Source organism: Cupressus sempervirens, chromosome 2, assembly GCF_028749045.1.
Source record: "Cupressus sempervirens isolate cs-2001-9-10 chromosome 2, ASM2874904v1, whole genome shotgun sequence".
Classification (NCBI taxonomy): domain Eukaryota; kingdom Viridiplantae; phylum Streptophyta; class Pinopsida; order Cupressales; family Cupressaceae; genus Cupressus; species Cupressus sempervirens.
In genome coordinates this window covers 742,960,900-743,032,988 of record NC_143119.1, presented here as the reverse complement: position 1 = coordinate 743,032,988, position 72,089 = coordinate 742,960,900, and the positions used below count along the sequence as shown (strand labels likewise).

Genomic DNA, 72,089 nt, shown 5'->3' with positions numbered 1-72,089 from the left:
CCATAGATGCAAGGACTATGACAACACTACCTCTACCTCTTCATTGCTAATAATTAGTGTTGCTAAACAACTCAAAAAATATTACCTTCCATTGATACAAATCTGGAAATACTTTAGAATAACTTGTTGGGCGGGGGGGGTGAATTAGTTATCCAAGGTCCAAATGTACAAATAAGACTTTTCAGTACTACAACTTATTCTTATGCATGCATTGATCATTCAATATCTTAAACATATGCATATTGTTGTCCTATGTCAAAATAACTTTGCAGAAATATAAACATGTAATACCACAAAATCAATCACACATTTTGACACAAGGGAAAAAACCACCAGTAACATGCTACCAATTTTCACTCTTTTGAAGTGAGTTCTATGAGGAGCCAACCCTATTAAAGGTTACAATGCACATTGTTAAATGTGACATAGTTAAAGTATTTCAATCACCCTATTAGGAGTGAGCCTTGTTAAAGGACTTTAGAATATTCCATTAGAATGTCACTATGTTAAAGGATTTACCAATGACTATTAGATCAACCATAATCCAAAGCATTTATCCAAATTGATATAGTTGTTAGAAAGTAACATAGTCTGATAACAATAAAAACTCACTTGCAAATTATAGATCTCACATTTAGTCCTCCATTCTACTTGGCATTCATCCTCTTCATCTCTGATAGCTTGTTCACCCTTCAAGCCTTCAACACCTTAAGCCTTCTTTCTTTGTATGCCAACTACAAACTCTTCTATTTGGCCATCATATGAAGCAACATCCTAGACTTCTTGTCTTCTTTAGGTTCTTGCACATGACAACTTTTGCTTCTGGCCTACTATCTCTATAAATAGATAATTTAGATCTTTTTTCGCTTAACCATAATCATCCATTCTAGGGTTAGGTAAGATTTTATGAATCTACCCATCTTTCCATTTTATTCCTTTCTAGAAACTTTTTCTATAATCCTCTTTGAATTATGTGTCACCAACTCATCATAGTTATCTTCCACATGCTTCACACAATGCAATAATCAACTTTGGTAGCTTAGATTCTCTCAATCTTTGATCTAACACATTTTACTGGCACTCAGCAATAACACTTAGTTTGCTCAACAAACACTATCGTCTGATGCTCAACCAACACTTGGTTGCTCGACACCCACTAAGTCTTTATTGGTGCTCGACACATACTAACTTTCTTCACTTGAAACCAACTATATTTCTCTTTCTCAGCTCATACTAACTTTCTTTTCTCAACACCAACTAGGCTTCAACTAATTTTTTGCTCAGTCTACACTAACTTTGCTTGATTTGCATTGTTTTCTCGGTTAGACTTGGTAGATGCATTTCTTTACTTCGCCTTCTTTTAGTTTTTTCTCAAGAATCCTTTCATTATAGCCTTAAGTAGATAAACAATACAATATAGAACTCAATTTCAAATCCTCTTCATCAATCAATCAATTGATAGCATTCAAATCAAAGTAAGCAATTGTCTTACCAACAAGTAGTATGTTTGACATTAGTGACAAAATAATGATTGTTCCATGACAGGTTTCATCAATCTTCTTAACTTCATCAATCTCCCCCTTTGTCATTGATGGAAAGCCAATACCAAAAAGAAACTTAATACATTTTATTGAAATCTCTCCCTCTGTCAATATGTGTTCCTTTCTTTGTATATTTTGATCTCAAATTTCTCTCTCATCTGATCTTGTCCCTCTTGGACAATATTTCTCCTTCCTTCTCTAATCTAATCTCTCTCTAATATCTCCTTGATTCTCTTATATCTCCCTCAATCTCAATATATTCTCAGTAAAATCTTCCTCTTTATTTGATATCTCCCTTTTTGACAATAATGTCAAAGACTTGTCATCCATACATGCTGACATAATCAATTTAGGTTCTCCCTCTATCACCTTGCATGTGGTTGTAAAGCTTCTATTTTTAGCTTCTTCCTTACTTCAAGTAGATCCTAAAATAATATCTACTCCATTAGTTTGTAAAATATGTCATCCAACTCAATTGATGTAGGGCACTACTCTTTCTTCTTAAGTAGCTTTGGATGGGGGTATCACCCCTAGTTTACCTCTACGATATTCATGTGCATCCTTAGGTAAGGCCTTTTTGAATATATTAGGTATTCATTCTTTTGTATTCACATATTCCTGTATCATCTTAAAATGGAAGAACTTCCATGTTAAGAGCATTTATCCCTCCAAGGAAGTGGTATGGGGTCATGTCAAGTGCCTTGAATGGATCTTTGCATGGATTTCGTTTTTTCCCCCTCTTCTGCTTCTCTCTCCTTATTTCTAGCCTCTTTTTGACAACTTTCTCTATGAAATTGAAGACTTTGACTTTCTGTGTCAAGGTCTACCTTGACACTAACCTTGGTCATGGATGACCTCAAATTTGACCTTGGGCAGGGTCAACCTTGTCCATGACTCTAGGTCCAATTTTCAAGTTTTGGGACTTTTGGGATATCAAGCTTCAGAAAGTTTCATTTTCCCACTTCTAGGTCAATTATTTCAAGTCTCAGAATTGTACACTCTTACATTGCATTTAATCTAGGTCCTTTCTAAGGGTTAAGGTTAATTTTAATTTAATCCTCCAATTTCAGCCTTCTCTAGAAGTTTGTGCCCTAGATCTCTATATAAGGAAGCTCTCTTCCCTCATTTTGACATCCACTGACTATGAAATTTCTAGGTACTATCTATGTTTTTATGAGGAGACAATTCGGAGATAACTTTCTATGATCAAGCATCCTCATTCAAGCATTCAATAATTCAAGTTCTTTATTGAAGATCAAGGACTCAAGCATTCAAGCCTTTGAAGGGATTTGGTTCGAGCATTCAAGATTCATCACTCAAACCCTAGATCTAGCCATCATGGTGGTGTGATCTTCCTTCAAGATCCTTTGTTCATCTTCTAGATCTATTCATTCTTCTTTCAAGGTGGATTCCAAGCATACACTCATGGAGGTTTTGATTTAAATTTGCTAATGTTATGTTCAAGCTTTCATATTAACATCCTTGTTTACATTTCAAATACAATTGCATATCTATTGAATGTCGTAGCTTTGTCAATGGGCCCTTGGTCTACTAGTGAAGTTGAATGGCTCATAAAGAGCCCACTAGGGATCAAGTCTTGCTAAGTGCAAGGCTCTGACATCATAAGGGATGAGGTCAAGATTGTGCCCAAGGTGATTTTGATGGCATGGATGCCCCTTAGTCCTTGGCTCTAAGCCGAAGAGGTTTCAAGCTCGGGTTCCTAAAATTTCTATGTGGTGGCCTTCGCTAGTTAGTAGCTCACAGGATTCATGCCTCATTGGGTTGCCTCGCAAGTCTAAACCCTCCATCAAATATATATATATATATATATATATATATATATATATCATAGCTTCATTTTTATATTTAGCATTCTTTATTTCAATTCTCTTAATAAGGTTGATTCCAAACTAAGGTTTGACCAAGGCAAACCCCTCATCCAAACAACAAAACCAATTTTTTTGCAAGTACAGGTACAAGACAGAGAATTAAAGTGCAGATTTGGATACCCTTTTCACTAAATTTGTGGGATTTATGAACAGAACTTTTGTCAAAGAAATGTAGGTCAAGGTCAACTTCTTGGAGTACAATTGTGCCCCAGGGTAAGATTGTTCCATGTTATCTAGGTCAAGGTTGAACTACCCTTAGAAGGACAAAAAAAATTAGGTTTTTTCCATCATCGACATTTGTAGTCCGAAGAAGGTTACAAATTTTTCCGAAATTATGCATAGACATCAGAAATCAACATTATCTAGATTCATCCTACCTTGAGGTTAGTATTTGTCATTTATTCATTCAAGGTTTCAATTACTTACTTTCTATAGTAGATTATAGAATTTCCTCCTTTTCTTCATATTCTATATAGGATTTCCTAAAGAGGTGTATTTCCATCCAATCTCCTAGGATCCATTAGGCCTTTTATTAGGCTTAATTGTTATTCTTTCCTCCTATTTTTTTATGATTTTGTATTATTCCCTATTCAAGATATCTTTTCTAAGACATTTTTTTTGCAAAGGTATCCCTTGTCTTCTTCCTTGGGGGGCAAGGTTCTTCCTTCTTTTTCTTTGTCCAAGGAACAACTTTCCTTAGCTAAGTCGTACTTATTTATATTGCAATATTATTTCTTCATACTGACAGATGTTTTGACTATGGATAATCTTTTTTGAGAGATTTTTGTCCTAGGTCATCACCTCTTCTTTATATTGAAAATTATGTTCTTTATAAACTCTTACCCTTGCTTTGGTCTTAGAGTTATTTTTCTCATTCCAAAGATTTATTTTCCTCTTCTTTAGAGGAGGCTTGATGATTGAATCTTTGTTCCCTCTTGGTTTATCTTTGAAAGATGATATTTTATCTAAACACACTCCTCTATGGTGGGGGTATTGTTGATAAGATTTCTTTCTTTGAGGATCATTTTTCCATAAGTGGCATATCCTTTTCACGATTATCTATGCTCTTAGATATAGGGTTCAATACCCTTCGCTAAGAACATAATGTACATTGTTGTTAATAGGATATCTCCTTATGTTGTGAAGTAGGTACCCTCTTCCTCTTCCTTATCATGTCTAGTAGACAACCAAGATAAGGAGGGGGGCATATATAGGGTCTCCCTTGTACTATAGTTTCTTTTTTTTAATTTTACATGCTAAATCTTGGAAGGTAACACACATAAGTTGCTAAATCTTGAAGAGGCACACATTTTTAAATTTTTAATATGCTAAATCTTCCAAAGGTAATGCACATAAGTTTCTAAATCCTTAGGAGACACGCATTTCATATTCAAATTGATACAAGAAGGTGGATCTACGAGTATTCCAGAAGTTGTTAGACGATGCATTACAATTGCAAGCATAATTTATGGGTGAACTATCAGATTTGGCCACCTATTGGGATCTCACTCTCTCTAGGTGATTCATGGTAAGGTGGGCATCTTACAAGGCGCGGTAATCACTTTTTCTTTTCTTTCTTTTCACTTTCATGGTAGTAGGACTGGATCATGAAGCTATATTATTTATCATGTTGCTTTTGTCTTTCTTTTTTACTCATTTATGCTTTTATGATAGCTTTCCAAATATGATATTAGTATGAGAAATATTTCTTAGCAAGGTTTCTTGTACTAGTTGATTTGAGTTTGTTTAGTACTAACCCTTCTTTTGTGTTGTTTTGGTTTTATTTTTTATTTTTTGCACCCTTGTGCATGTATGTTGAGTTAAAATCTTTATCTTGGGGGTTTGTTTCCTTAGATAATTGTTATTTTATGTTGTTTTGAATCTACTTGGATCTCTTCTTTCTTTTCCTTTACTAAGAGTTTGCATTGAATCCATACTCTTCCTAAAGTGGGGGCTTAATGTATTGTCTTAAAATGGAAGTACTTCCATGTTAAGAGCATTTATCCCTTCGAGTAAGTGGTCTAGTGTCATGTCAAGTGCCTTGAATGGCTCTTTGCATGGATCTGGTTGTTTCCCCCCTATTCTGCTTCTCTCTCCCTATTTCTAGCCTTTTTTTGACAACTTTCTCTGTGAAACTGAAGACTTTGAATTTTTGGGTCACAAATGACTTAAAGGGTCAAGGTCAACCTCAATCCTAACCTAGATCAAGGATGACCTTGACCCTGACCTAGGGCAAGGTCGACCTTGTCCTTAACCCCAAGTCCAATTTTCAAGTTTTGGGAGTTTTGGGATATCGAGCTTGGGAAAGTTTCATTTTCTCGCTTCTGGGTCGGTTGTTTTGGGTCTCAGAATGGTTCACTCTTAGATTGCATTTAATCTAAGTCCACTTCTAGGGGTTAAGGATAATTGGGATTTAGTTCTCCAATTTCGGCCTTCTCTAAAAGTTTGTGCCCTAGATCTCTATATAAGGAAGCTTTCTTCCCTCATTTTGACATCCACTGACTATGAAGTTTCTAGGTACTATCTACTTTTTTATGAGAAGACAATTTAGAGATAACTTTCTATGATCGAGCACCCACATTCAACCATTCAAGAATTCAAGTTCTTTATTGAAGATCAAGGATTCAAGAATTCAATCCTTTGAAGGGATTTGGTTCAAGCATTCAAGATTTTTCATTCAAACCCTAGGTCTAGCCATCATGGTGGTGTGATCTTCCTTCAAGATCCTTTGTTCATCTTCTAGATCTATTCATTCTTCTTTCAAGGTTGTTTCCAAGTATACAATCATGGAGGTTTTGATTTACATTTGCTAATGTTATGTTCATGATTTCATATTAACATACTTGTTTACATTTCAAATACAATTTCATATCCATTAAATATCATAGCTTGATTGTTAGGTTTACTTTTACTACTTGCTAGCATTCTCTATTATAACTCTATTATTAAGGTTGATTCCAAACTGGGGTTTGACCAAGGCAAACCCTTCATCCAAACAATAAAAACATTTTTCTTGCAGGTACAAGAACAACGCAGTGAATTAAAGTGCATATTTGGATACCCTTTTTGCCAAACTTGCCTAATCCACCAACATAATTTTTGTCAAAGCAGTGCAGGTCAAGGTCAAATTTTTGGTTGTTATCTCAATCTTTGATTATCTTGGCAACCCTTCAAGCAATCACTCTTCACCTCTTCTCAACTCCTCTCAACCTTCTACTTAAGTTCGTTAATAAATAGCATCAAAAAATGCTCCAAATTTTCTTAGATTACGCCTTGTACCTCCTTAAATAGGTAATTCTTGTCTTTAGCCTCTTAAACACCATCGTAGATCTTAGGGTTTGGTCAAATTCGTCAAATCCTTCCAACATTTTATCTTTACTTTTCTCTTCTAGAAACTTCTCCAAACTTCTTCTTGAATCCTTGCATAGAAAAATGCAAACACAATTTCCCTTGATTTAAATGTTCCAAGTCATCCATCCTTATCTTCAACACGCTTTACATATTCCAAGAAATCAACTCTATCAGCTGGAAATCACAGTTTCCTCATAGACTATCAAAATGTTTGCCCCTCAGCAAACATTGTGTTCTAACACTCGGTCGTCATCGGGTTACTTGGTCACTACCAACATTCTGTTTGGCACATATACTGATGCTCAGTTGACACTACTTATTCTTGTCTTATACTAGCAATCAGTCAGTACTAGCATCACTCAGCGTACACTTCAAGTTCCTTAATCTTTTGCTTTATTGTTCGATCAATCCTTTGCATTTGGTCAATCTTATGATCACTTCTTCAAAGCTTTAGTACAAATGTCTTCTTCACTTTTAGTATGATTAAACAATCATTTTATCTTGTCAAGGTCTAACAAATTAAGTGTCCATTGTAGTTTCTTCTCATATCTCAACCTTTCCTCTAGGTGTTATTGTTATGACCAACTTCTCAAATCCTCTTCATCAATCATCTAGATATGGAACTCAAATAAGATAGAAAATTTTCTTACCAATAAGGTTTGACATCAATGACAACAAAACAATTGTTCCAATTGTAGTTTCCAACAGTACGAGTCTGAAGTGCTTGAGATCTAATAGAGGAGGAGAGTTTATCTATAATGAATTCATTATATTTTGTAATGATAGAGGAATCAAAAGGCAGATGTCATCACCTAGGACCCCTCCCCAAAATGGAATACGTGAAAGAAGAAATAGATCAATTATGGGTTGTGCTAGAACGCTGATGATGGAAAATTTGTATCACAAAAATAGTGGAGAGAAGATGCAAGTATGATAGTTTATACTTTGAACTGAGTACAAGTCAAGAAAGGTACAAATGTTACACCCTTTGAATTGTGGTATGGATATGCACCTAATGTGAAGTATTTTAAATTTTTTAGAAGCAAATTTTATATACTAAAGGATAATAGAAATGGAAAACTTGATGCTAAAAGTGATGAAGGCATATTCTAGGATATTCCACTACGAACAAAGCTTATAAGTGTTTGAACTCTAACACTAACAAAGTTGTGGAAAGTGTAAATGCAAAAGTTGATGAAGATGCAGAAAATAATGAAGTTGAATGCAAGACAAAACTTGAAGATTATAGTACATTAATGTATGTAGATGAAGGTGTTCCCTACACCTTACCTGATCAAGAGAATAAACCTACTGAGCAACAATGAATAGCGAATGTTGAGTTGCAATAGTAGGCTATCAAGAAATAGTTTGTGGGTGTTGAGTGTCACTAGAATGATGTCAAGATACATGTAGCAGATGTCAAACATTAGGAAGACAATGTCAAACCTAAACTTGAACCTAAACCTAAACCTGAGCCTGAAGTAGAGATACAAAATAAACTTGAAATCAATTATCAAGATGAACCTGTGCAAGAAGAAAGAAGGAAAGAACCTATACTAGAAAAATATGTGAGAAGACACTGTGTACATGAACAAATCATTAGAGACAAAGACTCTTAGAATTATGAAAATGAAAAGACTTAAAAGTGATACATGTTTACTTTGTGATTTTGAACCTAAATCAATAAAAGTTTCTTTGGAGAATGAAGATTGGATTCAAGAAATGAACCAAGAAATTAAACAAATAGAGAAGAACAAAACCTAGACACTGGTACCTAGACCAAAGGACAAGAATGTTATTGGAAACAAGTAGGTATTTAGAAACAAACTAAATTAAAATAAAGAAGTCACAAGAAATAGGGCTAGACTAATATGCAAAGGATATGCACATGAAGAAGGAATTGATTAAGGGGAAACATTTTTCCCAATTGCAAGATTGGAAGGAGTTAGAACACTACTTGCCTATTCTTCTTACAAAGGACTTTAAGTGTACTAAATGGATATCAAATCTATATTTTTGAATGGAATACTTCAAGAAGAGTTTTACATAGAATAGCCAGAAGGATTTGTAGATCCCAGCGAGAAGAACACGGTATATAAACCGCACAAAGCTCTATATAGATTGAAACAAGCCCTAGAGCATGGTATGAATGGCTGCACAATTATTTGGTAAAGATTGGATTTTCAAGCTAATGGTAAGAGCAATCTATACTTGAAGACTGGAGGTAAAAATGAGATATTTCTATTTGAATTTTTTTGTTTATGCTATCATATTCGGAGGAAAGGATGCATTATGCAAATCATTTGTAGATGAGATGAAGAATGAATTTGAAATGTCTATGTTTGGTGAGATCAAATTCTTTGTTAGTTTTCAAGTATATTAGATGAAACTAGGTATCTACATTACTCAATCAAAATACATCAAGGGAATATCGAAAACCTTTGAAATGGAAGATTCAAAACCACTGAGCACACTTATGGCTATAGGACATAAGCTATCTAAGAATGATGATTCAATTGATGTAAACCAGGCATTATACAAATCAATGATTGGGAAACTACAATATGTTGTTCACAACAAACCTAATATTTTTCCCTAGCAATTGGGATTGTTGCAAATTTTATGCAAACCGTAAGGAGAATCACATGATGGCAATGAAAAGGATACTAAGATATTTGAAAGGAACATAAGATTGTAGCTTATATTACAAGAAGAATGACAAGTTTGAAGTGAAAGTATACATTAATTCTGATTAGGCGGCCAATGTTGATGACAAGAACAATACAAGTGGTCGAGCTTTATTTCTAGGAAAAAGACTAATCTCATTTACAAGAAAGAAAAATAATTGTATTTCACAATCAACAACTGAAGCTAAATATGTGGTAGCAGCAGTAAATTGTTCAAATATTGTATAGATCAAGCAATTGTTGAAAGGTATGAAGAAAGAGATTATTGATCCAATTGTTCTCTATTGTAACAACACAAGTGCTATAAATATATCAAAGAATATTTTAATACACACAAAGACAAGCATATTTCTATCAAGTATCATTACTTGAGAGAGATAGTTCAAGATAAAGAAGTGAGATTGGTGTATGTAACCACTAAGGAGAAAATAGTTGATATTTTCACTAAGGCCCTGTTTGGTAAGATTAATTGAACGAGAATTAGAAAATTTGAATACTTGAATGTACAACTTCAATGTTTGTTTGTAAAATATAAAAATGGAATTAGAATTCCGATATGCTTATTTTAGCCCAAAATGGGCAGACTACTCTTCCTCCTTAATAGGTGGAATAGGAAATGAATTATTATTCTAGTATTTTTATAAACTCAATTGGATCCACTATCAGGTCCACACCTTTTGGTAAACCATAATTTATCTATTGTTGGGTTTGCTCATTATCATTTGGAGGGGAAAAAATTATCGTATTTGCAAGGGACAGGTGCAACTATTTTCATTCACCATCATTTTCGTCTTCCAACGCCATATAAGCTATTTCAAGCATTTTTCCTTAAACAATAATGACCATGAATCTGTTCAACATTAAGCAATAACAACAATGAAATTTTTCTATTGAAAGGAATCCATGACCTTCGGAATCAAAAATAAATCACAAGATTTAAGAGAAATTCACCTGATTTCTTGAAGTAGGGGAACATGTCTTAGATATGTACAAATTCATCGCAAAAAAGTGATGATAAGGAGGGGTGCAAATACAAAGTCTTGGACACCACATTGCATTATATACTGGCCTGATAAAATAGGGTGGGTGGGTTCTATACTTCAAATTGAATTTTGTCTGTCAATTCTATGGGAAAATTACAGTTTTATGTATGAATTTTTTTCATGAAGAACGGCCCAATATTGAATCTATTATTAAGCATGGTACTTGGACTGCGCTTGTATCCAATTCGAATTCCAATTCTCACAACCAAACACAAAAAATGCATCTTCCCACTCCTTATGCAGGTCAACCAAACAAGTATGAGGGATATTCCAAAAAATATTTTGAGAATCCACAAATTCTAGAAGTGGGCTTATTCTAGCATAGTTGATTGTCGCATTCAGCAATTCCTATAACCAAACGAGCCCTAAGGCTTTACCTAAGGATGTTCATGAATATCTAAGAGATAAATTAGGGGTGATTCCCCTAGCTAAGGCTACTTAAGCTTAGACAGAGATCTACATAAAATGAGATGATCATAATATCTTACAAATTGATGTAGAAAGTCATACTTTAGGAGTTTCCTAATGTAGTGAAAGAAGAAGAACAGATGTTGCATCAGTCATTAGACCCGATCAAAGATAGTGAATAAGATTCAAATGTACTGATATGAAGATGTCTACATGATGAAGATGTATGAAAAAGATGAAGCATCTTTGGCATTTTTGTCAAAGAGGTAGATAATATTCAGTTACCATGGAGTAATAAGAAAGAGGGAGAATGTATGTAAGTTGTTGTTAGCAATATAGAAGGATATGATTGATTTCATGATCTGATATGATAGAGGGATTTTATGTGTTGCATATCAAAGATGCATGGATGAGAGTCAGAATGAAATTGAAAGAAAGAAATTTTTGGATATAGAGATGAGAATCAAAATGAAACTAAGGATATTAATGAAGATCTAATACTAAACATAGAGGGAGGTGCTCAAAGTAATACATGTTTTGGATTGCATGGTAACTAGAGGTGTTGTTATCAATGCCAAGGAGGGAGATTGTTGGAAACTACAATTGAGACAATTGTTATGTTGTCATTGATGTCAAACCTTATTGCTAAGACGATGCTATCTAATTTGAGTGTCATATCAAGATGATTGATGAAGAGGATTTAAGAAGATCGACTTAACAAAAGGACCTAGAAGAAAGGTTGAGTTATGAAAGGAACTACAATGGGAACTTGATTAGTTAGACTTTGATAAGATAAAGTGATTGTTTAAATCATAGCACAAGTGAAGAAGATAGGTGTACTAAAGCCTAGAAGAAGTGATCAAAGAATGACCAAATGCATAGGTTTGACCAAGAAAAAGAGAAAAAGATTAAAGAACTTGAAGTTTATGTTGAGTGATGCTAGTGTTGATTGAGCGCGAGTATGAGCCAAGCAAATATAGTGTCGACCGAACATCAAAATTGACCAAGTGATATTATATGTGTCAAACAAAAAACTTAGTAGTGACCGAGTAACCCAGTGATGACCGAGTATCAGAACACAATATTGGTTGAGGGACAACATTTGATAGAAGATGAGGAAATTGTGATTTCCAACCAACACAGTTGATTTCTTAGAATGTGTAAAGCATGTGGAAGAAAAGAATGGATGACTTGGAGCATTTAATTTGAAGGAATCCATGTTTGAGTGCTCCTATGCAAGAACTAAAGGCGAAGTTTGGAGAAGTTTCTAGAAGAGAATAAAGGCAATCAAATGTTGGAAGGATTTGATGAATGACCAAACCCTAAGATCTATGGTGGTGTTTAAACAGAAAAATATCAGAATTACCAATTTAAGGAGGTACAAGGGCTAACCTAAAGAGAGGTTGGAGCAATTATTGATGATATTGATTGGCAAATTTGAGCACAAAGCTGAGAAGATCTGTGAAGAGTTGAAGTGTGATTGCTTGAAGGAGTGCCAAGCATATCAGAGACAGAGATGACAATGGAGGCCAGTCAGTGGATCATCGTGTGAACTGAACTGTGATCTGTATTTGCAAAGCGAGATGTATTTGTAAGATCAAACTTGTTGTTACTTTATAACCATTGTATCAATATTGAAATCCTTTAATCAAGGTTGACCTAACAATCATATAATCATTCACAAATAATGCAAATTTAGTCTCTAAGCATAGTTCTAATCATATCTTTAAAAAAATATGTGACCTCACCCACTACGATTCTTGTTTCTTATTGTGATGTAGAATAATAGTACTGAAGAGTACCTAGAGAATTTCAATTAGAGGGAGTTGACATTGCTCTCAATCAACCCACTTGGATATCAACTTCACACCCTTTGGAAAATGTTAGTAAACAAGAAGCAAGTATATAATGATCTAGATGTGAAATCTAATGTAGGTGTTGATTCTTCTCAATGCTCTAAAACCAATCTTCCTTACACTTGTGTACAATTGTCATATACTCGAAGATAACTCTTGAACTAGCAAATGTGTTCAAATAATACAATGGATGTTTTAAAATACCAAGAAATAACAAATGCTTGCATACACTTATAGTTAGTTGACTCCTTATAGCTAGTTGAAAATGATAGAATGACAATTTGAATTTTGCATCAATTTGTATTATGCATGAGCAAACCCACACAAGAAAAAAAATGGCCTAGGGTAAGGAATGCGGAATATGAAAGTTAAGTGCAGATAGAGTTAGTATACCACACATCACAAAAATGGCCAACGTAAGGAATGCAAAATACAAGGCAAGGATAAGTGCATTGAATGTTGACCATTCACAAGGAAAACATATAAAAGTTCTTTTAAGTGTAGCTAGAGCAAGTATAAGGCAAATTAGTGGACATCAAGCACACATAAATCTAGTATAAATCAAAAAAGTAGACACTGAGTACACTTATAACTAGTATAAAATCTAGCTTGGATGGGTTCATGTACCCACATGCTTGGGATGTGTGTTCAAGTATTGCATACACATACCTCAAGTACTAGGTACTAAGTGGAGAGTATCACAGCTAAGAATCTTGATGAAGATTTCTAATTTTGCTTCAGATTTTTGTTGGCATATCAGCTTGTTATTTATCAAGCTTAATTCAATACAGAATCAATTTGAAACTTTGATACAATATTGAACTTTATTGTTGTTCAAGCTAGAAGTTTATCATTTGCAATATGTCATTGTTATACATTGTATGAACTTGTTCATATGCATCTAAACATTTATCATATATTATTACTACAAACATATTGCTAATCTAAGATTGAAACAATGTATTACGCTTGCAAACTTTATCACTATTCTTGTTTTGAAAAACCATTATCATGACTCATAATTTCATATTTTCTATAAATATTAAATTATATTAGACCAAGTACCTAGTATCATACCCTATGCACCCAATTACCCCCATCCTCGTACAACCTTGTATAAAATCAAACTCATGAAAATGTATTGAGTACATTAAGATAGTAATTAACTAGGATCAATTGAACAAACCCTAATTAACACAAGAGTAGCCCTCATTATGTAATCATATTAAGATATTTAATTAAATTGGTTCCAAAACTAAATGGGAATTAACATTTATACATAAATTTCAACATTACACTTTTGTATTGACCCTTTGTTAACATGTAATTGCAACAATTTTTATATAAAGGTTATATTATTAATGTAGCACTAGTTTAACATTTCATTATTTATTGAAGAATTCACTAGCTTAAGCATAAACAAAGTATCTAGTGATTTGTGTTTCCCGTGACATGCGCATTAGGGTTTTGACATTGGAGACTTTGCAGTAGGTATCCAATGAAGGTGTTGCAGGGTCTTTACTCTAGGTGTCTTTTGGTGCTCTAGCTATGGCCTCAAATCCGTCTAATGGTGCTCTGGTTTCTGCAATGAGAGGCTGTGTCCCCATTTTTTTTAATCATGGTGCTACTTTTACTGGGTCGGGATTTGCTTCTAAGCCTTTTGTTGTGGTTGTGGGGCTTTCTCTGAATCTAGCCAACACAAGAGTTTCTATGCTCAACTCTTCTGTGGCAAAGGGCTCTACGCTCGATGGGACTGCAAAGGTCTTATCTATGGAGCCCCTTGTGGCATCCCTTAGCTACGGGAAGCTTTGGTGCTAATGTTGGAAGGTCGGCTAGTAACAACGAGTCTTATGCCCAAATCACTGGTGAGGGATTGGAGGGAAGGGTTGAATCTAAACCATTTCCTATTAGTCATTCTATTTTACTAACTCTTGATGATGATACAGTATCAAATATTGAGCATCTGTATGAGACTTCTCTATGGATGTTTTTATATGTCAATTTAGGGGCTTGTGGCCCACACTCTCAAGGCTCCATGATTGGATAACTAAGTACCCCTTGGCTAATGGTTTGTTTGTTCCAAGATTTAATAAACTAGTAGACAGAAGGATCATTCTCTATGATCATTTTTATACTTGGGATAACAAATTTCCCTTGATGATAAGCCTTGGCATCATGGTTTCAATCTGTCATCTAAAGCATTTTGTAGAATGTCTTTATGGGTCTGCCTTCCTAACCTTCTTTTACATCTTTGGATGGCTTCGTTTCTAGAGGAAGTGGGTGAAGCATTAGGAGATTTTTTAATGGTAGATTATGTTTATTTTAATATGTTCCATACCACATATCCTTAGATTCTTATTGACATTGATGCCTCAAAAGGTTTATCGTTTGAGATTCAAATTTGTATTCCAAAGGGATCTTGGATTCAAACTCTAGATGAAGGGCTTCCTTTTCAATGTTGAAAATGTTTCAAAACTTGTGACATAGTGGCAAAGAGTGACTTTGTCAGAGTTAACTCTAAATGGCCCTCTTCATGATGGAAGGGAGCCTTATCTGAGCACTATACAATTACTAAACATACCTCGAGAGGAGGTGATTCCTACTGAAAGGATTATGGGATCCTCACGTTATGTTTAGGAGCAGGTTGTTCGGAGTATGGGTGAGACTCCCATTGTTAATGAGGTGTCATATAATTTGACTAGTTCGGTGTAGTTGGTTGGCACGTCTACGAGCTCAACTCTCTTGGCTGCAATGAAGTTCTATTATGTTGTTACTAATCAATGAAGTATTGATGTTATTGGCTTTGTCCAACAAAACGTGGTTGATGTCGCAGTTTTGGGAATTGTTTAGAGAAAAATGAAAAAGGCTAGTGTTGGCCCAATCCAAAATGGTTTATTGGTTGGTGATTTGTGTAATTTTTTTGTCATTGGATCTCAAGTTTGTGTTGGATCTTTGTAGTATTCTGAAAACTATGGTATATTACATTCATGGTAGAATAAAGTTGCAATAGTTGAGGGGGGTTGGATCTCAATTATTGGAAATGTTGAGATAATAAGTGTTGCACACATTGCATAATATTGTTATATTGTATTATTTTATTTTATTATGTAATATTGTACCTAGATGGGCGTGCAACATTGAAAGATTCTTATGGGATATACTTGATGAGTTGTATTGTAACATTGTGATAATATTTTATGAAATTATTTAATATTGGAGAAAAGAATTAAATTTTCAATATTAAATGTGAGGTTAATGGGTTAGGTAGCACAAGGTTTTAGTACATTGTTTATGTAATATCACTTGGTGGTTTTGTGAGACTTCTACTATATAAGCAACAATAAAGGTAGTTGTTGGTGTGAGAAGAAAGAAGGGCAAAAAGCAAGAGTCGAGTAAGACAAAGCTTGACAGGTTCGCCAAGAGAGCATTTGTGAAAGTTGGAAGCATGGCATTAGATGTGTGGATTCATGCTTATTCACATGGATTGTTTGGTTGTGGCTAGAGTTTTGAAGGCTTCCATGGTTGTATTGCAATAGTATTTTTGTTGAATAATCCATGGTGATGGATGCTTTTGGAGGCTAAGTTTTTCTCTCAATAAAGGTTTCCCAAGGTATATCTTGTGTCACATTTTTGTAGGTATATTGTCTATTCTCTTACATGTAGATTTTAATTTTGTATTTATTTTAGATCTATTATGGGTTATGTGAAAATGGTTATATTTTTTGTTACAAATTTTTTAATAAATAGTATTAAAGTTATGGTTTTATTATTGTAACCCTAGATTGAATCCATGAAAATGCATGAGAGGATAAAAGAAAAGGCAAATTATATGAGTTGTTTATTGCAGATCTGAGGATTTTGGGTTTGTTGTTATGATGGGATATTGGTAGATTTTGGGCATGTGAAATTATTGGGCAAAAGGGTTTTCTAGATGTTTTATTTAAATGAGAATTTTAGCAAGAGCTTGTAGAAATGACCTCCTAGGAAAAAACAAACCTTGTCATTGGATCCGGGTCGATGTTTTCATAAATTTTGATATATAATATGCCCTAGTTTAGGCATGTTCAGAGGAAATGAAAGAGTTTTTTAGTTTCAGCTTATAATGGCCATCAAATTTAATCTTGTCAGAATTTTCTTCACAAAAAAAAAATCACAGTGAAAATGGTAAAAAGATTGTTTTAGTAAAACGGATATAACTTTCTCTTAGGATATCAGATTTTAGACTTCTTACAAGTGTTGGAAACCTAATTCATAGCACTACAACTTAGTGTTGGTTTGGTTCTATGATTTTGACATTTTGTTAAGTTTTAAGAGCCCGAAAGGTAGATGTTGTTTATTTTGAGTACAAATTAGCGCATAACTTGGGCATACAAAGTTGGATTTTGGACTTCAAGTAGTCAACGGAAAGCTCTTGGAGAGCTCTACACATTGGTTTAGATTTGGTGCAGGTTTGGCATAATTTATTTAATGATATATTAATCTGAACAGTTTATGATAAATATTGACAAGTAGCATTGTGAGTTTATGATATTGTATATTTTTGAGATTTAAGACTTGATGTCACTATATACTCAATTCATATTTCAGATTGGTCTCATGACAATATAGTTATCAATGTTTGATTTGGATATGTATAATGACTTGTTGGATCTACAAGTTGTGCAGTGTTGTAAGCAGTCTATAATTATATGTTACATTTATAGCTTGGTTATGGGTTGTTTTTACTCATTGATTTTTTATTATTGGTGCATATTCAGATTGGTGACTTAGATTTGGGTTGTCTATACCCTAAGTCATATGATTTGCTATTTTTTTCTTCATGTAAAGGGGATGAGATGTTGTTACCAGGTATAGTTATGGTGGAGGATTGTGGTTGACTATTTTATGCTGACAAGTTAGACATATTAACAGTCAAATGCTTGGTTCATGGATGTAATCATTATGCCATGGCATGACATGATTAGATATATAAGTACATCATTGATATTCATTGACTTGAATTTCTGATTTGATTATAGTGGTATATCTTCTTGGTTGAAGATCATGGTTATTTGGTTTCTTTTGAGGAGCTCATGATGTGCACTTTGAGTTCTTTGATGGTTTGATGTTTTGGTTAATTCTCATGGTTAGAGGATGATTTTTTTATCATGTGTTATGAATAGTTTGGATATACAGTTTAGTGGGAGCTTATGACAGTGATGAGGTGACAGTGCAGAATTAGTTCATGGTTTAGTTTGTATCTTTTTGGGTTTGAAAATTTTGGTTTCACTTGGTATTGACACTTTGGTTGTGTGAATGTAAATCTGGGCGATCTTCATGTAGGAGATGGATTTATATGATGTCATGGATGACTCAATACCATGGTTGAGTGGGAGTTGTTGGCATTGATATAATGATCGAATGTTTGCAGATGTTGGAGATTTGTCTTAGATCATGTTGCTGCAGAAGCGTCTTTGACATTTGCATAGTGCACTTGTTATCTTCATAGTGTGTGAAGATGGTTAGATCTTAAGGACTCATGGGGTTCTTGGTTATTTTCATAGTGTGTGGAGATGGTTCTTCATGGTATGTGAAGATGGTTTTCTTCACGATGTGTGGAGATGTTTTTCTTTACAATATGTGGAGATGGTTGCATCTAAAGGACTCATGGGGTTCTTCATAATGGTGTGGTTTATGTTTTCATTTGACATGTTATCCTTGGTGTGAGGATGGTTTCATTATTATATCATGGTATACTCTTGATACGTGTTTAGAGTTGTGACATGTTATAGTATGTTCACATGGAGCGTGTTATCTCTTTGGTTGAGATGGTTTAAATCATGCTATCATGTTTATGTTCTTGAGGCCATGGTTGGAGCTTTGACATTGATCTTGGTTTAGTTTCTTAGTATTGAGTACATTGATCATAAGTTGGATACTTCATGATATATTGTTATGTTGCGTTTGGAGTTGGCATGGATTGATTAGTTACAGGTGCTCATGGATACTTAGAGACAGTGGTGATGCTAATTTCTCTTATATTAGAGAAGTATTTGTTAAGACAGTTGACAGTTTGAGCAGAAGAGTCTAAGGGGCATACACTTGATATGGACTTGAGAGGAGATTTTTCTTAGAGGAGTCTTGGTTGAAGACTTGGATATCTTGATGAGCATTTTCATTCCCTGCTCTTGTCTACTCGAAGGTGTGATACTTAAGAGGTATAGCCTATTGTTTCTCTCAGGTGCATTATGTTTATGCTTATCTTTCATGGATATGGATCTTGAGCTATAGTACATGAGTTAGTTCTGGAGGGTTCATTTGAGAGATGGTTTAACATTGGTTATCTCCATTTGCATATGTTGTTATGCTGGTTGAGTTTAGGAGATGGTTTTTATATTGGGCATATTTCTTAGATTAGGAATGGTTTATGAGTCTGATCGTATGAGAGGCTTACATCCATGATTAGTTATATGGTATGGTTTGGGTGTTGTTGTGGCTTCTTGGTTGGGGTTTTATAGAGATCATACTTGCACAATTTACATCTAGACGTGTGTGTAGAAGGACATGATACAGGTTATGATTTGCATGATTTGTCTTTAATTTTGGTTATCTTCCTAGATGTTCAGTTTAACTTGCATTGGATTTGGGATTAGTTAGAGATTGTGATCATTGGCTTGTGCTCATGTATGTCATATGAGAGATGACATGGTTATTCATTTATCTCTTCCTCTATTGATTGTGAAGAGTTTGAAAGTGTTAGAGATTTTCTATGTGAGTTGTTCTTGTAGGTTATTGGTTTATGTATTGTGGATGTCCTTAAGACTGCATGGATTCACTTCTTTGAGATGTTGTGAGTGGATTGGTTATAGATTTAACATTATCTTTTGTAGTGGGAGCTTCTTGGTATATATGTGGTAGGTATTGCTCTTGAGGCTTGTAATTGCAAGTTACAAATTGGATATGTTGATAATGTGAGGTTCACTTGGTATACCTTTGAAAGTATGGATAGTTGGATGAATTTGCACTTGTTGTGGGTGTTATTTCAGCTATGGATATTTTAACAACTACAAATACATGTGATTGCCTTTGGATCAGACGTTTGTGCTTGGAATTTTAACTGGTACAAGATTTTATGGTCTTCTGATGTGACAGGTTGAGTGGCTTTCTCTTTGAATGGCTTTTATGTATGTTCGATGGCAGTGGCATAATAGGAGGTGAGATCATTCATGTTTGAAATGTTGGATACTTTGATTTTGTTGCAGATACTAGAATGGAGCACATGGTATTTTTTTTATCCATAATGGTAGATGTGCTAGGAGGGATTGTTCCCTTGTTCATTTATGTGGCTATGGATTGACCTTATGCAATGTATACAAGTAGGAGATTGTTGAGATAATGGGTGTTGCACACATTGCATAATATTGTTATATTGTATTATTTTATTTTATTATGTAATATTGCACCTAGATGGACGTGCAACATGGAAAGATTCTCATGGGATATACTTGATGAGTTGTATCGTAATACTGTGATAATATTTTATGTAATTATTTAATATTGGAAAAAAGAATTAAATTTTCAATATTAAATCTAAAGTGGATTAAGTAACACATGATTTATGTAATACCACTTAGTGATTTTGTAGCATTTGCTACTATATAAGCAACCACAAAAGTAGTTGTTGGTGTGAGAAAATAAAAGGGCAAAAGGCAAGAGTCGAACGAAACAAAGCTTGACAAGTTAGCCAAGGGAGCATTTGTGAAAGTTGAGAGCATGGCATGAGATGTGTGGATTCATGCTTGTTCACATGAATTGTTTAATTGTAACTATGTCTTTGAAGGCTTCCATAGTTGTATTGCAAAGATATTTTTGCTGAATAATACATGATGATGGATGTTTTTGGAAGCTATGTTTTTCCCTCAATAAGGGTTTTTTAGGATATATCTTGTGTCACATTTTTGTGAGTATGTTGTCTATTCTCTTACATATAAATTTTAATTCTATATTTATTTTAGATCTATTATGGATTATGTGAAAACAATTATATTATTTAATACAAGTTTCCTTATAGGAAAGCATTCAAACAAGTCTCCTCACCTTGATTTGACCCTTTGCTCTAAAAAGATGGAAGGTAAAGGAAAAAAATAATTTTCACTTTTGTTCTGTTGGTTGAGGCATTGTTTTACCCTTGGGTCAGCTTGGACTTGGTGCTTATCTTTCTTAACTATCTTTGTATTCTTAGCCTTGAATAGATCTATCCCTAGCATTCTTTGGCTGATCCTTTTTGGGCTGCTAGACTTGTAATGTTTTTCAATGGCACCATTTGTCTTGTGCATTTCAAGATCCCTTCAAAGCCTTTTTTTTTCATTAATCGAAAAGATTTCATTAGTTATTCAAGTTAGAATTTAATAGTTACATAACCTATCATAACATATCCTATCAAGCATGAGAACTAAACATGCAAAACAAAGACTAAACAAATAAATTTGAGCATCTAGACTCGATAATATTTTCTCAAAAAGCTACAAGCATACAAAATGTCCTTAACCTAATTCAGTCAAGCTTGTAATCACAAGTGTCACATCAAATTTCAAAAATCAAGTGATCAAGTGAAAGGCCATTTTACATAGTTTGGCAAGTTGGTAAAGTTGAGTCAATATACTCACTTTTTGATAATGTGACATAACTTGTTTTTTTTTTTTTTTTAATTGAATAAAGCGAAAAGAATAATATACAAAAAAAAGTTAATCAATAGCTCCAAAAGCTCATACAGCGAACAATAACTCCTTGTTGCCAAGGTCATATTTATCTATAACAAAAGAAATTCACCCACCTGTTTGCAGTTCCAATCCCTTGTTGAACGCGCGCTTCTTAAAAAATGTGTGGTTCCTAAGGATATCAGATTTGCTTATTGCCAATGTCATAATTATTTATAACAAGAAAATATGAGCACCTGTTTGCAGTTAAAATCCACTCAAAAAGGAAATCACTAACACTATCACTGAACATGCTCTTCTTTAAAAATGCTTGTTTTCTTAACAAAATAAACTTCGCATGTAAAGCATCTCAAATTTTGCTCAAACAAAATCCATTTTCTAAATAACTTATACCCATACAAACTATGGTGATAAATGCTGTTCCTATTATGGATATCTTCCAGCCGAACATGCTAAAGTATTGTCCATTTGGATCAATTTTGTATATCTCACATATAACACACAAAATATTGATACCAGATACTGCTTGTGTATTCTCAGTTTTATATGCAACATTATCAGTCAATTTAGTTTCCCCAAATATTTACTTCAGTCAAGATTGTAGGCACTTGTAATAAAAAATCTGTATAACTATCAACCTTTTCACCATGTCCTTTAATATGCACTTTTTATAATGCTTGTTTCTAACATAATATCAATCTTTAATTTTGCTCCAGTAAATACCATTCTTCCGTATCATTTCTTGTGCACACAGACTATGTTGACAATTACTGCTCCTGTTATACATGTCTTTCAACGACACATAACTTTCTCCTCCATTTAGGGCATTTTGGTAAGCCTCTTTTTGTCAGTTTATTGCTACTGAACACTGCTCGTGCCAAGGATTTCTTTGAGCTTCATATGCAACATGTTCATTCCATTTAGTTTCCTCAATTATTTCCCTGAGCCAAGATTGTAGGCCCTTGTATCACATATTGTAAAAATAAACTCATTTTCACCATTTCTAAGTTTCTGAAACTCTTGAATACTGGTGAACCATATGCAATATTCAGTTTGTTTTTAGTTTACATTTTGAGTATGAATTGCACTTCTCATGGTAACTTGTCTTTCATTCAAGTATGAATTATACTAAGAATCTGAAGAAGTTTCAATTGCAATTATTAAAAATAAAGCATCTTGGCACTATAATCAGAACTGAATGTTGGCACACTCCTAAAATTAGCCAAACAAGGAATTCTCAGAACGCTTCAAGTGTTCAACTCCCAACTACTTCCTCTGACAAGTACCATGATTTTAACTTTTAGTTATGACACTACTAAGAAAACAAGTAGAAATTCAATATAAAGATTCTGCATATTAAATAGTGTTTCAACTGTGATCATAGTTAGCTGACTATGTTTGCAGATCATAACTTCGCAGATGAGAATTGTTTAGTTTATACTCAAAACTTCAATCTCAAAATCCAAGACAGAATTTGGTTGTATGCCCCAAGTAGTAAAGCCACCTGCCCCGTATGCATAATCCGGTGAACACTGCAATACAGTAAAATACTAATTATCAGAAATCCAAATGAAGTGAAATTAAAATTATAAATTTGTAAATCTAACATTCTTCTTCAACTCCTAGGCAACAATACTGAATAACATCTTTGCAACTAATTAAAAATAGAAAACTAATGGCAAAAGATGCCTTAATGAAAAGTGGAAATCTCAAGTGACAGCAATTTTATGCTTACAAGAACAGCCACCACATTATAAATGAAATTAATACTGATAGTGTTAATTGGTATTCATCCCAAGAAAGACCAACTATTGTGGAAAACAACATTGATATGAAGTTTTCAAATTCCATAAACAACAAACATAACAAGTATAGTGATCAGTCACAATTTCCTTCCTATGATTGTCCCATCTGTCAATAGAGATGAAAATTGAAAATCTTCAAAACCGCAGTATGAAGAAACATCTACATGTGGTGAGACAAAAATACATTATGTACAAATCCCGAAGCATACGTTCACTCGGTATCGAGTTGCAAGATGGCTGCTTAACTACCATTGAACATATTGTCATTCACAGAATGGTAAGGACACAGATAAACTCAGTTTGAAATATCACAAACTATAAGAAGTTGAGAGTTCGTCATTCAAAAAAGGTTTGCTACGATATCATATTAGGCCTCTAGTTAGCATACCATCATTACATTTAATGACTGTAACTTGGATGTAGCCTTGCATGAAATCCAAAGCAATTTAGATAAGGTAAGATAGTTTTTAGACGATCTGGATTGTGAAAAAAAAGTTTGATGTCCTATTGAATGAAACATGAATAACAAATTACATTATATAGCCAAATCATACTTTCGGAAGTACTCTCATGGTTATAATTGAACATAATACGTGTTTGCACATCCAAATTTGGTTGATTTGCAGTGTCTAATGATGTCAGGATCATGATTAAAATCTGGTAATACAAGCTTCATTACAGAAATCCCTTTGGTAGAAAGATTTCATATATTTGGAGTGGTTCTAATGAAGTGTTTAATGAGGCTGATTGCAGACGCACACAAAAGGTCCAACGAAAAGTTTCAGAAATCGTCATTCACATACCCAGTTGTCAAGTTGGCCTCAACAGCTCCCAGTTCTTTTGTGATCATTAAAAAAAATTCTGATACATAGGGTTATAAGGTTTGGCAAAATATCATTGCTATATAGTGGAGACTAAATTATCTAATATCCAGAAAACATAAGGAAAAGGGGAGAAAACCTCAAAACATTATCGGCTGGCTAGATGCAAAAGTTAGTTACATCTCAATGTGCAAGAAAATTGTGTGGGAAATGCTTTTCACTTCCACTTACATAAAAATTGTAGTACAATTCCTACTATACTCTTACAAGTGATGCTTTCTATCGTACAATCAAAAGATCACTGGCGGTAAAGGCACTTTCCCTTTACAGTTATAAGACATAGATGTTCAGAATCAGATTCAACTAAGGACTGCTTTTGATCTGAAAATGATGAAATTGTCTGCACCTGAGAATGAAAATATTAAACCAGATGATTATTGCATTAACAATGAACATTTAAATAGAGCTTACAAACACTAATAATAATGTAGTCTAAATAAAATTTAGAAATAGAGAAGACGATGGCTCTGCACTGCGATCTGATGTTCTACGAGGCTAGGGCCTGCGTGCCCTAAGCCTGCTACTCCCGAGCGTCTGTTGCAGTGGCTGCAGCTGCTTTTTCTGATTTTCGCCTGCATGTTGGAGAAGATCTCTACATTGGAGGTGTGGAGTACTGCGAGGAAAGCTTTGAAGGTTTTTGTGAAGTCAGGGCCGGCCTGAGTTTGGCGCTCAGCGGGTGCCTTCTTTCCTCAGTGGTGTGGGAAGCACTATAGGCTTCTGGTAGATCTGATTTTTGGAGTTTAGCCTGGAGATATTGCATTTAAGTCAGAACATGGGGCAATCGGATGCCCCTGGGGTTCAGATTTCGACTAAGGATCTGGAAATGGCTGATACATCTTTTCAAATGCGAGGAGGAGCTAAAGGCCAGATGGACAATATCCCATTTGGAGAGAACGTGGCTTCATCAAATGGTTCTATCCGAATTAGGAAGACGAATGGGTGTTTGGAGAGATCTGATGATCGACCAGTGTTAGTCATTCAACCGGAGCAAGTTTCAGAAGATGTGGAATATTGGGGCAAGCATGCACTCATATGCAAGTTTTTGGGTCTCCGACTCCCTATAGCTGTGCTGGAATCATGGGCACATCGAACTTGGAATCCAGAAGGGGATATGGAAATTCTACTGGCAGCTAACAATTATTTTATGGTTATTTTCTCATGCATGTCGGACAAGAACAAAGTATTTGAAGGAGGCCCATACTTCTTTAACCAAGTTGGGCTATTTATCAAACCCTGGCACACTGGATTCAATTCCGCTGGGGAGATCCCGTCTTGGGTCCCTGTGTGGATTCGGCTTCCACGTCTGCCACTGGAATTTTGGAGAGAGGATATTCTTCATTCGATATCTCTTTTGCTTGGGAAACCTATTGGGTCAGCCACCCAAACACAAGATCGGAAGGTAATTTCATATGCACGAATATGTGTGGAGGTTGATCTTACTAATCCGCTACCGGATTCTATGGAAATTTGCTTAGGTCATTAATCATGGATTCAGCAGTTGGACTATGAGACTCTACCCTTTAGATGTAGGATTTGCCGTGAGTATGGGCACTTGCAACGCAAATGCCCCCGAAATAAATTTTCTCAATCATCAACAACCACGATGCCGACCCCCAAGGATGACAAGGGTAAAACCCCTATGCCAGCTGGTCCCTCTGGGGATAAGGAGGGTTTTATCCCAGTGAAGCCGCGCAATAAAGGAAAGGAGCAGAAGAGAACTTGGACGAATAGACAAGGTGATAACACCTTCAATAGGTTTAATGTGCTAGAGACCTTGATACAGGAGGAAGGTTTACCTGTTGTGATGGCTCTCTTTTGGATCCCCAGCTAGAGGAAGTTGAGAATCTAGTCCAGATTCTTGAGGAAATACAAGGCCAGCCAGTTAGTGTAGATGAATTGGTTCAAGAGTTAGGTTGTGATATTCCTGGTGGCTCACATCCCCGTGACGGTCCAATTATCATAGCCTCTACCCATCCTGGCAAGAAAGGAGTGACCGACAACACAAAAGGCTCTAAAGCTACAACCATTTTGGGCTTACAGCAAAAGCCCTTTAAAAAAGGGACCTCAGAGAAATCTACTAAGAGTGGAAGGAAAACGGATCAAGAGAAAGTTAAGATGATGGGTGAGACGTTGGTTGAAGCGGGGTTTGTGAAGCCCATTGACTCCCACTTCGCGCAATCTTCTAAATGATTGTTATTTCATGGAACGTTAGGGGGTTGAACAATATCCCTAGACAAAAGGTTGTTCGTAGATTGATTGATTCTCACTCTCCAGATTTTTTTTCATTCAGGAAACTAAACTTTCAATTGACGAATTGAATAGTTGTGGGCCAAAGTTATGGCCCCATGGTAGCTGGCAGGCAATAGGTGCTCAAGGGAGCTCAGGCGGTCTTGCTTGTCTCTAGAATCCTAAGAAGGTGACTCCCCTGTGGTGGATTGTGAGCAGATCCTCCATCTCTTTTATGGCTTCTCACTTTGAGACAGGTGAAAGGTGCTTGTTTTCCAACATTTATGCTCCTATTGACTTAGTTGGCAAATCTCTTATGTGGTCACATATTATATTTGTCCGTTCTTTAGACCCTTTCCTTCCTTGGATTGTTGCTGGAGATTTTAATGCAGTTACTAATCTTGAGGAAAAGAGGGGCGGGATTTCTCGATTGGGTCCTTCTAGTATGCTTAGAGACAATATTAGTTCTTTGAACCTTATTGATGTTAAACCTGCTTCTGGTTTGTTCACCTGGAATAACAGAAGAAGTGGGATGGAGGCTATCTCTGAAGGGCTTGATAGGTTCCTGGTATCTTGTTTTTGAATGAATTTTAGATGGGTCACCAGTTCAGATATTGTTGATTGGAGAGGCTCTGACCACTAGCCTATCAGGCTCTCTGTCTCTCCTTTCAAGACTTCTAAGAATCCCTCTTTCAAGTTTTAACTGATGTGGTTGAGGGATCCTTCTCTTCAGAATCTCATGATAGCCTGGTGGTATGAAGGTAGGCCCCCTCATGGTACTTCCATGTACACCTTTGAGAAGAGACTTCAGCATGTGAAATTCAGGTTGAAACAATGGAATAAACAGTGTTTTGGGAACCTTAAAGAGCATTTAACGGAAGCCCAGGCCAAGTTGGAGAATGTCACTCGCCAGATCAGGGACCATGGAATGACTCCTAATTTAATGTCTGAAGAATCCTCAGCTCTGAGAGAGATTGAAGAATGGGAACTTCGTGAGGAAATTTTCTGGAAACAAAAGTCTCGAGTGGATTGGTTGCAGGAAGGAGATAGAAACGCGGCTTTCTTCCACAACACTGTCAAAGCTCGCAGGTTTGGAAATTCCATTACTTCTCTTGTTTCTTCTTCTGGAAATCATCTCTCTTCCAGGGAGGCAATTTCTTTAGAGGCCACTAATTACTTCTCTAAGCTCTTCTCTAAGGAGGAACCTGTTTCTTTGGTGGAGACAAGGGCTATTTTAGATTGCATTCCTCATCTTGTGTCTAGCAGTATGAATAGAGATCTGTTAAAACCTGTTATGCTTGAAGAACTGGAGAAGGTGGTATTTGGTATGAAGAAAGGTAAAGCCCCAGGCCCAGATGGATTTCCCATTGAATTTTTCCAAGAGTTTTGGGAGATTATTAAATTTGATCTTCTAGAAGTTGTTCGGGAATCATATCAAAATAAACAAATGCTCAAATCCTTGAATGCTACTTTCCTGACTCTCATCCCCAAGATTGATGGAGCTAACAGGTTGGATCAATTCAGACCTATTGCTTTATGTAATGTCACATACAAAATTATCACAAAATTAATTGCTGAAAGGCTTAAGCCTTTTCTTGCCTCTTTGATTTCCGAGGAACAAGGAGGTTATGTTGGTGGTAGATAGATTCTTGATGGAGTGGTTATTGCTTCAGAAGCTATTCATTCTATGGCCGCATCCAAGGAAAGAGCTATGTTCATTAAGCTGGATTTGGCTAAAGCTTACGACCGAGTTAGTTGGGTGTTCCTTGGTCGTGTGCTTCTTGCTTTTGGATTTGATATGGAGCGGGTGGATTGGGTTCTCAGCTGTGTGAATTCCACATCCTTTTCAGTCCTTATTAATGGAGAACCTACTGATCTTTTCTCTGCTTCTCGGGGGCTTCGGCAGGGGGATCCTATCTCTCCATATCTATTTATCATTATGGCAAAGGCTTTGGGCAGATTTATAAAATCTCAAGCAGGAAAGGGACTTGTTCATGGCTGGAAGTGACACAATGATATTCCAGCATACACACACCTCCAGTTTGTGGATGATACTAGATTGATGGGTTTGGCTACCATTAATGGAGCAAGGAACTTCAGAGTGATTTTGGATACTTATTTGAAAGCTTCTGGACAGCAGATTAATGAAGGTAAATCATCTATTTATTTTCAAGTTACTTCCCTTCCTTTGATTTATCTTGGAGTTCCACTAGCTCTGGGGACTCAGCTGAAAGATTATTGGCAAGGTCTGTTGGACAAATTTCGTAGCAAGGTGAGTCACTGGACTAATAGATGGCTCTCCTCGGCTGGAAGAGTCACCCTCCTCAAGACTGTGATTCAGGCTCTTCCCATTTATAGGTGTCTAGTGCAAACTCCTCCCATTGGAGTTATGAAAGATTTTGATACTTTGTCGCGACAATTCCTTTGGTCAGGCAATCTCCTCTCTTCTAGATGGAGCTTGGTCAAGTGGGACATTGTTTGCCTGCCTAAGTTTGCGGGGGGATTAGGCCTTAAATGTATGGCTCTTGCTATCAAGGCTCTGGCAGCTAAGTTATATTGGAGATGGTGCAAGAATCAAGATCGCGGTTGGGCTAAAATTCTAGCCCATAAGTACTTCCCAGGAGAAGATCTCGAGGATATTCCTAGACTGGAGCTGGATGGTAAGGGATCCTTTATTTGGGACACTCTTAAAAAAGGTGCTCCTCTCATCAAGGACGGCCTCTTCTGGATATGTAATGAGGGATCGAGTGTGTTATTCTGGCAAGACTCTTGGGATGGCTATCCTCCAATTCTCTCCAACCATCCACATCTTCAGCCTCTATGTCTGATTTTTTCAGCTGCAGGATGGACCAAAGTTGTTCACTTCAAAACTATGAAGAGATGTGGTTCGATGATTGTAGCTAGTTGGAAGGATCCTCAGGATTGGCCCCCGGGGGGCTCCTCGGAGATTCGGGCTGAGCTGGCCAATCTTCTCTCTCTTAGGCTGTGCAGTTCTTCTAAGGACAAAGATATCCTGGCTTGGGGTCCCAGCCCTAAAGGTATTTACAGTGTGGCCCGAGGGTATGCTCGGCTGGATAGTCAGTATAATGAAATCCAGGAAATTCCCTGGTGGCGGATGGTTTGGAATAGATTCTCATGGCCTACTTGGGTTGGTTGCTCAAAAAAAGCGTCTTACTTGGGATAACCTCCACAGAAGAGGATTTCAGGGTCCTTCGCTTTGTCCCCTCTGTAGGATGCATGGAGAAGATGTTTCTCATTTATTCTTCTTATGCCCTCTCTGTAGAGAAATCTGGCATAAGTGGTGGGAGGCATGGTGTCATGAATGCATTCATGCTGAATCTCTGATTGAGTTTTGGGATAGCCTGGGTAGGCCCCCTGCAAAAACTTCATTCCTCCAGGTGGCCTGGGCTGTTGGACCTTGTTTCATTCTTTGGAATCTTTGGCTGGAGCGTAATCGTCGGATTTTTTGTAACTCCAGCCTGGGAGTCACTAACTTATGGCAAGTGATCTTGAGCAGGCTTCAGGAAACTATCTATGCTAAATGTGATACGACGGAGCCAGTGGATCCTAATGACTTCAAGACAGTTAGGAATTTGGGATTGGTGAACAAAGGGTTGGGTACTAGAAGCAGTAAGAGATCTCAGCCTCTAAAAAGGAGAGTGTGTAGGATAGGGAGATGGAGACCTCCACCAGATGGTGTCCTAAAGATTAACACTGACGGCTCCTCCGGTGGGAATCCTGGACAGGCTGGTGTGGGAGGGATTGGGAGAGATGCAGATGGCAAGGTTTCTTTCATATTCTCTGTTCACAAAGGAGTTCATTCCAATAACGTGATGGAGGCCTTAGCCATTGAAGTAGCTATGGAGTGCGCTTGCTCTCTTGGATGGAGGAGACTAGTGTGTGAATCAGACTCTCAGATTGTTGTGGACATGATAAGGAACCAGAGAATAGAGGACTGTAACTGGCATACTGCCTCTCTTGTTAGAGAGATTCTTCACTTGAGTAGCTTTGTAGATGAGATCTCATTTTGTCATATTCCCAAGGAATGGAATGGGGTGGCTGATGTCTTGGCTAAATAGGCTTCGGAGAAAGGAGCTGGTTGGGATATTTCCAATAGGGATGATCTTCCTGCTGATTATGTGGGGATTTTCGAGCATTTAGTGGAAAAAGATAGAACTTAATGGCTTTTAGGTAGTGGTTTGATGGATTGGGCCTGAGGCCTTTGTAATTTGGCTTTTCCTGAATAAATTTTTACCCCTTTTTTCCAAAATAATGTAGTCTAAAAATAGATTAAACTAAGTAATCTGATAAACAAAAAAAAAAGTATAAATGACCATTAACGAAGGTTCTAGAACTATGTTACCCGGGGACGCGTTTCCGGCAAAAATTGACCCGGTCCCCCCGTCCCGGAAACTCGGAAACTTCCGGAAACCTTTCTCTTTGCTGTCCCATAAAATTAATGTTTCAGTTTTGATAATTTGTTTGATTTCCACTCTCATGTGAACTCTAAAGTTAAATTATTTAACACAAACATTATATGTTAAGGTTCTATAATTTATATAAGCATGGGTTATCCATGTTTTTATATGAATATTTAAAATTTCCTTGTATATTTTAAATTTTGCCTACTTTTTATATAGCTGTTCCCACTGCCGTCCCCTGCTCCGAGAAAAAAAAATTCATCCCGGAAACCCATTTCCCCGTCCCCACATCCCCCCGTCCCAAAAACCTGGGGTAACATAGATCTAGAAGAACAAGCTAAATATAGCAAGACCCTAAGATACTAGAAATAACTCTAATACCCTCCCTTAATGGTCATCCTATCAACTACCCTACACAAGACAATAAATGTCTTGTCGTCACAAAAACATCAGAACATTTTGTTGCTGCTAAGACCCTCCCTGGATCTGCAGAATGTTAATGAGTGAGATTAGCCTAGGAGGAAAAAAAGAAAAGGCAGACCCCTTCTTCAGAATGGTTTGCAACAAGAGAGTAGAGCCTCTACCATTGACTATTCCAAACTCTCCTAGAATCTGTAGAATGAGTGACCAGAAATGATTAGAAAAACATCCAACCTGATGTTAGATAACTGAACTGTCCTTCCCTAGAAACAGAGAAACTGAGAATAGTTATGTAACCCTCGAAACCATAGTTGGTATAATCGCCAATTTTCAACTAATCGCAGAGTTTTTGAGGGTGGCAAGTTTTTGCCAGAAAAAATTGCAACTCGCCTGAAAAAAATAGCCTAGTCTTTAACGTTTACTGGCAGATTGTTTTCCATTAAAACTCAGCACATTTTTAAAGATGGCTCGGCCGCGTGAACAGACCAACAATATAGGCAAAAAAAGTTCATTTTTTCTTCACCAGTTCATGTTTTTCAGAGTTTGAAGGCTTGAGGAGTGGAGAGAAAAAGGGTTCCAAGGCATTCTTAGGTCTGTAGAAAAAGACAAAAGTCACTGCTGCTGACTGAGTTGGCAGAAAAAATGTTCAGGTGGCAATGAAATCAGGTGCAACTTAAGAATCACGATAACTTCAAAAGGGGGCAGGGGTAGTTTGCTTAGTGACGAGGCAGAAAAAGCCAAAACCAAACCACTAAGTCCCTAAAAAATCACAAAAATAGACTGGACGCGTAGGAGGAGCCCACCGGGAGCGGACAAAATAGACAAAACAACAGACATGGCTGATGTGGCTAAAAAAAAATACAACAGATTTGAGAGCGATTTTTTCTTTTAGATGTCACTCACAGGTCACAGAAAATAATGGGGTGCAGATGGCAGCCTTATGGCAGGAAGAAGAAAAAATGCCACCAGAAAACATGTGGCCCAAAATGAAAACTGCCTGAATATCAGAAATCTGCCTTGACCTGGAAGTAATTAGAGAAACACGGGGGTTGCTTTGCCAGTGGGAAAAAAATGAAATCGTGGCACCTAAAAACTCAGCACAGGAATTAGTGAAAAAAACAAATCGCAGGCACAGAAAAAGCCGAAATTGCCTTAACCTAGCCAAAGAAAAAAAAGTGTTGTTTCTTTCCTTGTCTCTATCACCACAGAAATTCGCCTGGATACAAGTTGCTCTGACCCTTTTCGGATGTGCAGTAAAAAACCTTGTCAGGTATTCAATAGACTGAAAAAAACTACCTAGACAAAAAAAAAATCTCACATGTTTTTAACACGAATTATAGGAAAAATAAACTCAGAAAAATTTGCTCTAATACCATGAAATTTTAAAAAAACCGAATGATTATTTAATTAACAATCAACTCTTAAATGGAGTTTACAAACGCTAATAATCATGTAGTCTAAAAATAGACTAAACTAAAAAGGTCTTGAATGACCATTAACTAAGGTTCTAGAAGAAAAAGCTAAATATAGCAAGAACCTAAAATACTAAAAATAATTCTAATAAAGTATACGTTGATAGCTGAACTGAATTGCATTGTCAAAACACATAACAATGTACATGTATGTCCACTAATTGAGCTGTAAACCTTAAAAAGTTACAAAAGACTGATACAAATGCCTGCACAAAATGTAAATGGCGGGAGGAGGTTACCCGAAGTTTAGCAATCTCTCCTAGTTGCATGCCCAAAACACCTTCATCCCAACCTGCAGAGAGAACGCATAAGAAACAAAATCCTCTAAGGGATCGTATCGGAAATATGAGAGCATATTAAAAATACAGAAAGCAAAATAATGACATTATTATGGACATATTATAAGGAGTGTATTCCTAAAGGGGAAAGCATGCCAACCTCAAGTGAGAACTCAACAAACCATGGTCACATGCAATCCACATTTGCTATTCAGACCAGAATAATGCTGAAGAACAGTAGTGCCATTCCATGCATATAACTAGTTAGCATTAAATAGAGCAGGGGTTCATCATTAGGAAACTTGGGTTACAAATTTAGTTCCACCAAAATGTCATTGTAATGCAAGTGCTTGCAACTTATTACACTAAATTCAGTCCCTCAATCACATGGTCAGTCAGAAAAAAAGAGATTTATGGAGTTATAGAACCTCCCCTAGAAATTGGTGGAAATCTTAAAGATGAATTCAGATGGTAACTCCAAAAGAAAAATGTCACGACTCAAAAGATGTGTGCTCTTTCAGTCTTTTGGTATGCAATGAATCTTGGAAATCATACTAAAGTTATTACTGAAAGACATGGGAATTAAGCTCACTCTTCAGCAAGCTAAAAATTAAGATCTGGATAACATTATAAAAAATAGTATCTCAAAAATTGAAGGTCATACCTAGAGAGAGGTAAGTGACTGTCCTAGAAGTGGGCAACTAGCCAATCTGGTTACCCTCTTATAACCATCAAGGCTCAATGGGATCAACCAGGTACATATGTAAAATAAAATAGAAACCTAGAAAGCAAGTTTCTAGTGAAATGCCACATTTTGTTACCCTTTGGAACCCTAAAACATAGTGAAATGGTGGAGAACATTAGTACCACCACTCCGAAGAAAATCCACAATAAATAGGAAAACAAGGATGTGTCACGACTCCAAAGATGTATCCTCTTTTGGTACACTATAAACCTTTGAAATAATACTAAAAGTATTACAGGAAGACACTAGAATCATGCTTACTCTTCTAGAAGCTAAAAATTGAGTTCTGGGTAATGTTATAATGAATACCAACTGAAAAGTTTAAGGTCACTCTTAGAAGGGTAGCTGAAATTAGCAGTTAGAACCCTAAACTTTAAAAGCTAATTAAGTTAAACAAGTGTCTGCATGAAAGAAAATAGAAACTAAGAAGCAATTTTGTGGCAAAATGTCACATTTGGTAAGCTTTGTGACCCTTAAACTAATGAAATGGTAGAAACCATTTGTAACTGAACTCCAAAATTGTTTTAAAATCCTTACTAAAGACAGTTCCATTTCAAAGATAATGAAGGGATCCTACTAGTGAGGCCTTGGAACCTGAATACAAACCTTTATAGTTAGTCTTGAAGAGCACCTTGTTTAGGGTGACTATAGTTAGAACTTAGAAGAGAGTAGTTTATGCATCTAATTACTCTTCAGCTTGATGCAAGATATTTTGCATTACTTCAAGAGGTAGAAATATGGCTTCATGATGCCCTCAAGTAGAGTATTGAAGGCATGGCAATCAAGAAAATAACAATTTGGCATGCTCAGTTCAACTACTAGTATAGATATCTTAAATACATCCATCTAACAAACACCAAGAAGTTTCAGTTGTGAGCTATTTTATTTACTACATACATTGATGGACATATAATTTAAATTTTTAGTAAGATTCAGTTTACTTTACTTTATCTTGTTTAACAAGCAATTTTTCTTTATTTAATTGAAGGGTTATTTTACTTTTGTATGTAACTTTTAATTTTACTTGTGGAAAGGCCACGATTCATTCCAGTAATCGTTTACTTTGTTTTACTATGAAAAAGTATTCATCAGCAGGAATTAATATACATTTTAAGATTTTGATGTCTATATATTCATAAACTAAATAACGACTTTTCTACTATAATAAAAAAAATTTTAAATCAGTTTAATAAAAGACAATTTTTAAGTGTGTTGTCCATGTCTTCTGCAGTGTATGTTTGCAAGTTATTGTACTCAAATCTGCTGTTTCAGTTGAAGTTTCATTTTGCAGTTTGAATTAATTTTCTATGCTCAGAATCAATTTATCATGGTCAGAATTTCAACATGGTATCAAGGCACACTAACTGGAATCTTCCAGGTTTGTAAATAGAATGTGATGCCTGATGAATACGAAAGGTTAGAGGATGAACTAAATAACCTATCAGAATCCTTATAGGTTGTGACTTATATAGACAATAGGCTAATTGCTCCTGTGATCAAACCATTCTAATTAAGATGTGATGCCATAATGCTCCATTGGTCAAAAAGCATAGATTTGCACCTATGATAGGCTATTGATCTGATTATAAACCATAGGTTACAGTATGTGGTACTCTAATTCCTCCAGAGATCAAAGCATTGATCTGTGCCTACAAAAGGCTATTGATCTGTTTATTTTCAAATTTCAACTCATTGGTTTAGTTCATTGGTTTTCAACAACTACAAACATGACTAGCCTAGATCTTGAAGTATATGGCTGCCTATCACCTAGACAACACTTCCAACTTTACTCCTTGGAAGTGCAAATTGCAGATGCTATGAAGAGAAGCTGATCTTTGGGTCTAAACTCTATTTGGAAACCAGAGTTACAACTCCTATGGAATACATACAATTACTTAAACAAAAAGAATGAAAATCATTTTGGAATTAGTGAAGGATCATTTGATCTCATATAACACTGAGAAGAGGATAGCGAAAGAGCTATATAATGCATCGATCACGTCTCAATTTCTCCAGTACGATATTGTAAGGACAATCTTATTGCAAAACATATAAGAAGCGTAGACATGATAGCCACCTACCTAGTGAAGATCAGACAGCTTTGTGATCAGCTCATTATAGTATGGGTAAAGGACGAAGAGTTGGTGCCCATAGCTATAAACAGGTTCTCTCCATCCAGATATTTGTTTTCTCAAATTGTCTAAGCTCATTCCAAAGTTAGGAATAAACCAAATTTTAATCTACTTCAATCAAAATTGAAGATTGTCATAGACAAGCATTCATCAGGAAGGTAAAAAAAAGGTTGCAAGAAAGCACTTGGCAAGTGTGATGACCCCTTGTGAGTAGTCTATTTATATATGAGCAAATTTATTATAATTGTATTCTATTTAACTTAATAACATAATCAAGTCAAGAATAAGCTACATATGACCTAGAAAATTCATGCTATTCTGATTATTACTCTGGCTTAGAAGTAATGCTGAGATACAATAGGTCGCTTTGACATCAAACTCAACGTTCTCCCTCAAGGATTTTGTGGATCCAAGCCCTTAAGCCTTTCTTGTACATGTTCTCAAAGTGCTCAGGGATGCTGATCCTTACCTATCTTGAGATAATCTGCTGGCTGGATTTATACAAGCATTTCCCGTATTGTATCCCTACTCGTTTCTTCCAGTTCAGAATTATAACTGGTCTGAACATGGGTATTATTGGAATAAATTGATAATAGATAATATGGTATGTACTTACCTCAGAGATACATAAGTCTTGTTTTATTACAGAGTATCTTTCCTTCTGTGCTAGTGTTTATATATATATCAGATACAGATGACAGGATTTATTTATTTATACTCTTGTGGCTCTGTATACTGTGTGCCAGTTATCAGCTGTATAAGCCGTTTGTACCACTGTATTATATTTCTCTTTTTTGCTGTAATATTCCTGATAGTCAATACAGTAAATATCATACTGTTCATCACATGTCCAAACTAAAGTGACACGGATATGCTTTTGATTTGTTTATAAACTTATTCATTTATTGTTGTTTGTTTGCTATGGCCAGGTTGTAATTTACATACTCCTTGACTCCCGCTGGCCTCTACAAGGGGGTGATATATACAACTTTTAAATCATCTTTCACTATATTTATTGTGGGTTGAGACGCGTAGGATTCCTTTGGTGGCACATAGGATTTTAATCTCCTCTGTATTATAAGTCAAAAACTGTTTGCATTCCATGTGTAATGGTGTTGCCCGTTTTAATTTGATTCTGGTCTTTTCTTTTTCATATTTTGCCTGTAGCGGGGGGGTACCTTTGTCATTCCGATTGTAATATTTATAATATTACTTTTCATATTCTTGCGCCTTTTCATGGATGGATGTATTTATTAATTTGCTTTTTATTATATATTATAATAAGGTATGGTTAGTGTATGTTTACATATATGAGTTCTATTCGACTATTAGTTTGTACTTATCTATTTATTCAGTATTATTTTATTTTTTTAGCTATCAATTGCTGTCTTAAAAAGATATATAATATATGATTTAGTTATTAATAATCAATATTGATATATGTGTTCACTAAATGCTTCTTACAAATAGGGCTACCATAGTCCAATACTTATTTAACAATAATATTGAATATTTAGAATATATAATTAAAAATTTTGAATCTTGATTATTTTTAATTATTAGCTATTATGACTCAATATTAAAATTCATCAGTAGAGGGGGATATTACAGCAAGGGTCAAAGGAAATGACCAAAATCTTATCAGCAAGCAATGTCAACTGTCTAAAAAGTAAAATAATACAAGAATAGCCAATATGCTTCTCAATGTCTAAGGAAGATAAAGGTGAATAGCAGATGTAGGCAATTTGTGAGGAATGTAGAAGCTTCAGTAATAGATGTTCTACGTTCCAAGCTTGAGACAACCTTCTCATGGTGTCATTCTTTTAATAGTACCATTTCTGGTTTAAGGTGGCATGTGCAGACTAGATAGTCATAAACAAGCATTTATCAGTAAAGTAAGAAAAGGTTGCAAGAAAGCACTTAGCAAGGGTCAAAAGGAAATGACCTATCAGCAGGGGCTGAGAAAATTAAGCACAATCAAGTGTCTCAAATACCACAAGAATGGCCAAAATGCTTTGCAATGTCTAAGGAAGAAAAAGGTGAGTAGCAGATGTAAGTAATTTGTCAGGAATTAAGAAGAGCTTCAGCAATAGATGCACTTCATTCCAAGCTTGAGACGGCCTTCTCATGGTGCCATTCTTTTACTAACACCATTTTTTATTTAGGGTGGCATGTGGAGAATAGAGTGTACTGTCCCTCCTATTGGGACTTTACTTGATTTACTGTAAAATTCCCATCTAGGGTTTGGATTGTGCTCAGAAAGAAAAGTTAGCTTACTTTCTTAATTTAGAACCTGCAATCAGATTAGTTTCATAGTCATATAGTATATGTGGTATTCCTCTGAGGCTTTATCCAATGACTCATCCATGCTATGAAGCCCCCAGGAGACCATTTAAGATGCCTTACACCTATCCATCAAGTTTAGGAGTACAAAGTGCATACGCCATTCAACCTCCTAAGGAGCACAGATATAACTTGATCGTCTTAGCCCCCTATGGGACATGGAAATATCTCTTAGAGAGAGAGAGGATTGACTATGATGAGATATATGTTACAATTGCAAGATAAGCTTCAATCAGAGTAATTAAATCTCTTGTATCTAATTTTGGTTGGTTTTTAGATAAGATGAATGTAAGACAATTTTTTTTAATGGCAATATAGAGAAAGGAGTGCATATAAATCAAGCTAGGTGGTTCGAACTTTGAAGTGCATAATTGAAAGACACATGTAGGCATAACGAAGGAGTCTTTGTATGGCATGAAGCAAGAATCAAATTCTTAATACTCAAAAACTGATTAGTACTTAGTGAAGTTGGGCTTCACCAAAACTGCTGCAGATCTTAATCTAAAATTATCTATTTAATAAATTTTAATTTTCTTGTTTTATTCCTGTACGAGGATGGACTGATATGATGCAATGAGAAGCCCATAGCATGATGCAATGAAAAAGTTGGAATCCAAGTTTGATCTGAAGGGGTATTGACCTCATAAACTATTTTTGGGTCTTCGGGGGTGGCGTGGGATAAGAGAAGGCTTCCTAACTGAAAAAAAGTACATGATAGAAATTCTAAAAGAAGTTTTGGAAGATCAATTGTAAATTTTGTAAGCTCTGCGGTATTCCAATAATTCCAAGTTTGAAGTTGACTGTAGATTGGAAAATCAGATTTGACAGATCATTTTGTGTACAGAAAATTGTATAGGTACACTCACATATTTGATATATACTAAACATAATATTTGTTGTGCAATGAATACATTGGGTCAATTTCTTGTTAAAAAAAGGCAAGTTCCCTAGATTACTGCAAAACATGTGCTATCATATTTGATGGATAGCGGTGAATTCTGCATTGAAGTATTTTGGAGACTCCAAGTTAATCTTGCATGACTTTGTGGATTCAAATCCAGTAGGTGATGGTTCATGGTGCTACTAGGAAGAGTGCTTTAAGTTTTTGCTTAGGGTCGATCACACTATCCTAGTTCAACAAGAATCAGGCAGTAAATGCATTAAGCTCAGCTGAAATATGGTATCAGGCAGTAATTGCATTAAGCTCAGCTGAAATAGAGCAAGCAGTTAAAAATCTACAAACTGTTTTTTTTTTTCCAAATAACTACATAACTCAGTGAGTTTCACTCTATCACTTGTTGGCTTCTCAAATTACTTATCTTGGTTCAAATGTATACATATGATGATCCTATAACTCGAGATGAAATATGAAGAAGGGTATCCATTTGATTTATAGTACACAGAAAGAGAGAAGTCGCTCAAAAGCAATTAATTGTCCATCAGTTTACCAAATTGAAGACCATAAGCAACAAGCACATCATTCATCATAAACTCAAAAAATTTAACATGCTCACCAAAATACAAGATGGCACTTAGTAAATAAATTTATGCAATTGGAGAAGAATCGAAAATGATAGGAATGATCTGACTTTGTTGTATTGATGCTTATTGTGAACAAGAAAGTACTGTAGCATTTCAGGATAGGTGCAAATGCGATACTAGTAAATTATCACAATAAAAATTATGTAACCCATACTTCTTGTTCCTCCTGGGGCCTAAAGATAGACTCTAAAGTTTGAAAATGTTTAGAACTCTTGGGATTTTATTCAATAGTGATGTTTGTGAAGAAATATATACTTATTTGCATACATCATTCTTTTTGCAAATACTCTCTCGAATAAAAAAATAACAGGAACAGTGATTTACCTTTAATAACTTTTCCCTGTCCTATTTTAAATGTGAATGGTTGTTGTCCTGGATCTTTTGTGCTGTTCAAAAAAAAATGTAATAATCAATAATAACAATATAAAACTTCATATTCCATAAAGAACCATTTGAAATACTAAATTCAATTAAACAAAATTATATTTTCAAAATACAACCATGGAAAATGGTTACCTCCAGAACTTCTGTGACAGGTCACCATTCTTACCTGCATTATAGAAAGAGCACTAGAAATTAGACAAAACACAGAAGGATTTAGTACTCTGAGATTTCATTAGCAAACTTGGAAATGCACCATATCTTGCCAAACCACCTGCGCCCGGGGTACAGAAAGAGAATAAAGAACATGAAGAAAAATAACTAATAAGGAATAAAAAATTTTAATGCAAATAAACGAACTACGAAAGGAAAATGAAGGCCAAAAATTTCCAATAACAGTATTGAAGCTTCGATAAGTTAGTAAACACTATTTTACAAATGAGAGAGAATCTGTCTGAATAGCAAGCACTGTTTCCAGGCGAAAAAACAATATTACTCAAGGTTAGAGGGAGATATGAGAAGCAGAAAAGTACACACAGCATGTCAAAAGAGATAAAGTAAAAATATGTTCGTCACTTGAAAAATTTTAGCATCAAAGTGAAAATAGATGGAAGAAAATGGCATCCAAGTTTAGCCTCTTCAATTTCAATTACATAGGAGTTTGAATATAGATTAAAAAAGGATTAAAAACATCACATGCTAAGACAATATTTCACATCAGTGGAGCCAGCAGAATATGCCCTGCCTGAAAGACAGAGATCAATCACAGCAGAACTGAATACCATAATTCTTACTAATACAGTCCTTCAAACCAGCCTTTATTCCATGCTGAGACCGCTGCCAGAAAACCATGAATTTGAGCATTTTAATTGCTAAATTCGTACCCACTGTAGAGCAAATGTTATGCTAACTGTATAGAGTCTCCACCGATAACTCACAGTCAAGACACCAAGACATCATAAATAACTAAGAACTCTAATGTGAAGCTAACAAAAACACAGAACAAGTTATATCAACCAACTTGGGCATGAAGTGGATATTACAAGCTGCATTTCTCTTGCATGCTATCCTTCAATATTCTGGACATGACTAAGTCAATAATCAATTTTTAGCCTGTTCTAAGTAAACAAAAGAACTAGCTCTCAATTCAGTTGACACGATGGTATCTGCAGAGAAATGTTACATCCGCATGTTAGGATCAAACAATATTGGGGTAGGGGTCGGGGGTGTGAATCAGTATAATCAGTATTACAACATTTTTATACCAAGCAATAACTTTGAAACTTAACAATAAACATCCACATATAGCAATACAGGAAAGTGAACCATAAAGCAATAAAAAACTCATAAAACCATGATTTGTTTTCGAGGAAATCCTCGCCAAGGGAAAATCCCTGTGGGATGGTACACGCAACTATGTACTAATCTGATAATACTTTGCTAGGAGTTTTTACTCTATTAGAAGTCATTAAATAGATTTAGTATGTTAGTCCTTGTTAGAGGACTTGACCTCGTTTGAGGTCTCAACCCTGTTAGGAGTTGTATTATAATAGATAAGCTCACTGCTTAATGAGGACTCACTGTCCAATTACAAAGATAGTATATAAAATACCAAAATGACTATACTGACATCACAATGCCTGATTAGTCTACAATGTAGCTTGCATTTGCTCTAATCCGGCATCAAGGTTCACATATAACCATCAAAATAGCATCATAGCAGCATCACATAATCTAACGAAATCTAGTTCATCCATTACCATGCTCACATATGAAATCTAACTTTCCTTTATACCCTTCTTAATCATTTTACCAGTAGGCTAGCAAAATGTCTTCACAAAATGTGTGGCACAATCTCCAAAAGTAATTAATAATTATTAAGCAATGTTATCCGAGAGTTAACATCTAGGATGTCGCCCCTACAATACCAAGTACTTGAATAGGAAAAACAATTCAATTCCTTAGGCCATTTGCCTGATCTTCAAAAATTGTTCCCGAATAACTGTGAACTCTTTCAGTTTACCCTTTCCATCCAAAATCATGTGTCAAGCACAATCTAACCATCGGCAAAAATATCTGAAGCACATATAAATTTCCAAAATTGTGGCCACATCTGGTTAATATACTGTGTTCGTTGATCAAAACTGTCTGACAGTACACTGTCTTCATAGAAAATACTTAGACGTATTTCATGTATGATATTACCAAAACTAACTATTAGATCCATCACTCATACTAATTGATTATGTTGCCAGCATAAAATTTTAAATAAGTGTTAATGTCAAATCAAAAACTTACTCAAAAAGATTTATCTGAACAATACTACCCCTTATATCATATAGTGTAATTCCTCATTTCTCACTTATACTACTCCCCCTTTCCCATAAATGGCAGAGGCGAGAATCAAAAATGCTATGTACAAGGCAAAATTGTCCATCAAAATACACTGTATGCTATACAAACCTCAATACATCGACAAAGTTTACCTTGAGGGCTTCAAAATCTGTATCCCAAGATTTCTCCATCTTCTCTGCTACCTGAATCTCTCCACTCAAAACATAAGCTTCTATCTCATCTGCTTGCAAATCTGTAGGCCTGAATAATGCATATGATTGCTTTGATGATTATAACAGATTTGGCTCCTGCATGATTTCTAACTTTGGGGTCAACAAACTTCCCAGTGTAGCAAATCTCTAAATTACTCATCTCTTTCTCTCTGCAAAATGCTTATCTTATCCCTTGCTTTACTTACAAGTTTATCACAATCAGTTACAGTTTGCTTGGACTTCACAAAAAGTACTACTATCTTTTCTAAATTTTCTTCTTCTTCCTTAATACATTTCTCTACATCATGTACATGCTTAGCTGACATCACACAAATGATATACATCTCCTATCCTTCATCTATACATGCCTTTATGTCCTTTATATGCTCGTCAATCAACTTAACATCATTTGCTATTGAAGCACATACCTTGCTAAACTTTTCAGCTATATAATCTTCCTTTGCTTTTGCTTTAGCTCTAGCTAATTGCTCCAGTGATGAATAGTCTGCATCAAAATCATTTAGTACCAAATACAAATCATCTACAATATCATTACCTTGAAATGCTATTTGAATAGGCAATGTCTTGTTCAATTTGTCCAACGCTCAGCTGAGTACTCTTGATTTCTCTTTGTCTCCTTCTCAAACCTTTCCTTTGCCTTAGCAAAGGCCATCACAGATATCTTCATGAAAGCATCTTCATCATAGGACTCTAGGTCTTCATCTTTGTTCATACTGGCAATTGCTTCGCTCATGTCAATTGTCATCAATGTCGTTATCCCAAATGTGGTAGGTGTCTTTGTGATGCTCTCAACTTTTCTTACTGTCACCTCTGAACTCAAAGCGATGTTATCCTTGTCAGGAGGATCAACATAGCTAATTGTAACTTGTGGGGAATATTATTTTGGTGGAGTAACGCTTTGTTCAGCAAGATCAATAGTGATTAGTGAAGGTTTACCTTTATTGATCACCCTTCTGATTTCTTCCTCTGTCAAAATATCCTCTTTCTCTTTCTTCTCCTTCTCCTGATCTTCTTCTTCAATGATTTCTTCTGCTTCATCTCTGGCCTCAAGCAGTATCTCATTTATTTCATTATTAGAAATGATTTTTCCCATGAAATCTTGTTTTTCTTTCTATTTTTTCTCCTGCAAGGGATCCAAGGTGATAGGTATGCATATTACAAAGAAGTGTGGCTGTTGTACAATACTAAAAAACTGATTAACATCCTTTGATTCCTCAAGTGGATTAATTGTTTGTTCGCTAATTGATATTCCCTGTGGCTTAGGTCCAGGAACACTCTTGTAATCAATCTCATCAAGTACTTATGCCATGGACTTCTCTGTTTCCTTGGAAATCTCCTCATATAGACTTGCCATTATCTTTCCAATTCTCATTTTGCTTTTCATCTTACTTCTATCATTGCCCAAAATGTCTTTCATTTCATCAACAGTTACTGAAGTACATAGATTGCGTAATGTTTGTTCTCTTATCCTTTGATCTTCTTCTGGAGCTAATTGTCTTCTCACATCAAGTCTATCATGTAGATCATTCGGTAAACTGCTCTTAAATTCTAACAAATTCCTCTTAAAATTCAAAAGGTATCTGATATAACAGAATCCTCTAATAACTTTAATCCCATTCCTCGTATCTAGCATAATACTTCTCTAACTGATCAATCTTACCTTCTTTTTCAATTCTACTTACAATATTCATCTCTGGTTTCTAAATTTTCTTTTCATCTTCCTTCTTCTTCTCCTCTCGAACTGTTTGCTCAATTGCCACTCATTTTTCCTTTGGTTTCTTTCTTGCCTTAGGTTTAGTGACCTTAAGTTTCTTAGAATTAGGCCCTTGTGCTTTGGCCTCTTGTCATGATGACTTTGTTGGAGTGGGTTCACTAGGCTTCTCTGCTTTAACAGGTGGGGTAATTTTGGATGACTTTCTTGTTACCCTCTAAGGTGCTGGTGTAACCTCAGTCTAACTGACACTACAGTTGGTACAGTAGGTACCTCCACTAGTTGCACATCCTCTGTAACGTCTACTACATTCTCTTTGCTTGTCCCACCAATATGATCTTTCTTGGCATCTTCACTCTCTTTTCTAAGGACAGTCATCTACTCCTTGGAGATTCCTTCCTTCACAGCAATTCTATCTACCATCTTTTCAACTTTCCTTTTTCTCGAACCTTGTATAGCTCTTCTCTAACTTGGCTGCACTTCTCCTTGGAGGTGCCCCATCTCTCAGCATTAGGGTCTTTAGCTGATGCAGAATCACCTCTAGATAATGCTCAACCATATCATACACCACTTCATAGCCCATGGGATGAATCCATTAAAATCTAGGTTCAACTGCCTCCATGCTCGTGTAATCTGTCTCAACCATAAAAAGTATAGAGTCTGCACATTTGTCCACAATCTATTTGGATATCCTCACTCTCTGTTTCATTTTTCTCTGAAATCCCTTAAACAAACAAAACAAATCACTGTCAATCATATTCTAATGTTGCATTTGTAGTGCTCAATGATCAAAGTTGTTGTAGGCACATAATCCTTCCATGCATGTGGGTGCAGATTAGGAAAACTATGAATGATATGAAAGAAAAGGTGTAAGATCAGCAGTCCAAATGTGAAAGCCTACATCTTATCATGCTTGATCCTTCTTATTTTCTCTAGTAGCTATTGTCTACAAATCTCACAGATATCATAGTGCTCATGCTCTACAACCATTTTATAAGTTGTTTGTATCACTCTTGCAAAAACTGAGTTTTGCCTACTGTTGCGGTCCATTTTATAACCAAGAATCTTTGCAATCAACCACACATCATGTTTTCTTATGTCAGCAAGGGTCATGACAAATTTATCCCATTTGGAACCTGGGCCCGTTTCAACCTCCTTCACCATGTCACCATGTTCATTGCAACGGGTATATAAAGCCAGCATTATCAAGACCAGTTACTAAGTGTATCAATTCTTTGGTAATCTTTACTAGTGGATCTCCAAACCAGAAGAATTGGTCATGGATTCTGATAAGAACTATTTTAATCCATTTTGTTTCCTCAAATTCTTCGAAGCCCATCACATGCACAATGATTAGATTTTTGAGGTGTTTGAATTGATCTTAAAAGATTTTTCATCATTATATGTCTTGCCCAAATCTTCCCAAATATCAGAATTTCCAATAACCTCATACTTACTATATATGTAAGCCCTGATATCCTCTACATGCAAGACTTCGTCGGGGGTTTACAAAAATGCTCCCTCAAGGTCATATTCCATTGATTTAAAGGGATGCTTCTCAAACTCGTACCTTGGTCACACATTCACATCATAAATTTGGGATTTATCAATGGTTAACAAGCTCAATTCAACTTCTAATACTTCCAAATAAAGCTCACAATGCAGATAAATACCTTTCAACAGCGTCAAAGTAGGGTTTGCTCCAAATTTCTTGAAATCCTTGCTCAAACTACCAATTCACCTTATGCACTCCTACTAGCTCTAGCGACTGAAATGGTGAAGAATGAAACAATTTCAGTCGTTAAATCCTTGCAAACATTAACTGTCATAAATGCGTTAGGACGCATTAATCAAAAAGCTAATATAAAAGTAGAACATGCTCCAACTCACAGCGATCACTCCTACCATCTTACAAGCATCTGCTAAAAGAGATTGTATCTCTCAAATCCAATACTCCTCAAGCTAAGCTTGCAAAGATTAACTCTGCAAACTCAGGGTCTCAACATTTCAAGCTAAAGTGCTCCCCCTAATGCTATGATAGCCAATTAGGTTGATGAGGAGGGTTCAGTGCACGAAACTAATTCTCCCTTATCCACAGCAGCATTTTGTTCCTTCTCTTTCCATACCTTGTTATTTCCATTGTTACTTTCCTTCACAAATATTTTGTTTATGTACCCATAGCTAGTCTGATTACCATTGTTGTTCCTTCTAATATTAGGTGTCCTCATACTGTTCACAAATCCATTGAATCTGCAATATCTAATGGTATGCCCTATATTATTACACTTATAACACAGCAGAATTTGTTACCTTGGTCCATTATGATTCATTTGTAGCCAGCAATCTCTAGCAATGTGTCCAAAGTTGTTGCACTTGTAATATGTATTCCCAATAGATATAACACTGTTGTTTCCCAAAGGTCTTCTTGTATTAACATTTGTTCTTTCATTTGTTCTCTGATTAGATCTAGCTGTGTACTCATGTGATTTATGTCCATAAAGCCAACAATTGAAACAATAACTAGTAAAAGGTTTAGTATCAGTGTTACCTTTCCAATCTTTTTTCATGTGTCCAAATTTGTTGCATGCAAAACATCTTCCCTTGAACTTCCTTCTATGTTCTGTAGGTTCTTCAGTAGTTGTCTGAATAGGATCTTCAAATAGCTTTTTCTTCTGCCTCTTTAGAGCATTGACCATCATGATAACTAATTCCCGTCATGTCTCCTTTGGGCTTCTGTTGCATCAATTACTCGTCAAGTTTATCATTGTCTGAATAAAGCTTCTCAAGATGTAGCTTTGTTCCCACAAGCTCACCCTTCATAACATTAGTGTAATTCTCAAGTTCTTGACAATTTGTCTTTGAAATTTCAAGTCCAGAGTTTACCTTTCCAAGCTAAGCATTCAATTCTTTGCATTAATCTGTCTTTCTTTTCAGGTTTGCTTCAAGTTTCTCTCTTTTTGACTTTCCTTCTTCAAAGTGATGTGATTCAAATTCATGCTTAAGTGTTTGAATCTCCTCCTGAAGTTTTGCAATCATGTCTGATTCATCATCTGATTTAGGTTATTTAATCTGCTCAACAAGCTCTTTCCTCTTTATCCTTAAAATGTCAACGTGATCTTCGAGTATCTTGATGTAATCATGTGCATCCTTAAGCTTCATTTTCAATCTTTCCTTTTCTTCATTTGCTTTGTCCAAATCTTCACGTGTTGCATCAACGTTTCTTTGTAAACTGCTTGCATCCATCAGGATCCTCCTCAAGTTGTAAGACTTCTTCTGATGAACTAAGCTCTGATACCAATTGTTAGGATCAAGCAATGCTGAGAGGGGGTGAATAAGTATTGCAACACTTTTACACCAATCAATAACTCAGAAACTTAACCATAAAATTCCACATATAGCAGTACAAGAAAGTAAACCATAAAGCAACAAAGAACTCATAACACCACGATTTGTTTTTGAAGAAACCCTGGTGGGGATGGTACCCACAACTATGTACAAATCAAAAAATACTTTGTTAAGAGTTTTGACCCTATTTGGAGTCACTAAATACATTTAGTACAGGGGTCTCAAGAGTTGTATTACAATAGATAAGCTCATTGCTTAATGAGGACTCACTATCCAATTACAAAGATAGTATATGAAGTACCAAAAATGACTATACTGACATCACAATGCCTGATTAGTCTGCAATGCAGCTCGCATCTGCTCTGATCCAGCATTAAGGTTCGCATATAACCATCAAAATAGCATCATCACATAACATAAGTTCATCCAATACCATGCTCGCATACAAAATCTAACTTTCCTTTATACCCTTCTTAATTATTTTAGCAGCTGACTAGCAAAATGTCTTCACAAAACGTGTGGCACAATCTCCAAAAGTAATTATTAAGCAATGCTATCCAAGGATTAACATTCAGGATGTCATCCCTACAATGCAAAGTAATTGAATAGGAAAGACAATTCAATTCCTTCAGCCAATTAGCCCGATCTTCAAAAACTATACTTGAATAATTGTAAACTCTGTCAGTTTACATTTTTCCATCCAAAACCATGTGCCAAACACAATCTGACAATAGGCAAACATATCTGACGCATATACAAACCTTGTATTACCAATTCCCAAAATTGTGGCCATATCTGATTAATATATTTTGTTCGCTGATCAAAATTGTCTGACTATACTTTGACTTCCTGCATAATACTTGGACCTATTTCATGTATGTATACTACCAAAACTGATTATCAGATGTAGTGATCATACTAATTGATTATGTTGCCATCAATGACAACATCTATGCCTTCAATGCCAATAACTTGCCAACACCGCAATGAGCATTTCAGAGGAATTCTACTTCCAGCAAAGCTAAACAAATTCTAAAGTGACATGATATTCATGAATTACATAATCTTAGCTTGTACTTGTCCAGAGTAAGAGAAGAACTAGCTATCAGAGAAGGTTGACCATAGTTCCAAGAATCACGGCGATTCGGCGATTCGATTCAAGCCAAACGATTTTTTGTGAATCGGTGAATCGAATCAGCGATAAAGGGTTTATGAAATAAGTTACTCACTAAATTTCAAGGGTTTTTAAAATTTTCCGATTCATGGCCGATTCGATTCCGATTCATGGCCGATTCACGATTTGATTCGACCTTGCCGATTTCGATCCGATTCCGATTCTTGTTACTTTGAGGTTGACGCAAGGGTATGTCACAAACCAGTATTTAAAACTTCCCCAACAAACAATTGAGATAAAGTTTATCTCCAATAAGGTTGGAACAGCAATATTTCAATCTATGGTTATTGAAATTTAGGGTCTGATGAGGAATAATGGGATTTTTTGGGTTTCAACTCAAAAATGTGATGGACAACTAGTTTTGTCTCCTTGACCTAATGGCACCAAATAGCTTCGAAGTGAACCAAATATTAAACCAGACTTAATCAAAGGTTCTAGATGCTTTAGGATGTTTGTTCCAACTTGGTTTGAAGTGGTTCAGCAGGTTTTAGAACCCCATCCCTTGGTTTTGATAGCAAACTCCAACTTTCACCTTTTAGGCCTAGTAGCCCCCAATTAACCCTCCTGAAGATGTTTTTGTCCATTTTCTCGAAACTTGACAAACAAATTTGCTTTTCAAACACCCTTTTCAGACTACTACAACATATCAAGAAATTTAGATACCGTTGTTTTGGACCGTACCCTGATGTTCCGCACCTGGCACTGTTTTTAGGGTTAAAATAGCCCACTTTTACAAAGGAAGTACCCACAAAACTTAACCCCAACCCTTGTGGCTTTCTACAGAATGTTGTTATGACTCAAATTAAAGAAATTTCAAACCAATTTGGTTCTATGATCACATTTACTAGTGAAACCCCAAAACCTTCACCAAAATGCTCCAAAAACAAGGGTTTCCTGTTTCAGCACCTCAACAACACTTCAGAGACCAAATGAATGATCCTACAATTTATCCTTGACCCTGTGAAACTTCTCCAATCATCAAACTATGGTCTTGTTAAAGAAGATCCTCTGCTGCTATAGGCTAGCCACCAAAATCATGCCCTTTCCTTCATCAAAACTATGGGATATCCCCGCAAATTTCAAACCTCTTGCATACAGTATGTTGGGATCTTATAATACATGTTAGGAATAGTTCATTCTATAAGAATTGGCTCATCATTCAAAGAATGGACTGAATTACCATTGAAGAAATCAAAATTACATTAAAAAAAACTCAAAACCCTTACACCTATCACATTCTCGGGGGTGTACTTGTCTTTTGTCTAATGGGTCCCATAGGCTGCTTTGGCCTTGCAGACGTTATTAAAATCATTCATTCAGATTCAAATTGTTCAAACAACCATGTAAGGACTTGAAAAATATGAGAATTCATATGTTCAAATCATTCACACACTTATAACAATCACCAAATTTAAAAGATCACCAAAAATTGCAAGATATTTGCCTTTATTGCTTTGTTTATTGCATAGTCCGTACAATTTGAATACAAGTCCTCCACACAGCTCATTCCATGCCTTTATCAGGGCTAATAATATGTGCAACTCAACCTCCAAAACCAAATCCAATCAGTTGGGAATCATTTAGGACTGAAAAAGCCTAAAAACTAATTTCCCTCCTGATTACAACTAGCCGTTACAATTCAAATATTTGAATTTATAATTTTATTTAAATGACTTCTACCAACTTTTAACCCATCATACTTTATCACATGATCCCTAAGGATTCATTTACATTATTATTGACTCTATATACCTATTTAGATTCATTGGGGCACTAATAGCTCTTTGTATATTGATTTGGTCCTAGGATCCTTATCACAACCCTTAGGATATTTGTTCTTTACATCATAAGTTTTGTCTTCAAATTCGATAATGGGCTTCAACAATTCCCAATTGACTTGGTCTGTTCCATATTCTCCTCCATATGCCTTCAAATCCTTCATGGTCCTGATTACTTGCTTGTGTGCACCTCAAATCCTTCATGGTCCTGATTGCTTGCTTGTGCGCACCTGCACCAGGGTCACAAATGAGCTCCTCAAGTTGAACATATCTGCTGCTGCCACCTCCCCTTTCAAAAGAGCATATCTGCTCTTTAATGGTCTCTCATTCCTTCAGGGATGCCTCCTGTCTTCCCTTTATCTTCCCTTTATCCAACCAAACCAAAAAATTGGACTAGTAAAGACAGGAAAAAGAATATAGAGGTGCACTAGAAAGTGCCAGCTGAAAACTTGCAGCAGCACATGAGCTACTCTATAATGAGCCCTCAAAGCCAAACTCTAACCAGGTAAGCAATATTAGTTCTATCAAGGAACATATGATGACTAATTTATATTTGATAACAAAAGAGAACTCATCTTAAGGACCTCTTGTACAATAATACACCTGATAAATTGCTCATTCAAGAAACCAAATCTGATAATGGAAATTCTGATTCATGGGTAATAAAGTTTGGCCCAATGTGAATTCACAAGTATCTCCTCGAATGGTGCTTCAGGGGGTAGCATTGCAGCTTGGCCCCCTAGTTTCTCACTTGAAGAATTTTTTCCAAATTCCAACTGGATAAGAACTACTTTGACAGAAAAGTAAACCATTATTATAACAAATACTTACTTTCCTAACCCAGTTAATAAGCAAGAACACTAGAGATCCATCTGTGAAAGTCCCTTTTTTATAAAGAAGAAGATAAATTAGGGCTCTATCCCCTTTATATACTCCTCAACTTGGCCCAAAGAGAAAAAAATTTGCACATCATATCACATGCTTTGGCAATATACGCCCTCTAATCTTTTTCCAAGTCGGAAATGGATGAACAAGATTCAATCAGCAGGGACCTGCATTGTAAGATGAAATCAGCATCACAGTAAAATCAAGGTACTTTGGTCATCAAGCAACAGCTTGAGAAGATTCAAAAGGATGTTTAAGAGGAGAGACCTGATGACATTCTGTTATTGCAGAAAAATTGTACGATTGCTCAATTTGATGCAAACAATGAAACAATTTGGAGGGTAATATCAAGGATGATTTGGTTTGTTGACGGAGAGTGGAACACAATATATTTCTATAAAATGACTCGACATAGAAGAAATTATGATACCATAACAAAGCTCCAAACAATCAATGGAAAGTTTATTTTATTTTTAATTTTATTGACAATGCGAAGTTTTGAATTAATGACCTCCCCAAAGGAAGGCTAGCCAACTGACCTCTGTACTGCAGGTGGCGCTCAATGGACAAGTTTACTATTCAGTGCAAAGCATAAAGATCAGGTTTTCAACTATTTGCAACAGCTATATAAAGAACATGTTGAAAGAAATCAATTGTTAAATGAGATCCTCATGAATATTTATCAAAAGAAAATCTTCAAAATCATTTTCAATATCTGCTTCTCTGTTTCTTGAGTACATGCTGGGATATATCCATTGTGAAATTCAATGATGAAAACAGAGAAAAATTACAACATTTGAACAAGAATGAATATTTCTTGTGAAATTCAGCTCTCGATATAATCAATTTGAGATAATACTCAGATTAGCAATACAAAATTTAGCAAATCTGATATACAAATAGGTGCACCTTGCTCACTAGCGATATCTTCTGTGTTGGGGAGCACAGAAGGGAAATTGAAGGCTTGTTATTGTTATTGTGGGCCACTATCCTTGATGGTTGTGGATTGTTTGAAGTCCATGATCCTCCTTTCCATAAGTGCCAGTCTCAGTCAGTGCACATCCTCTATGTCAACCTCTAATATAAGGTCTCTCCATGCAGCACCTGCTTGATCACTGTGATCTGATTATTCCTTTCGCTGTTATGTTATTTGAGATGGAAACAAAGTATATGTTTATTGGACAGGATAAGAATGGCAATTGCTGGTTAACCCCTTTGCTCCTAGTGCAAAGGTGTATGCTCAGCTGATGTGTATATAGTTTCATCACAACGAGCTGACTCCACTAGAGGCTTGAAATAAGACTAAAGTTTTAGACAATGGCAACAAGAGAAGCTACAGTTCACCCTTGAATACAACTATCGAGTGCAGTACTGATTACAAAGTGTATCCCCCCGGTTCGCACACGATGATTGCTCCAATAAATAATATTTGGCATAAATTGGTTTGCATTGAATTTGGATAACAGTTAAACCACAAATGACTAAATAGTCAATCTTAACTCTGCTTCAATACTAACACAGTGCTAGCAAACAATGTTCGCACTGGGAGTGAGAAGCTGCTATTGCTGTTATGCTATCTTCCTTATTCTAGAATTAACTTTGATTCCTCAATCTATGGATCTCACAATATTATGGTTGGAATCTCACAATGAAGTTCCGCTATTACAATTTTTTCTATTACATGATACAAATATTTAATATTCTCTTAAAGGCAAATCCGTCTCTACATTAAAGACTTTACAAATTTATAAAACTACAACAGACTAGGGTGACACTAGATACCACCAAAACTGCGCTAGCTTGTCCTAGCTTGCAAGCTAACCAAGATTCACTAACAAAAATATAAAACGTCTTCTCACTTCTCAAAGAACTATTTTTATGCACTACCTTGAGCCTACCTCCCAACATTTGAATTCAAGCAAGCCAAAGGGGAAATTGCTTGAGTGCCGCAAATATAAGAATGGCACTAATTCATCAAGACCAAAATAAATTTAAAAAATTCCCTTTAAAAGGGGATATTACCTTCTAGACAAATCCTAAACTAGGGTTTCCACTATCATAAAAAGAACCTTTTTTATTTTTGCTTTAAATGTGTCCTTGCCATACTCGTGTGAATAGCCTTCTTCCTCAACACATAGACCTTCTTGATGTCAACTAATTGCCTCTACTTTTATGCAACATAACCAATCTTACAACAATTAAATTTTTTTAATGTCAACTTGCCTTTATACCTATCACCCTTTCTCAATTTTCTCACAAAGTTTGCTTCTTCAAGATCTGGATCATTACTAAACCTAGACTCATTTTCCCCACAATGCCTTAAAGGTAGCCTCCTTTCTAAAGGATTTTTTATTCATAACTCTCAATAAATATGTCGTTAAAGTCCCATGCAACTCATCCATAGTCAAAGCATTTAGATCTTTGGCTTCTTCTATTGTAGAAACTTTTGTATCAAACTTAGAAGGAAGAGATCTAAGTACCTTTTTAACATACTAAATCTGTCATATCTTCACCAAGTCCTCTAACACTGTTTACCTAGGATACCGATTCATAGTAGGAGAGCAGGGAGGTGGAAAAGGAGGCGGACGGGCACGTGGACACATCAGGATGCCTTGCAAATGTTGTCTGGATGCCATCCACAAGCATCCAAATACATCTAGAACACGCTTCTAGACGCATCCGGATGGCATCCAAACGCATTCAGGCGCCTCCACGAACATCTGAAGAGAAAACAAAAAAAGAACCAAATTTTTTGACCTATTTTTCAATTAAAACATGTACTAATTAGGCTTATAATATCATATTTTATTTTTGCCAAACCCTAAAACGGCCCTAATAGAGGCCTTTCAACCATCGTTTTGTTTGCAGTTGGGTTTGCTCTTCTTATTTGGCTTCCATTTTAGCATTTTGAAGGCAACTTGATTGTTTTTGAAGAGGAACAATCATAGGGTGAGAATTGGCTTCCACGGGTTTATTAAAACACTAAGAGGTAAATACTCTATCCCATTCTTGAGTGTTTCAACGAATTTTTTAAAGATTCTGATATATTTTTTCAAGTTTGTCGAGAAATTTTTCAAGTTTTTTATTTTTTTTTTTAAATAAAGAAACAAGTTTAGGAATATATTTGAATGGTTTTGTATCATCATTTTTTACTTGTATGCTTCATATTAATAGTTTTTTTATTGATTTAAATTTATTTAATTTCTTATTATAGAAAGAAACTACATTATATTGTGCAAGAATGGCTGCCACAGGTAGTCAAAGTTCAATGGGAGGACAAGGTCAGAGTTCAATGGCAGGGCAAGGAGGGGATATTTTATTTGGGGTCTCCTCTATGGAGACATACAAAAAAAATATCACAGGTTGCAGGTGGTGGCTCCTATATTTGGAGTTGTAATTATTGTCAAAGTAACAAAGGAAAGCCTATAATAGCTCTTATTCTCCGATAAAGCTTCATTTTATGAGCCCTGCTGGTAAAGGTTTTGGAATGTGCAAAAGTGCAAATGGGAAGGGGTTGTCTAATGCACAGATAGCTTTGTTTGTAAAAGAACAAAAGGCTTCTCATCATTTGGTTAAAAGATCAAAAAAGAGTTATTATCAACCTCCTTCCTCAATAAAGAACAAAATGCAACCACCCGTTGAAATGGAACCAATTGTATCTTCCAAACATCCATTCATGCAAGTACTTGTACCAGGAGAAGAGGATGAAGTAGAAAATTTTGCAGTAACCTGGAAAAGAGGTCCATTGCAATCTACATTTAAAATGGAGGCAAGAGACCGTGTTAATGAAGCCATTACACATTGTCTCTATGCTAATGGCCTTCTTTTCAACCTTGTAAGATCACCATATTGGAAGGAAGTGGTAAGAGCCATCAAAGAAGCACCAAATGATTACACAAGTCCTGGGTATGAAAAGGTGTGTACCACATTCTTGCAAAAGGAGAGAGTTTCTATAGAGAAAGCACTTCAACCCGTTAGAAATTATTGGTAAACTTCAGGTGTGACAATTGTGTCTAATGGTTGGAAAGATACAAGAAACGAACCATTAATTAATGTGATTGCAGTGTCCCCGAAAGGGGCAATGTTTCTAAAGGCAGATGATTGTCAAGGGGAGGTGAAGGATTCACATTTCATCCCAAATATTCTCATTGAGGCCATAAATATGGTGGGTGGTGAGAATGTGGTCCAAGTTGTATAGAGAATGCATAAATTGTAGGGGTGCTAGTGCTTTGATTGAGGGTCAATGTGCTAGTGCTCTGATTGAGTGTCAATATGACCATATTTTTTGGACACCATGCACTATATACTCTCTCAACTTGATTATGCAACAAATTGGCACTCAAATAGATTGGGTGAAGCAATATACGAAGAGGGAGAGGACATCCAAACATTTGACTAACCACAACATTTCACAACCCATTTTTGTACATACTCACAATTGGAGTTGCTGAAGGAAAATTAATTTTTTGCAATTATTAAATTTCATGGATTTGTAATTTAGTTTATATTTATAATTTTACTGTCAAATCACATATTGTTAACTTGCTTAGGTTGTTGAGACCCGTTTTGCATCTCATAGTATTGTTATGAAACAACTTCTCAAGGTGAAAGATGCTTTGAGCCAAATAGTCATTTGTCCTCAATGGGGTGCATGGAAGGCTTCAAATACAAAAAGAGCCCTAAAGATTAGGGGTATGATCTTGGATGAACGTTGGTGGGTTCCTGTGCAATATGTATTGGATATCACCAAGCCCATCATGACTATGCTTCACTTTGCCAAAACAGATACACCTTGCTTGGGAGATGTGTATGATGGCATGGACACCATGATTGAGAAGGTAAAACATTCTATACAAGCACATAAGAGTGACCCTATAGAATGTCAAGCCTTCTACAATAAAGTGAAAGTCATTATTATTCATCGTTGGGAGAATATGACTACCTCATTGCACCTCCTTGCATATGCTTTATCTCTAAGGTATTATAGCGACACAGTACTTTCTATGCCAGATAGAATTGCACCATATGTTGATGAAGAGGTTGCTAATGGGTGCTCCAAAGCTTTTGCAAGAATCTTCCAAGATGATGAGATGCATGAAAAGGTGAGGCTAGAGTTTCGATTATTTGCTTCCGGAGCAAGGTTTACTCTATTTGCAATTAAGGACAAAAATAAAATGGGAGAAACCACATGGTGGTACATGTATGGTCAGCCATACAAGCATGTACAACATCTTGCAATCAAAATCCTCTCACAAGTAAGTTTTTATTTTTGTTTTTAATTACAACTTGTATTTTGTCATATTGTCATTTACTTTTCATTTGTGTTTAATTTTAAAAATTAATTTTGTAAACACAATGCAGGTTGCAAGTTCTTTTCCTGCTGAAAGGAATTGGAGTACATATTCCTATATCCCTTCAGTGAATCACAACTGGTTGGGGCCAAAAGAAGCTGAGGACTTGGTCTACATTCATACCAACTTGAATCTTTTGTCAAGTAAGGATGATGAATACATGGATGGGGCAGCCAGACTTTGGGATGTACTCCCTGATTGTCCAAAACTTGGATGCAACAATTACCACGATAATGGATGATGGTGATGATAGGTCCATGACACATGGTGCATCTAGGGCAAGTGGAACCATTCTTGGTTAAAATGATATGTAATGATCTGACCCACACAACTACTCTTAACAATCTTTCTGCCAATATGGCAATCAGATGAAAACTCGTTCACGATTCTGGAGGGTAGTACGGTGAGCGTGGAGTTTGAAGCACGAATGCCAATTGGAACAGTATAGACAATATGGAGGTCGTACATTGCATGGGTGACTATACAGTATGATGGAGTGGAGATGGCAGACAAGGATGTGAAGGTCGTACGGCATGAAGAAGCTTGTACGATGGACAGCGGGGTTCGACAATGGACAGCTCGTACAAGGAAGAGGCACAATGGTCATACGAAGGAGGGAGGAGAAGCACAATGGTCGTACGATTAGATGTTGAACAGGTCGTACGGTAGATGCAAAGCAAGGTCGTACAGTGGATTCCAGAAGGTCATACGATGTAAGGTGAGCCAAACAGTATAGTTGGTTGTGTCCAATGATCGAATCACTTAATACAACAAAGATAAAAACTCGAACAAGAAATGGAGAGAGTGAACACAGAAACATTTAATTAATATTCGCAATATGATGGTGCTCCGATTTGCCAGATCTGGGCGGAGTATTACAAGCAACGGAATAAGGTGAGGGTTGAATCCCACCGAAACTGGAATAGTCAAGTAGGAAAGATCTTTCACTTCTGAAATAGCAAACAACAAAGAATCCCAACTGGAATTCGCAGTACAAAGAAATAATCCAAATTGCATACCTACTACTACCTACAAGCCATGCTTAAATACCCATCAGGAAAACCTTTTAAAGGTGTACAAAGACAACCGACGGCCAAACTACCTATGGAACAATTAAAAATGGGTCCAAGATATATTAAATCAATCGGCCCAATAACAAGGTTTAATTAATTACATTTATTTTATGACGAGGATATTACAATCCTCCAATTCGAAATTTGCTTGTCCTCAAGCAAATGCAAATCCGGCTATAGAAAACCTTTTGTAATCAACTTCTTCAATCCTAAGTCAGGTACTAAGTAGATCTTCCCACCGAAGTAAATGATGTCATCAATAATTTTGTATCTTTCATCGCATACATAGCCATCCATCAACTGATATGCAAAAGTGTTATTGGAGTACTCAACCAATAGAAGGGCCCGCCAACTATCCAAGGAATGGGGTAAGGCGTTGATTGACGTGTTTTTACTTGCAATGTCTGGGGTTCGATCATGATTAAAAATGGTCTCCATCTTCTTGATTATGACTTCCCTCGATCCTTTATTTGACATTCCTCTTAGCAACACCTTCTTGCCATCTATCTCGAATGAAAAGTCCATCCTTTTGAAACTTTGGGTGTATTGGTCAAGCGTTTCCAACCACTACATGCCCAAAATGATGTTAGTATCAACCAAATCAATGACAAAGAATTCATCTATCATGGTATAGTTTCCCATGGAAATTTGTAGCCGTGGGATCACACGAGTGCAAGGTAACAAAACTCCTCCTGCAACCTTAACCTCAAATCCTCCATGCTCAACTACGTGCAAGCCTTTACTAGTGACCAAAGATGAATTGATGAAATTGAGTGTGGCGCCACTATCAATCATGATTGGGACTCGTTTTCTGTGAAGTGTGCCACAAACCCTAAAGATACCACTTCCAATCGATGTAGTGAAGGTAGCAATGGAACCCTCTTTTTCTATCGGGGCATTTATTCTTTCCTGCTGGGTAATTTCTTCGTCATTCGCTGCAAGTATTTGTTCTTCGTTATCATCATCACCTCAATGTAATGAATCTTTCCCTTCCCAAGGCAATGATGACTAGGACCCCATGGTTCTTTGCACATGAAATAGAGCTTTCTCCTCCAGAGCTCTTGCCAAGAATCTTCATCAAACTGAGGTTTTTTCTGAATTGGCTCCTTGTCTTTGTCTTCTTGTGGGGATGGTGTTGGTGTAGTTGCGTGAGTTTTGGAGGATGATGCAACCATGTCACACCCCTTCTTAATAGATTCATTGAGACCACACAAGTTCAACCCTTTGATCCAACCTCTCAAAGGCTCTCTCAGCCCATCCATGAATAACACAATTCGACATCTTTCAGAGATGTCAGTGACTAATACTAACAACCTTTGGAATTCAGTGACGTAGTTGTCTACTATGCCCTTTTGCTTTAGTTGAGCTAGATCTATGAAGTTTAGCTCAGGATCCTTCCCATCGAAACAGTCAATGAGTCTCTTAGTGAGCTCGACATAAGAGGTCACTTGGTCATGACTGAGAGTGACCAATCCACAATGCCACCACCCATGCGCCACTCCTTCTAGATGAAGTGTTGCGAACTTGATTGCTTCCTCTTCGGGCATTGGATTGAGTTGGAAATAAGTATCTGCCTCTAGAACCCATGATTGTGCAATAATGACTCCAAATCCATCGAATGGCGATAAGTTTACCTTTCTGATCTTTCTCCTGAGACCATCATTAAAATAACCGCGATTTCCCCCACCAAAATATCTCATTCTTAGATCAACATAGTCTCTGTAAGATATATCACCTTTCATATTTGCGTTCCACCAATCTACCGAAGTTATTCTTGCATTTCTTGAAAAGTGGGTTCTCTTTCTTTGCAAGGTACTTCCGCCCTTGGATGGAAGATGGGTATCAAGGGTCGAGAGCAAGACGGTTAAAAGTTTGCCATTCCAAAAACCGAGTCCTCGCTATGCCCATTTTGTTCTCCTGTTGTCTTTCCTTTGGATATCTTCTGTAATGTTTTCTGTTGAGCTCTCTTAAAAGATTCATAAGTTCTATCGTAGGATCCTGATGATATGCCATTCTATCAATAGGGTTATTTCACCTTCTCCTTCGAGTATAAACTTGCATTCACTTCCACAAACTGGCAAAATCAAAAGCTCTAATACCACTGTAATGATCTGACCCACACAACTACTCTTAACAATCTATCTGCCAATATGGCAATCAGATGAAAACCCATTCACAATTTCGGAGGGCAGTACAATGAGTGTGGAGTTTGAAGCACGAATGCTAATTGGAATAGCACAAACAATATGGAGGTCGTACGATGTCTGGGTGACTATACGGTATGATGGAATGGAGATGGCAGACGGGTCATACACCAAGGATGTGAAGGCTATACGGCATGAAGAAGCTTTTACAGTGGACAGTGGGGTCTATATGGTGGACAGGTCGTGCGAGGAAGAGGCACAATGGTCGTACGTAGGAGGGAGGAGAAGCACAATGGCTATATGATTAGATGTTGAACAGGTCGTATGGTAGATGCAAAGCAGGGTCGTACAGTGGATTCCAAAGGGTCATACGGTGTAAGGTGAGCCGTACAGTATAGGTGTTTGTGTCCAATGACGTGCGATTGAAGTCGGGTGTTGGTGGATGATCGAATTACTTAATACAACCAAGATTAAAACTCGAACAAGAAATGGAGAGAGTGAACACAAAAACATTCAATTAATATTCGCAGTATGATGGTGCTCTGATTTGCCAGATCTGAGCAGAGTATTACAAGCGATGGAATCGAGTGAGTGTTGAATCCCACCGAAACCAAAATAGCCAAGTATGGAAGATCTTTCACTTCTGAAATAGTGAACAATAGAGAATCCCAATTGGAATTCACAGTACAAAGAAATAATCCAAATTAAATACCTACTACTACCTACAAGCCGTGCTTAAATACCCGTCGGGAAAACCTTTCGAGGGTGTACAAAGATAGTCGACGACCAAACTACCTAACGAAATAATTATAAATGGGTCCGAGATATATTAAATCAATCGGCCCAATAAAAAGGTTTAATTAATTGAATTTATTTTATGACAGGGATATTACATGATATGGACCTTGCAACGGCTGGAGATGAGGAGGATACGATTTTTATTTAGAATCCTTATGATTCTGATTAGCGAACATTGAATCATGAACTATGTTTTTTTTTTTGTAGTTTGGACATGGAGTCTAAAACATGAATATTTGTGCCTATGAATATTTAATTGACATGTGAAATAACTTGAATCTTGATCAATGGTGAAGTATCATATGATACTATCAAATGATGTATGTTTGTATTTTTCTAAGTTTCTAACTCTAAGTTCTTGTATTTATAAGTTTCTTTAATTCTTTGCATATATATTAATTGGAGGAGTTCCTATATGCACACTCCCTCCCCGCAGATGGTTGTTTCTTACACAAGGTGTTGATTTCTATCCTGCGCTTGACAAATGAGGTGGCTCTCATGGCCTTCTCTCCAGAATGTTTACATAGACTCCTTGATGGCCTTGCTTCTCTTTGCAATTTACGACAGTTGGCAGTGAACCTGAACAAGACCAAGGTGATAGATAGTCTTAAGTTATCTTAAGAACTCTCACCTCCATTTCTTATTTCAGGGTGAGGAGATTGAGATTGCTTCCTCGTACACTTATTGTGGGTTTCCTTTTGGTGTCCATTATTCATGTTTTACCACTGATATTCTCTCAAAAAAATGCATATTTTTGCAATTTTTCCACTAAAAACACTTTTTTTGTAAAATATCAGCCCCAATATTATGCGCATTTGAATCATTTGCCCCTGTTTATCATGATATCTGCCATTTTTTTCAATTTTATCAACTATGCATAGAATTCACAGCTCATCAACCTAAAGTAAATAAGCAACAATGTTTTCTTCCTCCTCCATGTTCAGACATTCAGAAACAACTTCATACATCTGAAGCTTTGCCACTTTGTCTTTATCATCGCCTTCATAGATATTGTAAAGTTTGCCCCAGACTTCTTTTGCAATCCTGCAATGCATTATGTTTACAAACTCAGAGATAGCTAAAACCACATAGAATATCATTTTATGTCCTTACATTAGTTTCACATGCTCTCTCCCAGATTGATCCCTTGAAGGAGTATCTGGGATCTCAATAACATCCGCAATTGATTAGCAATTTCCAACAGTGCCACTGAAGAAAGGCTCGGGTGCGTGGAGCAGAGCTGAATCTCCCATAAACCAGGGGGAAATCTACGCAATAGGGATGGATGAATACAACAATAGCATAAACTGTTAAAGTTTTTACAGTTGCATTTAAGGACAGCAATACAGGAACTGTTGCTTTTACAGTCGTGCTTAAGAACAAATATTTATTTGTAGTTCTGCTGTTTAAAAATTTAAATTGGTGAAGTCTAGAATATATTTCACTCGTTTAGAGCCATGATCATCTGACCCAGCATGATCATCAGTGCGAAACACGCTTGTGACGTATCTTCTTTGTTAAACTATCTACAGTACCCATAAAAATGTCACAGTTAGACAAAGGAATAGGTAAAAATAATTTTTTTAAGTCCCTATTAAAGAGAAAACATTTGCTTATATAGGAAATTAATTTTACATCTACCTTGAATTATATACAGGACAATGACCCGCACCTAAAATATGCCTCCTCTACTAAGTACCTGCAACCCTCACCATCAGGCCCACTCAGGCTATATCATAATTCTTTGCAAACCCTATCTACTCAATAAACCTTAAAACTCAAGCCGAAGCACAAATCAAAATAAAAGGCTGATAATTTGAAAACAATAAATCGAATCACAAGAGTTAAGAACGCGAATCTTAGAGACAAGAGCAAAATATTGAATAAGAAATTCAGAATAGGTAGTCTCATGTCTTCAGGCATATTTTTCAAGATTACAAGAGGGTTCTGGGTTTTAATTTCGAAGGTGAAAAAGCATAAAATGGTTGTTAAAAGAGTACCGAAGCCGGTGCAGTGAACGGTGACTGACTGTCCTGGGATAGGCTTCGCCCCATTGCCGCCCCTCAACACCACCTTCTCTATTCCCATTTTTCTGTTTTCTCCTTCCTTCCTTCTCCGCCCGTTGAGTAAATACGAGTACCCTTCGGTGTTCTTCAGGTGAATACTCGGTTTTATGTAATAAAATAAAATAAACACTTTCTAAAGAAATAAACAAACTCTTCGCGAATGAAGTAAAAGATAAAACAAAGTCACATTTTTTCTTTTCAGATTTTAAAAAAAAATAGTGATTTTTTTCAATTTTTTTGTTGTTTCTGAATACAAACTAAGATCAATCAAATGTGAAATTTTTAGAAAAATTATAATGTTTTTGATTTTTTGAAAATTGGTCAACTAGAGGATAGCTATGCTCTAGATTTGTGTTTGCCTTAAAGTTGATATGTTGTTTAGATGTATGCTTTATTTAAGTTGTGTGTGTTACATAGCAGCAAATGTATCTTGGTGCGAAATTAGTTCGAAGAAGGTGTAATCTTATTAATGGAAGAGTGAAGTATTTATTGTTTTTTTAGTTATAATTAACGTATATGTATATGTTATGATATTATCGTATAGCATTGATAGCATGGGTGTGAACAATTTGTAGTAATGCAACTTATCAAGAAAGAATCTAAAGTGTTGAAGAATTGATAACCCCCCACCCTCCCCCTCTTCGACTCTTATACCTTTATACCTATACCGTTATGCCTTTGTATCATTATCATTATAATTTATCAAATTGTTAAAAGCAAAGTAATATCTTATTAAATTTTAATTTTCTCCAATATATAAATTTTATAAAAAAATTAAATTATTATATATATTTAAAATAATTATTTATATTTAATAATGTGATAATTATTAAAATAAATAAAAGTAAAATAATCTACATACATTTTATTTTATTTCATGATAATACTAGTTTTAAAATAACTATTTAAAAATGACTTGATAACCAAAATAAATAGTAAATTTAAAATAAAATAATTTTACAATGATTGAATAACCCATCAACTTGAATTAGAAATGTTGTTGGCATCTATGTTATTTGGTTTGCAAATCCACTCTTTAGATTGTAATAATATATTCAACATGGAGTGGACGATTCCTCCATAATTCTGTAAATATACTAAGAATGCGAAAGAAAATATAGAACAGCAAAAATGCATAAACACAAAGTTTATCGTGGTTTACCACAAATCGTGGCTACATCCACACTGAGAGCAGAGGAATTGTATTAATGAGAAAAACTAATTGAGTTTACAATACATGCGATCAGCATTTATAGATCACAAATGATCAGCTGAAGAGACAAATAAATGGAGGGAAAAACACAAGTGTCTATTGGCCGTCACAATTCAACAAATCTCCCACCTGAAGACAACAGATACACTAGTTGATCATCCATTCCCCTGCTCTACATGCTGACTTACTTCTTTTTAACAAGGCCAAGAGAAGTCCTGGCACATTCGAACTTCTCCTTGGCAACAACCTTCGTCAACATGTCCACCGGATTGATCTTGGTATCAATTTTGGCAACCTTCAGTTTTCCTTATGCTACCACATAACGAACATAGTGAGCATGCTTGTCAATATGTTTGGAGCGTCGTTAAGAGGAATGATTGTGAACCATAAAAATTGCACTCTAACTATCTGAAAATAAAACATAATCATCTTGTTGCCAATGTAAATCGCTGAATAAGCGTTGCAACCAAATCATCTCTCTAGCCCCTTTGGAAAGAGCCAAGTATTCAGCTTCGGCAGAAGAAAGTGCAACACAATGTTGCAATCTTGAGGCCCAACTAATGGCAGCCCTGGCAAATGTGAAAGCATAACTAGTAGTAGACCTGCACTTTTCTCGATCTCCGGCAAGATCTGAGTCATTGAATCTGTCATGTCCCCAATTTTCTGGTGACAGTTCGATTTAATTAATTTAATTAATGGTTGTCCAAGGACGACTAATTAGTTATTTTAATTAAATAAATAAATATTAAAAGATGACCTTGTATTTAATGAAGTGACTTTAGTATTTAATAAAGTGACTTGGAAAATATTTAATAAAGTCACTTATGAGATAAGATCAAAATTGTTCTAGAAGTCTCTGGAGAAGGTGGAGAGAAAAGAATAAATAGGCACCCCGGGGCTCCATTCGAATCAGGCAGTTGATTATCTCTCTTTGATTTTCAGATTGTGATTCAATCACAAGTGCATTGTGGAACCTAGGGTTTCGGCAATTGACACAGTTGGCCATTGAGAACGATAACTCTCAATTGGTACGCAATTTTGAGGGTGTGAAATATCATCCGAATTATTGCAGATTGGAGGTGACATTCAGTCATTTCATCGGGGCAGAATTTGTGGCCTAAGGCCAAATTCGAAGGATTGATATTTGAAGATTTTAGTTTGCAAGCGTCACGGTATTCCATTGAGATCATTCTCGAGAAGCATCGGAGAACCAGATCAAAATTCGCAGATCACAGTCCAGCACTTCCGTATAAGGTTTGGGCCGAATTCCATTTCCCTTGGACAGTCGGCATTATCATTGTACAGGCGCAGCAGCTGAGGCAAAGGCAGTAAATGATCCCATAGATTCACCAATGGCAACAACGACAGAGGAAAGGGAGGCAAGGGAAGTCAAGATGGCATCCCTACTAGTTTGATATTTAGTTGTTAAGCGGCCAGCAGATCCAAATGGAATACCTCCATCTCGTCCAATTGCAGTACTAGAGTTAGATCCCATTGTATCGAAGAGATGATGGAGCACAATATAGAAGCGTTGAAAAGACCGACTGGACACTATGAATTCCAGAAGGTATCTGCAATACTGCTCCATTCATCGTCTCTCATGGCGGCAGGTTCTTGAAAACCAGGCGGGCTCCAGCGACGACGAGGACAAGATTCTATCCGTTCTCAATCATGTATTTGGATATTCAAAGTAGTCGCAGGACTGAAGATTTGTGGGCATTGAAGACGAGTTCCAGTCATTACATCGGGGCATAGATTTGGGCCTAAGGCCAGATCACTAGACGGAGACTGCCGCATTTGAAGTGGATACAATTGTCGATCCACATTAAATTGTTGAAGACGCATCATCTCTGGAGCAAGACCGAAGGAGCTAACAGGATCAACGTCAAAATATTCGCAAGCTTGTTGAAACCAATTTTACAGAAGGCAGAGGTATATGAGATCTTTCATATCGGCTTCCATCTCTTGCGATCCACAGACCTTCTGATATCCAGCGGATTTAATGACTAACGGTTTGGGCACCCTTCAGCAAGTCACGATTATTGAAACAATCAAATACAACAGTCAGGAATCAGATCGATTCTGACTTGAAGGTTTTAATTGCAAGGAGGTAGTGAACCCAGGACAGTTGGAGTAGAGACCCGTGCAGCAGGTTGAAATGCATTCCCAAAAAGTGAAGGACTGATACGAAATCTGTCGGAATCCATGAAAGCAATAAATCTCAGGTTTTTGATGTTGTTTCTATCATTTGAAAACTAGGTACATTATTTAAATTTGTAAGACCAATAACGGAAATAAGAAAATATTGTTGGTATTACTACTGCAATTATTATAGCCATCACATTCAGTAAATTAACTGAGATATCTTTCCATTTAATGGTATGGCACATTTATAGTACAGTTTTAGTTTAAACATTGTTTCTTAGATAGGATCATTACAGTGGCTTGTTTGCAAAGTGTTTGACGAAACGTCAAGGGTCATCTCAGTGGTATCAGAGCTCGATTGCTAATTGTTAGACGCAATGTCAAATCATTGAAGTTTTAGTATTTTGGTGTTTAAGAGGCGAATATCCTGTCGGGGATATTTTAGTGGTATCAGAGCTCGATTGTTTGAAGAATAAAGAGTTATTTTTGGTGCTGGAGAAAGCGATAACCTGTCAGGGTTATTTCAGTGGTATCAGAGCTCGATTGTTTGAAGAATAAAGAGTTATTTTTGGTGCTGGAGAAAGCGATAACTTGTCAGGGTTATTTCAGTGGTATCAGAGCGGTTTTCTTGCCATCCTGTGGGGTGAGAACCAAATTACATGAGTGATCAGCACTCTACTTCAACTAAGATGGACAGGTACAACACAAAGTCTTCAAGGACACAATCTCGGACAAGTAATAGACAGAGTATTCAGAGTCGGAAATGTGGAAAGGAGGACTATTCAGGTATTCAGGATGAGCTCAGAAAGATCAAACATAACATGTCTGAACTGTTGGTTAAACACCACCGTATGCTTGACAGGTTGTCCGTCTCAGCTAAGGTGAGTAAATCAACTGGATTTCGTTTTGGCAAATCTTCTCACAAAGAGTTGACAGATACAATGAGAGATGTTACGAGGAACCTTAATAAGGAGTTCGAGAAACAAGTGTGCAACCAGTCAGAGGCTTCAGTTTGGTCACAGGAAGAAGCGGTGAAGGACATTACTCTGATGGATAGTAACTGTCAACCTGACACTCAAGTTGAGACAGTTGAATACGAGCTTTCCAAGGGTGATGTCTCAGATACTAAAGGTGGTCTGGTTCCGACAGTCAATGATTACAGTGAAGTGAGTTTAGATGATGATGAAGATGTCATTGTGCATGATGATGCTAAGGATGTTGATGGTAAGGTACCAGGTAGAGATGAGCAAACACTGCGTATTCATGATTTTCCTGAGAGAGAGTACCAGGCTCAGTTAGATGCTTCGTCACATGAGGATGAAATTGGCGGTACTTCACATGATTTGTCCAGCCAGCTGAAGGTAAGCAAAGATAGTATTGTGGCTTCTTTATCTCATCATGACAGGATGCGGGAGATGTTAGAAGAGCACATCCAGATGATTCAGTTACAAGGAAGACATAAGGGAGATCAGGCAAATTCTTCTTGCTGTGACTTACATGCAATTGGTGAAGGAATGGGAACGACGAAGTTGAGCTATTTACATCTTCTATCAGACCGTGACCATCTTCTAAGCCTTGCCAAAGACTATTCAGATGCCTTGAGGAGGAAGGAGGAGGAAGTTGTCAAGCTTTCTTGCGAGCTTGAGGACACTCGAGCAACTTTGGCATTACAGGACTGGGAGAAACAAGGGCAAGAGCACGACATGGAGCTGAGCTTAAGATCATCTTGCACTCAGTTTTTGACAGAAGAGGGATCATATATGGTAGCTGATAATGTTACGAGTTCATCTTGCATTCACATCCAGGATACAAGGACAATGGCAGACAGGTATGTGAAGTTAATTGGTATTGAGGTAAGGAGTTTGCTTGAGTTACCAGTTGTTTCTTGCATATGGATTCGGGAATGTTTCAGCAGCATTTGGGATTCAGTCAACCGAAGATCTTTAGCACTTTATGATAGCCATGATTGTTTGAGTAGTATCATGGATTTGATTAGCAGAATATACGGTGTTATCTTTCCTTGTGCCAGCAGAACATCCGATGTTGGTATTAGTTTTTACGCACCGTTGTTGGGTTTGGTTCATATATGTAGACGACCCTTCTTGCTGAAAGGTGTTGAAGATTTTTCATATTTGCAATCATGTACGGATGAGTCCCAGGATCATTTTGGCCTTGATGACATCCAGAAGGATGAAATGGACAGTTTTGAAGACACAGCTTCTTTGACAAATTCTTTTGGTACAGAAGAGCTAGACAACAGTACTACAATCTTTGACAAATTGGACATTGATATGGACCTTGGAGATGATTCACGAGATATGGATGTTGATATTGAGGATACTCCTTTAAGAGCTCCAAAAGAAGATTGTTGGAGACAGTTTAGCCAGAGCCATCATGTGGTTAGCCAGTTGAAAGTTAGTGAGCGAGACATTGCTATCGCTTGTGAGCATTTTGATACTGCTCGTCATTTGTTGGCCATTACTGGTTGGGGTACTGCTATGACAGATGAGTCCAGCGGTGGTTACTTTTCTTTGGCAGAGATTCATGCCTTGCGTGAAGCTGTTCAAATATTGAAGCAAGATTATTTACGATTGGTAGCCGACCGTGATCACTTGGTTGAGTGGGGGAGTACAGCCTATGAGGCACTCTTGGATCGTGAAGGGGAGGTGAGTGAGCTTTCCCAAGAGCTCATAGCGACTACTGAGGCATTAGAGGACACACAGCGAGATCTACAGAAGTCGCAGTTTCAATTGAAGGAGGTGACCGTGGAGTTGGAGCATTTGCGGTCAAAACCAGCCCCAGACCCAGTTCATTTGACTACTGAGGTGGATGATGGTAAGTACACTTCCGCAGTTACTACTAAGGAGCATATTGTTAAGGCCGACACATATATTCAAGATTTGGTAGTAGCTGGTTCTAATGAATTTGGGATCCCAGTTGAGTCAAGTCTCCAGATTGATTCTACTCAGATAGTTGATAGTGTGGTACAGTTGAGTACGCCATCCTTACAAGAGGACCCGATGTGGTGTAAAGGGGAGTATGTAAATGTTTCCTCATATAATTTTTACTGCACTGAATCATTTATGGAGTATTTGCTGGACAATGCATGTGTTCATTTGGACTCGCATGAGGTGACAGAAGGTGTTCTCATCCAAGATACTAGTGTTATTCGCGGATTGGTTGAGAAGATTATAGGGGTCCTTTCTACTATGCTACCTCACAGGGATCTCGAGGAAGGATTTGTTGAGTAGAATGCACGGGATCCTATCCAGCCCACAGTCACTCGGAGTCAGAAAATGGAGCCATCTGTTGATTCCCAGCTCAGTGATGAAGAGCCAGTAGCAGAATTTGGAGGATCTTACCAGCATTATACGGTAGGGTACGCTCATCATTGTTCTTTTAACACAGAGATAGAAGATTTTATTTCACGTAGATGTAGATTGGCTCTAGTTTCTTATCATCCATTAGGGGATAGACTGGCACCATATTTTGAAAATAAAATTGGTAGTTGCAAGTTATTCAGCCTGCAGCATCGACACACTCGGAACAGTTTTTCAGAGATTGAATTTGATGGCAATGATTCAGGTACCTATAGCTATTGTCATATCTACAGTGCAGTTGGGTGCAAGTGTCATTCTGACAGGGGCTTGAGTTTTGATAAAGTTGATGTTTCAGTTGGCTTGAGTTCCGCAGAATTGTTTCTTCTACTGACATCTACAGTTGGGTTACAGATAATTTCATCAGAGTTGACAGTTGTTTGTATGTTGAGTACAGTTTCTCAGCTACTGGTACTGATGATTTCTCCACGGGAGTACGATAAGGATTGGGATGATACACAGATTTACATTTGGGATCCAGGCAGACTGATTGGTCCATGGTTCAGCCATTGCTTGGGGACAAGCAATTTCAGGAAGGGCGGACTGTCATGTCCCCAATTTTCTGGTGACAGTTCGATTTAATTAATTTAATTAATGGTTGTCCAAGGACGACTAATTAGTTATTTTAATTAAATAAATAAATATTAAAAGATGACCTTGTATTTAATAAAGTGACTTTAGTATTTAATAAAGTGACTTGGAAAATATTTAATAAAGTCACTTATGAGATAAGATCAAAATTGTTCTAGAAGTCTCTGGAGAAGGTGGAGAGAAAAGAATAAATAGGCACCCCGGGGCTCCATTCGAATCAGGCAGTTGATTATCTCTCTTTGATTTTCAGATTGTGATTCAATCACAAGTGCATTGTGGAACCTAGGGTTTCGGCAATTGACACAGTTGGCCATTGAGAACGATAACTCTCAATTGGTACGCAATTTTGAGGGTGTGAAATATCATCCGAATTATTGCAGATTGGAGGTGACATTCAGTCATTTCATCGGGGCAGAATTTGTGGCCTAAGGCCAAATTCGAAGGATTGATATTTGAAGATTTTAGTTTGCAAGCGTCACAGTGTTCCATTGAGATCATTCTCGAGAAGCATCGGAGAACCAGATCAAAATTCGCAGATCACAGTCCAGCACTTCCGTATAAGGTTTGGGCCGAATTCCATTTCCCTTGGACAGTCGGCATTATCATTGTACAGGCGCAGCAGCTGAGGCAAAGGCAATAAATGATCCCATAGATTCACCAATGGCAACAACGACAGAGGAAAGGGAGGCAAGGGAAGTCAAGATGGCATCCCTACTAGTTTGATATTTAGTTGTTAAGCGGCCAGCAGATCCAAATGGAATACCTCCATCTCGTCCAATTGCAGTACTAGAGTTAGATCCCATTGTATCGAAGAGCTGATGGAGCACAATATAGAAGCGTTGAAAAGACCGACTGGACATTATGAATTCCAGAAGGTATCTGCAATACTGCTCCATTCATCGTCTCTCATGGCGGCAGGTTCTTGAAAACCAGGCGGGCTCCAGCGACGACGGGGACAAGATTCTATCCGTTCTCAATCATGTATTTGGATATTCAAAGTAGTCGCAGGACTGAAGATTTGTGGGCATTGAAGATGAGTTCCAGTCATTACATCGGGGCATAGATTTGGGCCTAAGGCCAGATCACTAGACGGAGACTGCCGCATTTGAAGTGGATACAATTGTCGATCCACATTAAATTGTTGAAGACGCATCATCTCTGGAGCAAGACCGAAGGAGCTAACAGGATCAACGTCAGAATATTCGCAAGCTTGTTGAAACCAATTTTACAGAAGGCGGAGGTATATGAGATCTTTCATATCGGCTTCCATCTCTTGCGATCCACAGACCTTCTGATATCCAGCGGATTTAATGACTAACGGTTTGGGCACCCTTCAGCAAGTCACGATTATTGAAACAATCAAATACAGCAGTCAGGAATCAGATGGATTCTGACTTGAAGGTTTTAATTGCAAGGAGGTAGTGAACCCAGGACAGTTGGAGTAGAGACCCGTGCAGCAGGTTGAAATGCATTCCCAGAAAGTGAAGGACTGATACGAAATCTGTCGGAATCCATGAAAGCAATAAATCTCAGGTTTTTGATGTTGTTTCTATCATTTGAAAACTAGGTACATTATTTAAATTTGTAAGACCAATAACGGAAATAAGAAAATACTGTTGGTATTACTACTGCAATTATTATAGCCATCACATTCAGTAAATTAACTGAGATATCTTTCCATTTAATGGTATGGCACATTTATAGTACAGTTTCAGTTTAAACATTGTTTCTTAGATAGGATCATTACAGTGGCT

The 72,089-nt window shown here is 36.6% G+C and overlaps 1 protein-coding gene across 1 annotated transcript; it reads right to left on the bottom strand.

Moving 5' to 3' along the window:
• Nucleotides 1-22,608: 22,608 nt before the first annotated feature.
• FKBP12 (FK506-binding protein 12) lies at nt 22,609-63,120 on the bottom strand. The gene is made up of 5 exons (XM_089815277.1): nt 62,944-63,120; nt 40,253-40,286; nt 40,061-40,122; nt 32,936-32,988; nt 22,609-23,003 (listed from the first exon to the last, which is right to left on the bottom strand). Exons 1-5 carry the CDS (start codon nt 63,029-63,031, stop codon nt 22,902-22,904), a joined length of 339 nt encoding a protein of 112 aa, XP_089671403.1. The 5' UTR covers nt 63,032-63,120; the 3' UTR covers nt 22,609-22,901.
• Nucleotides 63,121-72,089: the final 8,969 nt, after the last annotated feature.

Excerpts from the sequence above, each read along its gene's own strand:
- FKBP12 (XM_089815277.1), bottom strand. The coding sequence starts at position 63,031 with ATGGGAATAGAGAAGGTGGTGTTGAGGGGCGGCAATGGGGCGAAGCCT. Across the intron at positions 40,123-40,252 it reads CTGTCACAGAAGTTCTGGAG|CACAAAAGATCCAGGACAAC; the intron begins GTAACCATTTTC and ends TTTTTTGAACAG. Across the intron at positions 32,989-40,060 it reads ACAGGGAAAAGTTATTAAAG|GTTGGGATGAAGGTGTTTTG; the intron begins GTAAATCACTGT and ends TTCTCTCTGCAG.